Here is a 57815-nt window from a genome sequence, read left to right on the forward strand (position 1 = left end):
TAATAAAAAATTAAGATGAACTTGCCGTGTATACAGTCTATCATTCTTCTTGGATAGAACCGTGTTTGAAACCTAACGTTCGTAAAGTGAGACCTGTTAGAAGCCAACAGTGAACTCGATTATAAAAACAGCTTCTGGAATCGGAATTCTACGCTTATGTACAGCAAACGCCCACCTCTTTCGTCATGGAACTGATGAAATTAATATCAAATGTGATATCGATCACCACTTCAACAACAGCAGGAAGAGTCGTGTTAAGTGCTAGACAAAGAGTCCAAGCACTCTCCCTATGAGACTTACATTTACTAAATCTGACGGATACTGGACTTTCGATAAAACTGAAGTGAATAACAGCACGCAAAATTATGCTCTTGTTCCGACAGCTCCCATCACTCCATAGTTTCATTTCTCATAGCACTGTGCTTTCAACGTTGTTTTCACAGCTGAAGATAAAGAAGCAGCTGTAATATTTTATGGACTCCAAGTGGAACTGTACGGTGATTCTAAGGATACATTCAATGAAGCATGTGACTGCGCCTCCTATTTTTCTGCTCCGTTGTAGTCTGATATTTTTTAATTACTGTAATTTTGGCTTTTCTCATAATATGGGGTCTAATAATTATAATGAGTATCAAAACTGTGGAACAATTCGATAACCCGAAAGGAAAGACAAACGCAAACAACTCCACCGATTAGTCGATATTAGGAAATTTTTAACAGCTGTTTCAGATTTGTTTTTAATTTTGGTTTTCCTATTCTTGTTACAGTGCAAATGAAACTGAAGAGCAATAAATAAAGTTATTGTAATGGGCAAGTATAAGATGAATGTAACATGTAAGTTCACCTTAGAGAAGCCGAATTAACACAATGAACGAATGTTATTTTGTAAATTTATGAAACATCTAATGTTTGGTGTAATAGTTGCTAATTTACTATGATATGATTGAATGCAGAAAATGTGTGCAAGCCCTTTGTGGAAACTGCGCATGGGATATAATGTTAAGACATGTAATAAGATTGTAAAAATGTTCATTGTTATATCCATGTTAATTATTAATAATGTCAAAGCCTACATTTTAGTAGTATTATGATGTAGAACAAGCATCCATTATAAAGTTAGAACATTCGCTATTTGTCGGCATTGATGCAATAAAGAAATACAGTGGCTGTTACAGTTGGTTACAGTTAAACCTTATTTAAAATTTTAGTGTTTGTAGTATTTTGTGACTGTATATTCCTTTCTAGTAACTTATTCAGAGTAAACAGAGATGATGAGTAAAACTTAACAGATTAGAGTAGTGTAGATATCGAACTTGTAAAATAAATCCTTTATACGCAATTTTAATGTATTATATTGAATAAATTAAATGGCATTGTACTGCCATTAGATGAAAATAGAGGATGGCCCGATACCAAAAGGAGGAAGAGTGGACCTCCAGGTCGCAAATACTGCCCTCCTCCCAAGCAAAACATTGTTTCGTAGATTCCTCATATGAGTTAAACTTCAGTTTAAGAGATAATGTAGTAATGCTTTGTGCCGTGCCCCGAATACTGAGAAGAATTCACCCGAAAAGAATCGTGTTTAATGTTATTACAGGCTAACATTATTCAACTATGCGTGATTCGAAGCACGAATATATTAAAAAGTAACCACTTAACTTATTCAGAGTGGTCGCGGTGTCTTCGGCTTACGTCCAGTGTGGCAGAGGCAACTGTTTTGCGGTGCCACGTCGCTTCCACTGACGCAACACCAGCCGCTGAAGGGATTCGGCTCACTAGACCTAGCACAAACAATCAGCTGGCTGTCGCCAAGAAAGCACGTTCCGTCTGTCCTCGTCGCATTCTGAACAGCGACTGAGAGACAAGAAACGTGGTGAGCGCTCCACCTGCACAACAGCAACAAGCGTATTTCCCAGTGTACTCTTCCTAGTTCCTCTTCATTTTGTACTTTATCTATCCAGTTACTTTATTTTCGTCCTTCTCCATCACTACATTTTAATCCTTCCAGATTTCCTCCATTTTCAACGGCCCACATCTTAGTTCCACACAGCGAAATGCTCCAAATAACACTTTCAGAAACTTCTTCCTCAATTCTGTATCAGTTTCGACGGTGCATCCATCATGATCAATTAGATTGGAGATGCAGTATCAGTAGTAGCGGTTAATGAAATTATGATTAAAGTATTTGATTCGTCTTCTGTAAACCATCAACTGCAGCTACCATTTGCGATCCGCTGCTGGATATGAACCCGCAGTAAAGTCAATTACTGGTCTTCTCCCCATAACTTGAATATTTTGGACATATTGAATTCAGCTGTACGAGGTCTGTTCAAAAAAATTCCTTGGCACCCTTGCACAACCATTTGTTTAATGTGTAACAGCCGGAAGTTTCGTTGTTGTTTGTCTGTTACTTATTGCCCAGTGCTGTATTGAGTAGAACGTTCTGTCTCACAGTTTGGAACTTCGAGATGGCAGAGTTAGAGGAGCACATTAAATTTTGCGTGAAACTCAAGAAAACCTCTACAGAGACACACCAAATGATGCAGGAAGCCTGCGATGGTGAGTGCTTAAGCATGGTTCACACGGTTTAAAAATGACCAGACTCTTGTTCAGGACGCCCTTAGACGTCTACCGACGACGCTCATGTCAGAGACGTCAACGAAATTGTGCGTGCCAATCGAAAACTGACTGTCCGAGAGATTACTGAAGAATGTAACATTTCATTGTGATCATGTCATTAAATTCTGACGCAGCATCTTGGAATGCATCATGTTGCCACCTAGTTCGTCCCACGGCTCATGACTCAAGAACAGAAATATCTTCGCCTCGCAATCTGTGAGCAGTTTTTGAATCCCGCAGATGAAAACGAGATGTTCTTTACATCTACATCTACATGGTTACTCTGCAATTCACACTTAAGTGCCTGGCAGAGGGTTCATCGAACCATTTTCATACTACTTCTCTACCATTCCACTCTCGAATGGCGCATGGGAAAAAGGAACACCTAAATCTTTCCGTACGAGCTCTGATTTCTCTTATTTTACTATGATGATCATTTCTCCCTACGTAGGTGGGTGTCAAACAAAATAATTTCGTATTCGGAAGAGAAAGTTGGTGATTGAAATCTCGTAAATATATCTCGCCGCACAGAAAACCGCCTTTGTTTCAGTGACTGCCACCCCAACTCGCGTATCGTATCAGTGACACTCTCACCCCTATTGCACGATAAAACGAAACGAGCTGCCCTTCTTTGCTCTTTTTCGATGTCTTCCGTCAATCCTACCTGGTAAGGATCCCACACCGCGCAGCAATATTCCAGCAGAGGACGGACAAGTGTAATGTAGGCTGTCTCTTTAGTGGGTTTGTCGCATCTTCTAAGTGTTCTACCAACAAAGCGTAGTCTTTGTTTCGCCTTCCCCAAAATATTACCTATGTGGTCTTTCCAATTTAAGTTGCTGGTAATTGTAATTCCTAGGTATTTAGTCGAATTGACAGCCCTTAGATTTGTGCGATTTATCGTATACCCAAAATTTATCGGATTTATTTTAGTACCCATGTGGATGACCTCGCACTTTTCTTTGTTTATTGCTAATTGACACTTTTCGCACCATACAGAAATTCTCTCTATATCATTTTGTAATTGGAATTGATCGTCTGATGATTTTACTAGACGGTAAATTACAGCGTCATCTGCAAACAGTCTAAGGGGGCTGCTCAGATTATAACCGAGATGATTTATGTAAATCAGGAACAGCAGAGGGCCTATGACACTACCTTGCGGAACGCCAGATATCACTTCTGTTTTACTCGATGATTTACCGTATATCACTACGAACTGTGACCTCTCTGATAGGAAATCACGAGTCCAGTCACACAACTGAGTCGATACTCCATATGCACGCAATTTGATTAATAGTCGCTTGTGAGGAACGGTATCAAAAGCCTTCTGGAAATCTAGGAATATGGAATAGACCTGAGCTCCCTTGTCAACAGCACTCATTACTTCATGGGAATAAAGAGCTTTAAGAGAATCGTAACTGCTGATGAGACGTGGGTCTAGCGTTATGATGTTGAGACCAAGGTTCAGTCTTCACAGTCGGTCGGGAAAGGTTCTCCAAGACCAAAAAGTGCTCGTCAGGTCAGGTCAAATGTCAAAGCCATGCTCATAGTTTTCTTTTACTTTGAAGAATTAGTTCATCATGAATTCGTGCCACAGGAAAAAACTGTTAATCGGTGGTACTATCGGGACGTGTTGCGACGCCTGCGAGAAAATGTGAGAAGGAAACGGCCTGCAATGTGACGAAACAATTCATGGTTCTTGCATCAAGATAACACTACCGCACGTTCATCCCTGTTGGTGCGTGACTATTGCACAAAAAACGAAATCACTGTGCTGCCTCATTCTCCGTACTCTCCGTATTTGACCCCTGCGGACTTTTTTTATTTCCAAAGTTGAACACTCTGTTGAAAGGACGAAGACTTGCAACGAGAAACGAGATAAAAGAAAATTCATAGACGGCGTTTCGTGCGATCCAGGAGCCATTTAGAGCAGGAGCCCAAAAATCTAATTGTCTGAGAGGACAGTAGATTTTGAGTATCCTCATATGGTTCCATACTGTTTGAGATTGACAACTCAGGTGACTCACATTGTTCATTGAGCATGAATTAATACTATCGCTCATACTCAGTTCTAGTCTTGCCTGGCTCTATCAGCCACTTAGAATTTTATACTTGGGTGGTCCATTTCTAGTACTGCTACGATCCTCTAATCTGTTTCGTAATTCCCTATCCTTCCAATCTGTATGTTGTTGTCGGCTCTACAACAGATCTTTCAAATTTCATCTTCTTTCGTCTTACAAGAGCACCGCACCTACTCATCATCTCCGATCTCGTGAGGAGTGAGGGCTCCAGAGAACCTAGCATTTAGAAAAAAAATGGCATTTATGGCGCTGGTCATGCGAGGCACGAAGCCATTTATGACAACAAAGTTACCAGGTGGTGGCTGACGCGGCGAAAAGAGTATAGTACGGTGATCCGAGGGTCGTTGGGTCGAGTCCCTATGCAGAAACGCTTCTTTTTTCAATTTTTACTTAGCTTATACCGAAAATAAACTGAAATAATGCCCAGTATATTGCAGTTAATATTTTGATAAATGGCATGAAAAGGAAACACAAAGCAAAAATTGGTGTCCACAAATAAATTTCGAGGAAGGTATTGCAAGCGTATACGAAAACTTCGCATATAAAATTACTTATATTACTGTGCTGTTGATTGTGGTGTCACCGCCAGACACTACACTTGCTAGGTGGTAGCCTTTAAATCGGCCGCGGTCCGTTAGCATACGTCGGACCCGCGTGTCGCCACTATCAGTGATTGCAGACCGAGCGCCGCCACACGGCAGGTCTAGATAGACTTCCTAGCACTCACCCCAGTGGTACAACCGACTTTGCTAGCGATGGTTCACTGACAAAATACGCTCTCAATTGCCGAGACGATAGTTAGCATAGCCTTCAGCTACGTCATTTGCTACGACCTAGCAAGGCGCCATTACCAGTTACTATTGATACTGTAAAGAATGTACCGTCAAGAGCGACGTCCACCATTTATGGATTAAAGTTAAGTATTCCACCATCTACGTCTGTTTTTTGCTAAAGTCTAATTTCCTTGTCCTGCTCCAGACCTCACGCCAGTCTGCGTGAGCTAAAACGCGTGCCTTTCGGCTTCCTCTCATACCGGTGTTGGCTCTCCTGTCAACCCACAACATTTGGCGACGAGGCAACACCGTGTTCGTAACTATACTGCTCTGATTTACTTGTGTAATGGCTTCGCCACCACCTCCGTTGCGTACCGCAAATGTTAAGTACCTATTCAGGTCACGATCTCCCTGTGTTAGGACAGTGCAGCCTTCTTGCAACATACAAGAGACAAACAAAACTTGTGTCATTTTACGTCCTTCGCTCTTCTTCTGCAGTGAACTTGTTTGGTTTCGATTTATTTCAGTTGTTTAACTTGTCTATAGTCAATCAGGTCCTATCAGTGAACCAGACTGTGCCTTCAGACAGTGTTTCTCGTCTCTGTGAAGAATTTGCAGACATTTTTGCACCGGGCCTTGGTTGCGCTAAGAACTATGAAGCACATTTGGAACTGAAAGTAAACGCGCAACCGAAGTTTTTCAGAGCGCGCAATGTTCCCCACGCATTGCGTGATGAGGTCGCAAACACATTACACGATTTGGAATCACAATGTGTAATTGAACGTGTGCAGGCTTCTCTCTGGACATCACCCTTCGTAATTTTGCCAAAACCTTCGGGAAAATTGAGACTTTGTGTGGACTTCAAGGCAACAGTGAATCCACAACTAGTGATTGCAACTTTTCCTTTACCCCGTCCGGAAGATCTTTTTGACAAACTGTGCCCGGGTAAATATTTTTCGAAGTTGGACCTAGCAGATGCGTACTTGCAAATACCGGTGGACGAAGAATCCCAGCGCGTTTTGGTGGTTAACACGCATCTTGGTTTGTATCGATTCAAACGACTGCCATTCGAGTGTGCATCCGCCCCTGCATTGTTTCAGCAATATCTACAAACTGTGCGTCGGTCCCTACTGCAGCAAACTATTTGGACGATATTGTGATCTCCGGAAAGACGGGAGAAGAACATTTAGCCAATCTCAGAATATTATTTCAGGTTTTGCGACGAAATGGTCTTCGCTTGCGGAAGGACAAAGGTGTGTTTTTTGCTCGTGACTTACCCTATCTGGGACATGTACTCAATGCCCAAGGGATACATCCCAGTCCAGAGTACCTCCGTGCCATACAAGACTTGCCTTCGCCGTAGAATTTGAAGCAGCTACAGAGTGTGCTGGGAAAAATCAACTATTATCATAAATATATCCCACACGCCTCTTCCATTTCAGCTCGGCTTCATCGCTTATGCCGTAAAGGTGTTCCGTTCGTCTGGACGACGGAATGCGAACGCGCCTTTTGCCAGTTGAAATCGGCGTTGCTTTCCAATACTTCCCTTACGCCATTCGATCCCCAGAAGCCCCTTTTGTTGATGGTGGATGCATCGGATTTCGGGATCGGTTCGCCCGATCGCCCTATTGCCTTTGCGTCCAAATTGCTCTCGTCTGCGCAACGAAATTATTCACTGATCGAGAAAGCAGCATTGGCTCTCGTATTTGGTATTACAAAGTTTCACGATTTCTTGTATGGTCGTCACTTTACCATCATCACCGACCACAAACCTTTGACATCGCTTTTTCATCCCACCAAGCCTGTACCTCCACGTACAGCGCAGAAATTCATTCGCTGGTCTATTTTCCTCTCGCAGTACCGCTACGATATCTTGTATCGGTCCACTGCTAAGCACTGAAACGCCGATGCGTTGTTCCGTTTGCCTGTTGCTGAGGATAGAGCATTCGATTCCTCCGAACTTGCTTGCATGTTCATTGATTCGGAAACCGATGACGTGGTCGAATCGTTTCCGATTGATTTTCGTCGTGTAGCTACAGCCACAGCTGCCGACCCTGTCCTTGCTACCGTTCTGCGTTTTGTTGCTACGCAATGACCCTTGTCAAAGTCACGGATCGGGGATCCGTTGGTTCGCCGAATTTTTGCTCACCAGGAGAGACTTTTTGTACGACGTGGTGTTTTGCTGTTGCGTTCTGATAGGGATCAGTCCAGGGTCGTGGTCCCACGTTCGTTACAGTCCTCTGTCTTACAGCTTCTCCACCAAGGACATTGGGGTATAGTGAGAACGAAACAACTTGCTCGTCAGCACTGTACTTGGTTCGGAATCGATGCCGCGATTACGAATATGTGCTCTTCTTGCATGGTGTGTGCCGAACAACAATCAGCGCCACCGCGGAAATTCTTTGCATGGCCAAAAGCCACTTCCCCTTGGCAACGCTTACACATCGATTTTGCTGGTCCATTCTGGAATGCTCGATGGTTGGTTGTGGTAGATTCATTCAGTAACTTTCCTTTTGTTGTCCGGATGTCTTCCACGACGTCATCTGCCACCATCCAAGCGTTATCTGCTATCTTTTGCATTGAAGGTCTTCCATAGACTATTGTTTCCGACAATGGCCCACAATTCATGTCCGCAGAATTTCAGTCATTCTGCAAGGCCAATGGTATTCAACATCTGACGTCCGCGCCGTTTTCGCCACAGTCAAACGGTGCCGCTGAACGTTTGGTCAGGACTTTCAAGTGACAGATGTTGAAGTTGAAAGAGTCGCATTCTCGGGAGAACGCGTTATTGCTCTTTTTGTCCTCGTATCGCTCTCAGCCCCGAGATGGTCGCTCACTGGCTGAGTTGCTCCACGGTCGTCCTCATCGCAGCTTGATGTCTTTGCTACATCCGCCGCATCAGGTTCCTGTGCAGCGGCAGACACCTACTTTTGCCCCAGGCGACGTTGTCTACTACCGCAACTATCGAGGTTCACGGCGTTGGCTCGAAGGGCGCATTCTTCGCTGCCCCGGCCGCGCGATGTATCTGGTTTTGGGGGCCTCTGGTGAGGTGCGTCGGCATCTCAATCAGCTGCGCCTCTGTCGTCGCACGGGATCTGCCGCTCCCCGTCTGCTTTCAGCGACGGTGCCGTCCGGTCAGCGCCCTGGGGACCCATCTACTGGCTCGCCTCAGCCCCAGGTGTTGCCGACGCTTGCCTTCCATTTTGCCCCATGGCGACGCGCCGCCGCCGCCGCCGCCGCCGCCGCCGCCGCCTGTTCTCCCGTCGGCGACGCCCGCAGTGGACGCGTCGCTGCAACCACCGGGCGCCTCCCTGGGTCACGCGCCGCCGATCGCTTCCCGTGACCAGTTGTCCTCCGCCATGGAACTCTTGCCCGCTCCGGACCATATGTCGTCTTCGCCCGTCGGGTGCCCCGGCCCGATGGAGGTCGACCCTTCGGCCCCTCCTGTCTCTCTACGGGCGCATACACCGCATGTTGGCGTGCACCCTGGAGCAGGTTTTCAGGCGTTTCCTAGCTCCCCGCGGTCCGAATGGCAGGGTGCGGGTGGCACTGCCTCGCTGTTGTTAGGCTCCCCACCTCGTCGCATACGTCGACATGGGGTCCTCCCCACGGCGAGCGGAAGCCTTATGCCACAACCGTACGCCGATTTGTGGGGGAGGAATGTGGTGTCACCGCCAGACATCACACTTGCTAGGTGGTAGCCTTTAAATCGGCCGCGGTCCGATAGTATACGTCGGACCCGCGTGTCGCCACTATCAGTGATTGCAGACCGAGCGCCGCCACACGGCAGGTCTAGATAGACTTCCTAGCACTCGCCCCAGTGCTACAACCGACTTTGCTAGCGATGGTTCACTGACAAAATACGCTCTCAATTGCCGAGACGATAGTTAGCATAGCCTTCAGCTACGTCATTTGCTACGACCTAGCAAGGCGCCATTACCAGTTACTATTGATACTGTAAAGAATGTACCGTCGAGAGCGACGTTCACCATTTATGGATTAAAGTTAAGTATTCCACCATCTACGTCTGTTTTTTGCTAAAGTCTAATTTCCTTGTCCTGTTCCAGACCTCACGCCAGCCTGCGTGAGCTAAAACGCGTGCCTTTCGGCTTCCTCTCATACTGGTGTTGGCTCTCCTGCCAACCCACAACATTGCTGATCTACACGTGCTATGGTAATATTCATCGTAAAATTACGGAAGCAGTACCTGTCTCGACATTTTGCACATGCTATAAACATCGCATTTTTACAATTACATGATTGTTTTAAAGTTTCTATAGAAAAATAAACTTGGTTCACATTCATGAAAGTTTCTCTTTCATCGCAAAGTTTGAGAGCAAACCACGCGTAACGCTTCATTGCGCCAAACATTGGGGAGGAGAGCTGTTTATGTAAAATGGAATGTATTTTGACGCAGTCTTCTCGGGATGTGATCTCTTTCTCTCCCGATGGGCCAATTTTTCCTGGTTCAAATTGCTCTAAGCACTATGCGACTTAACGTCTGAGGTTCAAAAATGGTTCAAATGGCTCTGATCACTATGGGACTTAACATCTGAGGTCATCAGTCCCATAGAACTTAGAACTACTTAAACCTAACTAACCTAAGAACATCACACACATCCACGCCCGAGGCAGGATTCGAACGTGCGACCGTAGCGGTCGCGCGGTTCCAGACTGAAGCCATCTCAGGTCATCATTCTCCTAGACTTAAAACTACTTAACTCTAAATAGCCTAACGACGAAACACACATCCATGCCCGAGGCAGGATTCAAACCTGCGACCGTAGCAGCAGCGCGGTTCCAGACTGAAGAGCCTAGAACAGCTCGGTCACAGTGACCGGCTGATTTTTCCTGCAGTGGGAATCTACACTGAGGTGACAAAAGTCGTGGGTTACCTCCTAATATCGTGTCGGGCCTACTTTTGCCCGGCATAGCGCAGCAGCTCGACGTGGCATGGACTCAGCAAGTCGTTGGAAGTCCCCTGCAGAAATATTGAACCATGCTGCCTGTACGAGGTGTGGCTAGAAAAAAACCGGACTAGTACTGGTGAAACAATAAAACGAATGCAATAAGGCTGAAAGTCGCGTGGCCTGTCACGTGACTCTCGCTCCGCCTACTGCTCGAGTTTCATCTGCCTCCTGCACTCAGTCTGCCCGTGGCGTCTGTTTTAAGTAGTTGACGTTTTGTCTGTGCGTCGGAAAATGTTGAGTGTGCAGAAAGAACAGCGTGTTAACATCAAATTTTGTTTCAAACTAGGAAAATCTGCAAGTGAAACGTTTGTAATGTTACAACAAGTGTACGGCGATGATTGTTTATCGTGAACACAAGTGTTTGAGTGGTTTAAACGATTTCAAGATGGCCGCGAAGACACCAGTGATGACACGCGCACTGGCAGACCATTGTCAGCAAAAACTGATGCAAACATTGAAAAAATCGGTAAACTTGTTCGACAAGATCGCCGTTTAACAATCAGAGCAGTGTCTGAGTTAACAGGAGTTGACAAGGAAAGTGTTAGGCAGATTCTTCATGAAAGTTTCAACATGAACAAAGTGTGTTCAAAAATGGTTCCAAAGTGTCTCACAATTGAACAGAAGGAACGCCGAAGAATGATTTGTTCTGACATCCTGGAAAACATTGAAAGTGATCCCACCTTCTTACAAAATGTTATTACTTGCGATGAATCGTGGTTTTTTACTTACGATCCCGAAACTAAACGCCAATCGATGCATTGGAAAACTCCTGGTTCTCCACGACAAAAAAAAGCACGAATGTCAAAATCGAAATTCAAGGCAATGATGATTTTTTTTTTTTTGACATCAAAGGGATTGTGCACATTGATTGGGTACCAGAGGGACAAACAGCGAATCAGCATTACTACATTAGCGTCCTGGCTACCCTACGTGAGCGAGTACGGAGAAAACGGAACGATTTGTGGAGAAAAAAGTCATGGATCCTTCACCAAGACAATGCCCCAGCTCACAGTGCGTTGTCAGTGAAGACGTTTATGGCAAAACATAACATTCCCATCTTAGATCATCCACCCTACTCACCTGATTTGGCCCCCTGTGACTTTTTTCTTTTCCCTAAAGTCAAGTCAGCTTTGAAAGGAACTAGATTTGAGACTGTTGAAGCAGTAAAAGAAAAAGCGACGGAAGTAATGTATGGACTTACCGAAAATGATCTGCGGCATTGCTATGAACACTGGAAAATTCGTATGGAGCGGTGTAGAGACCGAGGAGGAGAGTACATTGAAGGAGATAACATGAAATTGTAAATAATTGTAAATAAATGTTTTTTCCAGCATCAGTCCGGTTTTTTCTAGCCGCACCTCGTATAGCCGTCCATAATTGTGAAAGTGTTGGGTGCAGGGTTTTGTGCACGAGCTAACCTCTCGATTATGTCCTATAAATGTTCGGCGGGATTCATGTCGGGCGATCTGTGTGGCCAAATTATTCGCTGTAATTTGGAACGTCACAGGTTTACGCTTCATTTAACTGACTGATTAATTTCTACATGTTTAATAATTCATTTTACGCCGAGAGCGTCTTTTCAATGTTTCGTCTAGCTAATTAACCTCTGGATTCAAGAATGCTTCGGTGTGTATTTTTTCTTCTGTTGGTGTCACACCTCCTCTCTCATCCTTTGATCCCATGATGTATGTGGATGGATAAACGTAATTATGCATGAAATATATAATAATCTGGGTTAGTCAAAGATGGTAGCAGTAGGGTAGTTTAGCACCAACATAACAACGTGGGCAGATTCGGCAGAGAGTTCATGATTCCAAAGATAGTGGAGATGAGCAGGGCAGAGTTTGTGAGGTTGGTTCTCACTGAGGTCCTACACCCACCAACAATTTTTTGAACGGTCGGCGCCGGCCGAAGTGGCCGTGCGGTTAAAGTCGCTGCAGCCTGGAACCGCAAGACCGCTACGGTCGCAGGTTCGAATCCTGCCTCGGGCATGGATGTTTGTGATGTCCTTAGGTTAGTTAGGTTTAACTAGTTCTAAGTTATAGGGGACTAATGACCTCAGCAGTTGAGTCCCATAGTGCTCAGAACCATTTGAACCATTTTGAACGGTCGGCGGTTGGTCCTGGAACGCGTCATGTTAGGACACTCTGGGGCCGTCGATTGAACGAGACGAACGCAGGGGTGCGGCGCTCGTCATTGATGGTGAGAAAAGTTATTCGTAATGTTGGTTTTTTGGGGTAACATTGATTATGAAGCATGTTCGGGTGTGAATTAATACCAGGAAACGTTCAGCGATATTTTATTTGTAGAAATTTTTCAGATTAATGTTTTCCAACTAGCGGACTTAGGCGCGAGGTGAATGAGGGCATGAACCAACGGTTCTTGTTCTTAGATCAATAGCGGATAGGTTCATTAATGTTTCATTTGTTGCATAGTTTCGTTCTGGATATAAGCAATATAAATTTTTCAAGATTCAACGGTTCACTTTACTCGTTTCTTTGTTGTCGAACTAGGCCACGTTGTTGCCAGTATTCATAGCGGCAGTCACTGGATTTGCCATTCGTTAATCATAGTATGAATAATGGGGAGTCATGAAGCCTGGGCTGGTTTGCTCACGGTGCATTGCGGTTGCATAATACGGGGTTTCAGCATGAACTTATCCGCATGGTATCTGCATGTGTAGTAACACAAGTAATGTGTGAGAGAGTGAAAGGTAATATCCTTCCCTACTCCGCGCGTTAAATAGGTGCGACAATAACTAAATGGTGTTAAGAGGCCACCATTCAGTAACATCCATTTTCACCCATTTTAATCATTAGTAGATGTAACTGGCGACTAAGTGTTGTCTGTGTTTCCTGTATGACGAGATGCAAGAGCTAGTGAATAGATTTCATGTATGTTTTGTCACAAGGAGTAATAGTTTCCTTAAATGTTTTATCGCAGAGAGTAATAGTTTTCTTAAATGTTTTGTCACAGAGAGTAATAGTTTCCTTAAATATTATCGAAATAAATCAGAGTGATAATTGAAATCCTCTCTTAGCGTTATTTAGTATCCTTCATCCATACCACTGAGATAATGACTATATTCTATGAATTTTCAATCCAGGCATATCCATTGTATGCATTATGCATTTCATGCGACTAACTGAATTCATAGTATCAGAAAAAGAAAGTCTTACCGTCCCTAATGTGCACGTATTGTTCCTTGGCCATTCACCGATGTTGCGTTATCCGTTGCTTCGTTTTTAAATTAGAATACTATCTTTTCTAGCGGGTTTGGTTACCCATATCTCAATTCACCGGGCCTAATTGAAAGAATTAGATACATAGCGGTAGAAATGGGAACCATGGAGCACTGCGTCCGCATGTATTAAAGCGAGATACTTCTTACATCAAAATCAGTCAGCTTGTAAGAGGTATGTGCTGCCTGCGATATGTAAGCTATAAGAGAATCTGAGACCAAAGAGCAGTGTTGACTGCAGTACGAACTGTGTAGCAGTAGCAGTAAGTTGCTAGCGAGCAGTCGCCTGTCTGCTCTGGTCTGGTGTATCATGTTGGCTGGGCCGGTCGCGGTGCAGCGATGCCGGAGCCTGAGTATTATTGTATAAGGTAAAAAGCAGCCTCGCGCATATCTAGTAATGTTATGTAAAGTCCCATGTAAATCTTTTAAAAATGTCCTAATAATAATCTTCGTGATATCAAGTAATTTCAAAAAAAACATTCATTTCAATTTAAAGAATTTACTAATTTCTTCAATCCATGATCATTCCTATTGTTGCAAAAGAGAAATCAGTTGCTTCCTTTCATAAAATGACAAATCTATCGGCCAGCATTGCACAGAGCTGTCCCGGAAAAATTTTATATAAGAGCAGATATATTCGCCGTTTTTATTGAGGTAAGAATTTTTCCTCTTTTTATTCAGAATGACCTTACAGGGCCATGACGCAGCGCTGCTGTCGTCCAAATTCTACCAGGTTACTGAATTTATTTTTTATTACGAGGTTTAGGAATATTTCTGTTTCGAGCTTACATTAGATGGGAAACAAATTTTGTGTGGAGGTTAAATGTGAATTAATTTCTGTAGGGAGGTTACAAATGTGAAAGGAATGAATTTTGTGGGGACGTTACACTTAAATTAGAATCATTAACCCAATAATATTCATTTTATTTTTATTTTGTGGGGAGGTTACAAGCTTAACAAACAAGGGGTAGACTTTCAAATTGTCCGGAAATTTCTTCAAACCAATCGCGGACAATTGTGGCCCGGAGACATGGCGCATTGCTATTTGCTAACATGAATTCCACGAATGGCCGCAAACAGTCTCCAGTCAATGATCGGTTCAGCTGGTCCAGAGGACCCAGTCGATTCCATGTCAACACAGCCGACACCATTATGGAGGCACCACCAGCTTGCACAGTACCTTGTTGACGACTTGGTTTCACGGCTTCGTCACGTCTGTGCCACATTCGAACCCTCATATCAGCTCTTACCAATTGGAATCGGGCCGCGGTTTCCCAGTCGTGTAGGCTCCAACCTACATGGTCATGCGCCCAGAAGGGGTGCTGTAGGCGGTGTCGTGCTGTTAGCAGAGACACTCGCGCCGATCGTCTGCTACCATACCCCATTAACGGCAGATTTCGTCGCACTGTCCTAACGGATACGTTCGTCGTACGTCCCATATTTACAGGGCTATTACAAATGATTGAAGCGATTTCATAAATTCCCTGTAGCTCCATTCATTGACATATGGTCACGACACACTACAGATACGTAGAAAAACTCATAAAGTTTTGTTCGGCTGAAGCCGCGATTCAGGTTTCTGCCGCCAGAGCGCTCGAGAGCGCAGTGAGACAAAATGGCGACAGGAGCCGAGAAAGCGTATGTCGTGCTTGAAATGCACTCACATCAGTCAGTCATAACAGTGCAACGACACTTCAGGACGAAGTTCAACAAAGATCCACCAACTGCTAACTCCATTCGGCAATGTTATGCGCAGTTTAAAGCTTCTGGATGCCTCTGTAAGGGGAAATCAACGGGTCGGCCTGCAGTGAGTGAAGAAACGGTTGAACGCGTGCGGGCAAGTTTCACGCTTAGTGATGTGAAAGATTCAGTGTTTAAACCTGCTCTACCAAGAAACGTGCCAGAACTGCGAGCTCGCATCAACAGTGCTTTTGAACTCATTGATGGGGACATGCTGCGCCGAGTGTGGGAGGAACTTGATTATCGGCTTGATGTCTGCCGAATCACTAAAGGGGCACATATCGAACATTTGTGAATGCCTAAAAAAACTTTTTGAGTTTTTGTATGTGTGTGCAAAGCATTGTGAAAATATCTCAAATAATAAAGTTATTGTAGAGCTGTGAAATCGCTTCAATCATTTGTAAGAACCCTGTATTTCTGCGGTAATTTCACGCAGTGTTGGTTGTCTGGTAGAAGTGACACCTCTACGCAAGCGCCGCTGCTCTCGATTGTTAAGAGAAGGCCGTCGGCCACTGCGTTGTCTGTGGTGGGACGTAATGCCTGAAATTGGTATTCTCGGTACCCTCTTGCCTCTGTGGATCTTAGAATACTGAATTCCCTAACGATTTCCGAAATGGAATCTCCCATACGTCTAGCCTTTCGTTTGCCTTTCTTTTCAAACCTTTAATTAAAATACTAAATCGCACAATATACTGAGCATTATTTCGGTTTATCTGCAGTGTAACTGCCGTAAAAATTGAAAACAAAAAGTAAAATGTCTTTCAGCATAGAGTCTCGATCCCAAAACCTACGGATTACCTTTTATATTCTTTCCACTGCGCCAACCGCTGCATGGCTACTAAGCTAACGTAAATCGTCCATTTCTCATCCGGCCCGGGTCAGTTTTTTTCCTAAACGAACTCCCGCTTCTGTCACTTCCATTTCTGCGCGGGTCCAGCTTTTACAAAATCAGTGATGGCGAGTAGGCGCACTCAGTGAAGTAAGGTATCTGACTGCTTATATTTCTTCCTTGCACAGTTCTAAATGCTGCAAAACGTTATAAAGTGGCACACTCATTAGTGACAAAAATGCAGAGAAAACCGAGAGATAAAAAGTGGATGGAAATCGTAACCGTTTTCAGGAGGTTTTGTCGAACAGCTCCAGTGAGGTAGCAGATTTCAGCGGCCTACAATCAGCTGTGTCTTACACCCTGTCGCAACAAGACACTTCAGAAATTTGGAATTAATTTCAGGACTATGGTGCACAATTTGGCCCTGTTCAGAAATTTGGAATTAATTCCAGGACAATGGTGCACAATTTGGCGATAATCGATGATGTATTGCCAAATCTTCTCGTGTCAGTCTAGTTCCGACGGTGTGAATTTATTTCGCCAGCAGAAAGTGAACAACTTACCTGCATCTTTACAGCTACCAAGTTGTCGTGCTTTAACGACTGAATAGACCCATGTTATTGAACGACATTAAAAAGAAGAGGATAAAACTCACCTCCATGACAGTGATTTTCCATCCATATTCACAAATTTCCTGTAAGACGTTCGACTTTCCACACAATTCAAAAGGAATTCCATTTTTAATGTGCTTTTGCATAAACCTTGATTGTGCAAACTGTCATTTGACGATATACAACACGCACATTAAGGCATTCTTCCTCCAACCACTATTTCACACTGGACATCTGATAAAAGTTTCGGTCTATTTCACGACAAGGTAGATTGACAGTCACATACAGTATTAAGAATATAGAATGATATGATTTAACAAGGTAAATAATTAGGTTATTCTGGGTGCTAACAGCAGTGATACAATTCTATAGTTTTCATATTCTGCTAAGTGCTCATATTAATGGAAAATACATGAAGTTTTGTTACTGGAAAACATTGGCAGACATATTGTGTTCGTACATTTTTGTCGTAAGTATTCTTCCTCACTGTGAACAAATAGCTTGGAAGCCCGATAGCATGTGTTCTTTTACTTAAAGGCTCCGTCAGTCACATGGACTTACTTTTTGTAGTTGATACGTTACAAATTTCAATTCAAAGTTATTCAATAGCACCATTGCAATAAAATCCATATTTTCGAACTCAGAGCAATTCTGTGGCCTGAATAAATTATTTTCTTCTGAGTAAGCTTTGTTCTGTTTCATTTCTCAATCAAGGAAGGTCCAGGTATTAAGACAAAGTTTCCTTTATTCAAAAAAGTGATATTTTTTGTTTGCAACGACATTTTAAAAAAGAGCTACAGAATGGGGCTAAAACCCCTTTATTCTTGCACGTAAGACAATGATAAAAGTTAATGAATAGACACGGTTTGTGCGAGACCGGATCAGGAACCTACTGTATGTTTACGTCCTGCCTCAGTGAGCGACTGTAGCATGTTAGCACGTGCTTGTTTTTCGAATGACGCTCACACATTTTGTGAATGCGAAAGCACTGAATATTGTTACGTTCTGTGATGAGGATACGATTTATGAGAACTCGAGTAACCCTAAAGCCTTTTCGTGGGTAAAGAAAAACCGAACATTTTTTTAACAAATCAAGCGCTGCCCACCACATTTGATGATATGGGCAGCGTTGACAGCCAACTATCCGTTTGGCTCGCAGTTTTTGATGGTCCAATCAACCAGCACATTTACCTGAACGTTATTAAAAAGTGGTGGCTTGCTGAGGTAAAGGACAGAGGAAAAACTGGCATACTTACATTTCAGCAACTGGTGCTCTTTAATATTTTGTTACAAATAGAAGTAGACTCCTCCCTAAGCCGTTTGTCTAACATGGATCGCAACGCTTACCTGCCTCATCACCATTAACCACACGAGCCCCGGACTTGGCCAATATTGACAAAACGCTCTAAGAGGAAGTGCATCAATTGCGATAATTGAATAACTATCATTTAAAGGGAGAGTTCGCGCAGAATTTCCAACGATCACATCCCCTCTGCTGCAGTAACTGCAGCAAAGTTTGCTCCGCCGTAGAAATTTGTGATTGCGCTCAAACATTATATATCTTCATGCCTGACTATATTTACAGATCACCATCTACTTCAAACATTAAGATTTTCGACCAGTTGCGAAATTGAGATTTCTGTCTGGTCTTGTGCCTACTACTCAGTGGAAGCCCCTAGACTGATGCCCGTGCGATGATACTGGTCAAACTGCAGCACTCATCCGGTCTACATTCAATCTCTTAAAATGGGGGTAGTGGTACGCATGCGATAGTATGCGCTACCTAGTACTCGTATATTCCAAAACGCCGCGCATAAACAAGGCATTTTTCTGGGACTCGTACTTCCGGTTTTACTGGTGGTAGTGCTTTGGATAGTCCTTGGGCTATGGACCATTTGTATACCCACCAGAAGGATCGTCTTACTGTAATTATCCTACAGTAGAGTTTCACAGTTTGAACATTGCACAGTTCCTCCAGCTTAGGCAGATGGAGCAAATCGGGTGGTTCTTTCTGCCTGGTATGTGGTGTATAGCGCTCCTTCAGGGGCTTATGAAGGCACCATTTAGTTCATGGGCGATTTCTGAGAAAACCCGAAAAACATGGTTTTTGGATACCAAAACCGAGCCGCGGATTCCAAGACGGCTATGCACAACAAATGGCTGTAATTTTTATGATATATTCCTAACATCTCGATCTCGAGCAAACTTGAACAGAGGTTCAAAATTAGCCCACTTGTACATGTCAAATACGGTGTGAGGCGAAAACGTAGTTTATAAAGTGGCGTAACGCGGAGGAATACGCTTTACAGTGTCTCCGTTATCGTCGTAAGGGTTCTAGTAACTCCATGTTGTAGTACTGAAGCACACGCAAAATTTTTGTGCACGTCAAATCCGATCTCAGTTGCTAAATTAGTATTGCGTTATTTCAATTTCACATTCACTTACTCATAAATTTCTTCTGATAGGCGTGACATGCACTGCTGCAGCAGGATAAACAAGGAAGCCAGCGGAAAAATATTCCTATCGGAGCACAATAAAGGCTAATACGCTCCTGTTTTAAAGACTCAGACTGAAAAATGGGGTAGCATCTGCCTCAGTCCAGCACCTTTAAAAATTTTCCCAAATATTCTGGCATGCGATCATGCTGAAATAAACGAGTAGTGGTGTTGCGAAAGAGACGGAAAAGTAGTAAATACTGGAACGTAGTAGACAATGTTTGCGGTACAGAAAGAGCGAAGGAGACAATGACAGTGTGAGTGAAAAATAGAGACTGTGGCAATGGAACGTAGTTGACAGTGACAGAACAGTGCTAGGAAAAGAGTGAAGGCGACAGTCAGTGGGAGAGAGATAAATAAAGGAGAAAGTGGAAGTCGGTAAGAGTCAGTGATAACGTGAGTCAGAGTCTACGACAATGGCAACGAGGAAGAGAGAGGTACTGACAATCAGGAAGAGACAGCAGCAATGGGAGGGAACGAATGCGATAGTGGCAGAAAGAGAGAGCAATAGTGAAACAGTGACATTGGGAGGAGGCAGTAGTAGTATGGCGGAACGAGGGAGACTGTGGCTGTGAGAGAAGAGACAGTGACAATTAGAGAGAGACACGAAGAGATAATGACAAAGAGCTGGGCTTCGTGAAAGAGAGAGAAGGGGCAAGTGGGAGTGGATGTGTACGAGCGACTTAACAGGGATGGAATAGCGGATGTGAGCGAGTTACAGTTAGTGGAGCTTGTGGAAATGAGATGTGAGTTGCATGTTAAGAAGACCGTGAATATGATCGCGTGGCAAAAGTTTTGGAAGAATGTCGAAAGGTGCTGAGAAAGGTAGACTGAGGCAGCTGATACCCCACTTTTCAGTCAGAGTCTTTTAAAGCAGGAGCATATCAGACGTTTTTGTGCTATAGAAGGCGCGTAAAGGAGTGATTCGTATAAGTATGTGAAGTCTCTTTCAGCCGCGGTGCACGCTATTTAAAGCAGCCGTTGACCCGAGGTTTAACCCATCCTTTGGCGGCCTTTGCTGCCGAGCGGCTGACTATGCTCTACCCTCTATCGAGGCGACTAATCGATTCGATCTCCATATCACTTCCCCCTGGTGCAATATCATCTTCGCTACTTCACAGAGATATAATGCTAATTATTATATCGCATATCTCTTAGATTTCACAATTTTGTGTTTCATCTCTGCTTACTCAAAAGTGAAAGTAAGGATAAAAGCAATCTAAACGTATCAACTAATTTATACAGTTCACAAAATAAAGATTTAAAATGATTTGAATAAAGACTTTGTAATATAACATATTTTTAAACCGTACTAAAAAATAGAAAATAATTTCTTCTAGTTGCATACAGATACATAGCCCCATAGAGACAGTCCTGAGAATTTGTTGTGAATTTTTAATAGCAATGAAAATGCTTTTGGAGTTTAAATCTAAAAACGTGGGGCGCACCCAATACATAACAGATGCATGAACAATTCACTACTTACTATTATCTATTATAATTAATAATATTATCTATTATCTATTATAGGCGTTCCACGTCTTTCGTTTTAAATTCTACAATTATTTTCATAGCTATTTTCAGGACTATCTGCATGGTGTCAGGAATCTGTTTGGGCTAAGAGTAATTAGTTTATACTTTAAAGGCCGTTTTCAAAATGTATTATATTAAAAAGTTTTGCATTTAACCCTCCTACTACCGACATTTTTCTGTCTCACTGAGTATCACTGGGGACATATAGGCCGGATATTATGGCGTATTTTAATCAACTAACATAAAAACATACGTTACAGTTGTTCAGTGTAATAGTAACTATTCTATTTTCGTAAATATTATGATCGAGAAACAAAAAGGAAATTTGGATTTGGTCATATTGACCCCAGTGGTACACAGTGCAAATAACCGTTTATAAATTTTTATGTGTTTTAAACGTAAAACTGAAGGAAATATCACTGGATACAATTGACTCAGAGAAAGAAAGTCATATATCTTGAAAAAAAAAAAAAAAGCATTGCAAACAAGGGAGATACGACTTTCCAGGTGCTTAAGGGGTCACATTGACCAGGGTGGTACTAGGTTCAAATGGCTCTGAGTACTATGGGACTTAACATCTGAGGTCATCAGTCCCCTAGAACTTAGAACTACTTAAACCTAACTAACTTAAGGACATCACACACATCCATGCCCGAGGCAGGATTCGAACGTGCGACCGTAGCGGCCGCGCGGTTCCAGCCTGAAGCGCCTAGAACCGCTCAGCCACACCGGCCGGCGTGGTACTAGGAAGGATACAACATCTGATGCAAGAAATCCAAACAATAGATACTCAAACAAGCGGGAAATAATTTTTTCACTGTTGCTAGGGTTTCGTATAACAGCTGTTCAACATAACATCCATCATTCCATTTTCATAAATGTTGTATTGAAGAAACAGACAAGCAATTTCAGTTGGGGTTATATTGACCCCAGTGATACGTAATGCAAAAGCCATGAATAAATTTTAATCTCTTGTAAATATAAAAACGGACAAAACATCATTGGATACAGATGACTCAGAAAGTGTTTATTCATGTATTTTGAAAATAATAGTTTTGCAAACAAGGTAGGTATACATTTCCAATTTGCATATTATGGGGTCATATTGATCCCAGTGGTACTAAGAGAATTAAATAATTATTTTCTGCATTTTAGTTCTGTGTGTGTGAAATTTGTCGGTCGCTTTAAATCATTTTGATGAGAATACAACAGACGTACGGTAAATTTCAGGGTTATTTCAGTTTCTCTTCAGCTGAGTCAACCAATACATTGCTTCCTCCCAGTATTACCACACGGAAAGACCTCTAAGGTAAAAATGAAGGAGAATAAAGCTCACATGGGGACTTTACCAACAACCGTTCTTTCCGCGAAACTTTCGTGGGTAAAAGGAAAAGGGGAAAATGGCGGTGGTACACAAAGTAACTCCCGTCACACACATGACGCGAAAGCGGGTTAATATTGCAATGTCACTGAGCTCTGAGCTATGTTGAAAGTTTTAAGTCTCCAGCTCATCGGGAACTTAGTTTATAATCATAACGTGTTAGAAATGACAACACACTATCTTTTATTTTGGCGCAGTGTAGAGGCATTTCTCGCTTATATCACGTACGTATCTATTAGTTACACGTTGTTTTTTATTTCCATATGGAAGAGAAGCGGTGGATAACATACACTTCAGTCTTGAGCCAAGCCCTGTGGCCATACATAGTTCGCAGGATAAAGCTGGAACTGCTGCTCAAACCCATTATTGAATGCTGGGTCCAGACTGCTGACCTGCCACGCAGACCCGTTGCAGTCCCCAGCGAAGAAGTCTCCGTCACTTCCCAGAGGGCTAACTGGGAAATTCGCCTGTGGTCCCTGAAGGCCACTGATTGGTGGTGCCTGCCACTGGGAATGAAATCTTCCCTGTTCCTGTGTGGGAGGTGCGATCGTGGTGGGCAGGTATGAGGGCGGCTGGTAGTCTGGGTGGTAGCCAGATGGCGTTGGCGGTTGCCCAGGAGCGCCGTCGGGTCTGTAGTCGAAATACGCCTCAGTGCCGGCAGGAGGAGGACCATTTGGTGCCCCCTGGTGATAGTTTCCTGCAGGGAATCCATTGACATTGTTTGGTGGGTTCAGATGGCCTAAGTTCTGCTGCACATCATTTTGATAGCTCTGGCGCTGACGAAAGTTCTGAGGATTCTCTGGGAAATTTTGATGCTGTGGAGACTGCAGGTAATGTTGGTGCTGCTGCGTCTTCAGATAGTTCTGGTTCGCTGGAGCCTTCATATAGTCGAAGTTCCCTGGCGATTGGTAGTAGCCGCCATTTTCTGAAGTCTTTGTGTAATCGTAGTTGCGATACTGTCTCTGATGATAGCTGCCAGTTGGTGTTAGCAGTGGTGGACTCGTGGACGAAGGCGGTTGGTAGTGGCTGTTGCGTTTACCAGGAAGGTAGTAGTATGATGCTGGCTTCTTATAGGGGGGCCCATTGTTATTCTGGTAACCTACATCGTTCCTGTCGATCTGAAACATATAGAGCGATTTATTTAATACACGCTGCACAGTTGTTGTCTCTGCTCTTTCTGGAAGTAACAATCTCTTTCCAATTGCTAAACTAAATGATAATTGTGCCCGTCCACACTGTGAAGCCAGACGAAGTTGGCTCGGAATATAATTGTTGCGTCTGTCAACCACTTTCCACGAATCGCATTTTCACAATTTGTGTTCATGTTTTCAGTTTCTAGCAGCAAGTACATTTATAGATAAAATGAACAGAATTGCCTTGGACAGTTCTGTGCTCTAAGGCTACAGTAATGTCATCAATGGATAAAAGCGTGGTAGTACCTTCTCAGGCTAGTAGTGTACAGTGCTTGTCTCATGAAAAAGTAAGGAAAACGGGGAGATGAGAGGGGAGGAGAAGGGAGGCCAATTTTCCTTCATGGAATCTGGTATCAACCGTACACATCTTATCATTGTTCATTTACCTACCGTGGTCTGGCGTCCAACTATCAGTCTGACACAACAGTAGAGTTACAACAGTACCAGCCCCAGTAGAGGGGGACGGGAGAGGACTGGAGAGAGGGGGAGGAGATGGATAGAGATGAGGGACAAGGTAGGATGGGGAAAAGAAGGGGAGAGGATGGAAGAGGAGGGGGGAGGAGGAGTATAGGGGTATAGGGTAAGAAGAGGGAGAGGGGAGTAGAAGTGGAGAGGTGCGAGGAGGAGAGAGAGAGAGGAAAAGGATGATTATACAGGACAGGGAAGTAGGGGATAGTAGTAGGAGGTGGAGGAGAGGATGAGGCGTGAGACGAGGGAGAAGAGAAACGATACTCTCACTTCTACATATTACCGATAGCAGTTGAAATTTCTTTTGCAAGTAAGGCTAATCTAGTGGAAGTTCGAGTTTTCGGCTGCAGTGCCTAGACTGTTAAACGAATTACAGCAGAGTCCCGCTAATCCGAACCCTGGTAATCCGAAAGTTCGGTTAATCCGAACATGAAAAATGTTAGGCTAAGTATGGAAAACTGTGCGGTAAACTGCTGATGTTGTTGTGGTCTTCAGTCCAGAGACTGGTTTGATGCAGCTCTCCATGCTACTCTATCCGGTGCAAGCTTCTTCATCTCCCAGTACCTACAGCAGCCTAGATCCTTCTGAATCTGCTTAGTGTATTCATCTCTTGGTCTCCCTCTACGATTTTTACCCTCCACGCTGCCCTCCAATACTAAATTGGTGATCCCTTGATGTCTCAGAACATGTCCTGCCAACCGATCCCTTCTTTTAGTCAAGTTGTACCACAAGCACTACTTCTCCCCAATTCTATTCAATACCTCCTCATTAGTTATATGATCTACCCATCTAATCTTCAGCATTCTTCTGTAGCACCACATTTCGAAAGCTTCTATTCTCTTCTTGTCTAAACTATTTATCGTCCACGTTTCACTTCCATACATGGTTACACTCCATACAAATACTTTCAGAAACGACTTCCTGACATTTAAATCTATACTCGATGTTAACAAATTTTTCTTCTTCAGAAACGCTTTCCTTGCCATTGCCAGTCTAAGTTTTATATCCTCTCTACTTCGACCATCATCAGTTATTTTGCTCCCCAAATAGCAAAACTCCGTTACTACTTTAAGTGTCTCATTTCCTAATCTAATTCCCTCAGCATCACCCGACTTAATTCGACTACATTCCATTATCCTCGTTTTGCTTTTGTTGATGTTCATCTTATAACCTCCTTTCAAGACACTGTCCATTCCGTTCAACTGCTCTTCCAAGTCCTTTGCTGTCTCTGACAGAATCACAATGTCATCGCCGAACCTCAAAGTTTTTATTTCTTCTCCATGGATTTTAATACCTACTCCGAACTTTTCTTTTGTTTCCTTTATTGCTTGCTCAATATACAGATTGAATAACATCGGGGATAGGCTACAACCCTGTCTCACACCCTTCCCAACCACTGCTTCCCTTTCATACCCCTCGACTCTTATAACTGCCATCTGCTTTCTGTACAAATTGTAAATAGCCTTTCGCTCCCTGTATTTTACCCCTCCCACCTTCAGAATTTGAAAGAGAGTATTCCAGTCAACATTGTCAAAAGCTTTCTCTGAGTCTACAAGTGCTAGAAACGTAGGTCTGCCTTTCCTTAATCTTTCTTCTAACAAGGAAACCTCCCCATCGCACCCCCCTCAGATTTAGTTATAAGTTGGCCCTTAAAACCCGTTTACCTCCAGAACGGGTGGACATAATAAGCGGAAATGTATCGCACTTCTTGCGGTAACCGGTCCCTTGGTGGTGTAAAAAAGTGAGCTTCTATGTCAACGCAATCTAAAGATACGACCGTTTATGTAAAGAAAATTTACGCGAAAGGTCAAAAAATGGCTTCAAGAACTATGCGACCTAACTGCTTAGGTCATCAGCCCCTAGACCTAGAACTACTTAGACCTAGCTAGCCTAAGGGCATCACAGACATCTATGCCCGAGGTAGGATTCCAACCTGCGACTGAAGCAGCCGTGCAGTTCGTGACTGAAGCGCCTGGAACCGCTCGGCCACCGCACTCGGCGAAACCCTATTCACCTCATGTATAATGATAATATATACTGTGTAGTGAGGATAAACTGTATTCGCCAGCAACTCAGATCGTTTGATCACGGAACTTTTACGAAGCTACATTCAAACTTTGTTCGAAGTCGTCTGCAATATCCGTTTATAAACACCCTAGGAACGTCGTATGCGATATCCACTTCTGAAGACGCTGGCAGATACTGCAGTACTATAACAAGTAGGTGGGAATTTATTGTTATTGGTCCATGCATGACACTTTATTTCAATATCAATTTAACGCGCCTAGGTGTTCGTATATGGCTGAAACTAATGAACAAAAAGTAAATAAACAGCAAACAACTTCGATGTTCAAATCAAATGAAAGTCACATGTCGTAATTACAACATAATTTCGTTGTTACATCTACATGTCTACATCAACAGGATTTCTTCGCAATCCGGACTTAACGTGCCTGGCAGAAGTTTCGGGTTATTTCTTTACCGTCCCACACATTAACAGTGTGCGGGAAAAAGGACCACTTAAATCTTTTCTTGCGAGCCTTGAATTACATTATTACTATGGTTTCTTCCTGTGTAAGTTCCCGAGGAAATACCATGATCTTGCTGAAACTTCGCTCAGTGAAAGAGGGGACAAAATAAGCGAACGCGTGTCTCGGCTTATCTGCTTACACTCTACCGCTTCTGAGAAAACGACGGTCAAAGTTTTCAATGCGCTGTTGCTATAGTGTAGATACCTCTTAGCGGGTAAGCATTCAACTGAAGCGGTGGCTCTGCGGCTTCCATAGCGACTTCGGAACTTTGCGCTGCGAGCTCTAAACCCGGTTTTTCCTTTTTTTCTCCCTCATTCTCTGAATTATCTACGAATGTTTATTCCAATTTATGTTGAAACACTGTTGTCGTTATTCGCCAGTTAATTTACGGTGTAAGGAAATAAGTTAAAAAGGGAACACACAGTGCGTAGTGGGGCGATCACTCTGTTGTAGAAATAATTCAGAAGCCAGGATCGCTTAAATACTGTTTACTGGATAGCCGGTTTCAACACACTAAAGGTGCCATCATCGGATCTGAATGTAGATTAACATTTATAAACCATTTGGATATAACGATACATGAGGCAGACCTGATGATTTTAGTTCAGCTTGTCTCATTTGTTTATTACTTTTTAATTCATTAATTACACATAAAGTTAATTGGCGAATAATGACAACATATTTCAACATACATTAGAAAAAAACATTCGTAGATAAATCTGACAGAGAGGCAGGAAAAAAAAATAAAAAACCCAATATGGTCTCGAACCCGGGTATCAAAGTTAAAAAGGAACGAGGGTGGCCACTGAGCCACCGCTTCAATTGCATTCTCGTCTGCAGAAGGTATCTACACTACAGCAACAGCGCGTTGATAACTTTGACCGTCGTTTTCTCGGAAACGGTCGAGTGTCTGCAGATAAGCCGAAACACATGTTCGCTTATTTTGTCCTCTCCTTCACTGAGCAAAGTTTCCGGACAATCAGCCTATGACACTTGGCGAGTCCCCCTCGTTAGTCGAGTCGCTTCTTACGTCCGGCGAGAATTATGTATGCCTCAGAGTAAACTGCGCCACTTGGAAACACGGCGAGCGGGGATAAACACGTTTTCCTTCTTATAAGGCAACCTTCTACAGATAACATTCACAAAGTGTTCTTCAGGTTGCCTCAGATATTTCAGAAATGTTTCTTGCGTTAGGCCTGCCGCATATGCAAAACGCAAACATTTCATTTCATGTAACATTTATCAGGATAAGACATGACAAGAGTGGACCAGTCCCTTCTGAGAAAAATTACTGATTCGAAGTTGCTCCACTATGTAATGACACGGGTACGGGCTTGCGATCTCTCGTTTATGCCATCGATTTCCGTGTTACACATACTTGGCCAATGCGTTGTGGCTGCCATCTTGGAGGAGGCAGTCTGTTTCCTGCCAGCGCTATTTCCGCAGCCGATATTAACCGCGACGAGTCATTCAGTCAACGCTAAATGGCCCATCTGGCTGAGGCAGACAAGGGCGCTATAATAGCACTTCATGCAGAGGGATTTTCAAATGGCTATATAGCAAGAAGTATGGGTCTTCACAAGTCGACGGTAGCCAGGTGGATCAGAAGAAAGGAACAGAGTGGTAATTTGAATGGGAGGCCTCACGGCCGTCGCCGCAAAACAACAGCAGCTCAGGATCAGCAGATACGCCGTTTCAGTGAGAACCATCCATTTGTCAACGCACGACAAATTCAGCAAATTCATGACGCTTGGAATGAGTTACTTGAATCTCCTAGTTATGTGGCTCGAGTTGTTGGCTCAATGCCCAACAGACTTCCAGCTGTTGTGGAAGCCAAAGTAGGCTATACGCGATACTAAGCAGCATCAGCACAGGTGTTTTTTTTTTTCAGCCCTTCACCAACAGCTGCAAAAGCTGTTTCAAGTTTATTTTTGTTTTTTTGTTTTTTTTTTACAGACGTATATATAATGTAATTTCAAGGAAACGCAGTAAGTGGAATGTGGACAAACAGATAAATACACAGCAATATATGTAATATTTAATTCGATGAGAGAAGAAATACCTTAAGTATTCATGCAGTCTCTATAAAATGACACACGTGTAAATGCAAGAAGGATACAAAACAGTTCAGCACAAATTAAAAATATTGAGGAGAAGCTCGCCGATGAAAGCGTAATTGGAGAACAAAGGTTGGGCTAGAAGCAGAGGTAAGGAGGCCCGAAAAAGCAGAGAAAAATCAAATACCCAATAGACTTTGAGTCGTTGTCGCAGCAAAGGGCGGTTGGTATATGCGATTCGGAGCAACAGTAGAAGAACAGTTTTATTTACTGATTTTTGAGGCTTTATTTTGTGACGGCTAAACAGTGCTGCATCATGAGACCCGCTATTTGTCCACATGTGGCTAAACATCAGAGGTGTAAAAAATTTTGAGAGGTGCCGAAGTTCTCTGGAAGAGTAACGTGTTTTAGACAAGAAGACGATTTTTAGTTCATTTCATTTTAACCATTCACACTATGCTTCGACATTCTAATCTTTGATTTCATTTTATTATTATGTATCTTTTCTCCAGTGAAAGTCAACGGTAGTAAGTTTCAAGATATGAAGAATAACTGGAAGTTTTTAATTTGTGAAATAGCGTATTTAACAGTTAATATTTTCAACAAACCTGTAGTTATAGGACATATTAAGAAGCAAGTCAAAAATGGCATTTTGGAAATATCAGGTTGGTCTCTAAAGCCGGCCGGAGTGACCGTGCGGTTCTAGGCGCTACAGTCTGGAGCCGAGCGACCGCTACGGTCGCAGGTTCGAATGCTGCCTCGGGCATAGATGTGTGTGATGTCCTTAGGTTAGTTAGGTTTAATTAGTTCTAAGTTCTAGACGACTGATGACCTCAGAAGTTAAGTCGCATAGTGCTCAGAGCCATTTGAACCATTTGGTCTCTAAAAGGGTAACGACGGTAAAATAGCAAATGCGAAACTATGGGTAACAACTATTGTTGATGGTGAGGAGCCGTAATCGATATGCCACTATTCTGTAATTGTATTTCTGAAGTTTATGGTCAATCCTAGGACTGACACCGATACTCTGTTTTACGTAAAGAATATAACCTTCAAAATTTATTTAGCAGCGCAGAATATTAAATGACAGTTTATAGATCAGGAACCTAATCCAACTGCCTTTAATTTTATTTTCACGGATGACATTGAGACAGTAAATAACAAGAGAAATAACAAAACTCTCAGAATCAATATAGAGAATTCAAGTATCAAGTGGATTCAAAAGTTTGCTATAATAGCGAATAATTGCTTTTACAGACTCCTTCATGCCTACGTTTTCTGTCAGACAATGTTTGAAACAAGGACTAACAAGGTAAACAATTTTTCCACAAATTGTCAAATTGGAAGTCGGAGAGCCAGTTACATAAATTACGATAAAACAAACGTTTTTCAAGTAACTGATCACAGGAGGCATCCAACGAATTTATTGTGTGTTACATGCACAGTATGTAAACTGGCAACGCCACCAACACATAATACCACTAACAGGGGAACATCCCCATCGCAGCGCCCTCAGATTTAGTTATAAGTTGGCACAGTGGATAGGCCTAGAAAACTGAACATAGATCAATCGAGAAAACAGGAAGAAGTTGTGTGGAACTATGAAAAAAATAAGCAAAATATACAAACTGAGTAGACCATGCGCAAGATAGGCAACATCAAGGATAATGTGAGCTCGGGAGCGCCGTGGTCCCGTGGTGAGCGTGAGCAGCTGCGGAACGAGAGGTCTTTGGTTCAAGTCTTACATCGCGTGAAAAGTTTAATTTATTTTATTTAATTTATGATTATCACATCCACAACAAAACCTAAATCGGGCGAGGTAGAAGAATCTTTTTACCCATTCGCCAAGTGTACAAGTTAGGTGGATCGACAACATATTCTTGTCATGAGCCGCACATGCCGTCACCAGTGTCGTATAGAATATATCAGACGTGTTTTCCTGTCGAGGAATCGGTTGACCTATGACCTTGCGATCAAATGTTTTCGGTTCGCATTGGAGAGGCACGTCCTTTCGTCTACTAATGGCACGGTTTTGCGGTGCGGTCGCAAAACACATACACTAAACTTATGACAGTGAACAGAGACGTAAATGAACGAACGGACAGATCATAACTTTGCGAAAATAAAGAAAGTAATCTTTTCACTCGAGGGAAGACTTGAACCAAGGACCTCTCGTTCCGCAGCTGCTCACGCTAACCACGGGACCACGTCGCTGCTGAGCTCACATTGTCCTTGATGTTGCCTATCTTGCGCATAGACCACTCAGTTTGCATATTTTGCTTATTTTTTTCACAGTTCCACACAACTCCTTCCTGTTTTCTCGATTGATCTGTGTTCAGTTTTTCAAGGCCTATCCACTGTGCCAACTTATAACTAAATCCGAGGGAGGTGCGATGGGGAGGTTCCCTTGTAAGATAAGTCGTAGGGTTAGTATTGCCTCACGTGTTCCAACATTTCTACGAAATCCAAACTGATCTTCCCCGAGGTCGGCTTCTATCAGTTTTTCCATTCGTCTGTACATACACACTATTTTAATTTACACAGTACAGTAAACATGTATTAGAAAAATTAGCAAGAAAAACATTAGGTTTAATCAATGCATAACAATGAAAGAAAAGCTGTCAAACTTACTAAAATACAGCGAACATTTTATCTCTACTTTTTCGATGACAAAAACTCAGTCATTGTTTATTGGCGTAATGAAGACAGACTGTTATGTGACCCATAGTTGCGCTCTCGTCTCATAAACATCAAATCAGCGGGTGTAGCAGTGGGCTGTTGCTCCAAATAATGTAGCACGAGGTCAAGGGCTTCTGCTGCGTCACTGTATGGCACCAGCTCACCTTTGTTGCTTTCAGGCTCATTGTCACTTCCGTCACAGCACTCCACTTCTTCCTGGTCTTGAGTCACAGCAGCAACAAAATCAGGTTCTCCACACATGCCCCATACGCTGCCATCCACTCATCTCTGTCTCATTCACTAGCTTCTTCACATCCAGGGATTGTATCCTTTGTAGAAGATTTTCCTCTTCATTTTCAACTAGGTTGTCCTGAAATTCACACATCCAGGGATTGTATCCTTTGTAGAAGATTTTGCTCTTCATTTTCAACTAGGTTGTCCTGAAATTCAAGAGATGTCCACAGTTTTCTCCACGATTTTGTCAGAGTATTTTCTGAAATATTCTGCCTTGCCTCAGCGGCCTAATAAACAAAGTCCTTCATATTGGTCTTTTTTATTTTGTCCACTAAATTAATGCTATCATCTCGGATCAGCATTCTTAAAAATTGTTTTCTGTAAATCAGTTTTAATGTTTGCAGTACGCCGTGGCCCATAGGCTGTAGAAGTGGTGTACATTCGGCGGCAAAAACTTCGCCACAATTTCTCCATCACATAATTCCTCAGTGCTGGGGTGAGATGGCGCGTTATCAATCAAAAGGGTTGCACGGGAGACAAATGATTTTTCATAGAAAACCGTCTAACAGAGGGAGCAAACTGGCCGTGAAACCATTCTTTGGACAGCTTACCACCTATCCACGCTTTTTTCTGGTTGCGATACTATACGGGCAGGGACTTCATGTTGCAGTTTTAATAGCTCTGGGCGTAGCAGATTTGTCGAACAGCATTAAAGGCAGCTTGTGATTACCAGCAGCGTTGCTGCACGCTAATAAAGTCACACGATCTTCTCACATTTTAAAACCAGGAGCATGGTTTCCTGCTTTTGTTGCCGAGCTTTTTGTTGGCAATGCCCTAAAATTAAGGCCAGTCTCGTCAGCGTTCTAAATTTGTTGGGGAAAATACTCTACCTCTGTCAACATTTTTTCAAACTCACCCAAGTATTCCTCCGCTGCGTCACGACCAGAAGAAAGCTTCTCTCCAGTAATTGTTAGCTGACGGATTCCATGACGTTTTTTGAATCTGTCCTTCCAACCCGTAATCGCACTAAAAGACTCATCACCATTCATTAACTTGTTCAGGTAACCATCCTTCTCCTGAACCCGTGCTTCACTCAAAGGAGTTCCCCTTTCTCTTTCCTGCGTAAAGCAGGGACTGTTTGAAAGTCTGCCGAATTTCGAGTGTTTTTCCCGAAAACGTTGCACAGGACAATTCAAGCTTCACTCGGTTCTTTTTCCAATCACAAATGGTTGCTTTACCAACACCCAGTTCCGTTGGCAGTTTAGATACATTCTCACCATTGTCTATCCGCTTCAAAGCATTCAGTTTTTCTTTGAAAGTTAACGTTGTATGTTTCCGTTTACTCATGACGAAAATACGTACATCACTGCACCTTAATGAATACAATACAACTGTTACGCATGCCAGCGATCGATAACTAACGTACCCAAGCGCTTTGCGAGCCAAGTGGCAGAGCACTGACCACAGACACTGCAGAGGTCTCAACAACGCGCACAAGGGCGGGGAGCAGTGTTGCCGTCCTCGCGACGAAGTCGCTAGAATTAGCGCATTTTATGAACGTTTAGCGGGCAAAATTGTGGCTTTAGCGGAAAAAAATTTTAGCGACTTTTTAGGCAGTCAAGACTAAGTTACCTTTTAAATATTCTGCATATGAGTCGGTCTTAAAACTCAGTCACTTTCGGCTATGGACCACCGCTACATCCTCAGTGTTGTGCTGATTTTCTCTTCCTAATAAATATCAACATTCCTTTACTTCCCTAATTCCCCTTGTGGGGAGAGAAAATAAAAGATTACTCTATGGAGAAAAACTCAACGCATGCATATTGTACCGCAAAATACTTTTACACCACCAGTATCCGCTAGAGACTTTAATTAACTCTTCGTTTATACTCGCATAATGTAGTCAATTGCGATTCAAAATGCTTCCTTGCTATCACGAACTTTCTTACGACCTGCTAATTTTAACAATTTTCTTGGAAAGTTATACACGGCTATATTAATTATGTACAAAAAGATCCACGTATTTCCTTAATCTAGTACAAAAATGCACGGCTGTGTTTACTTTTCTTTTTTAATTAAACTGAAGTATGAAACCAAATACTAGTATATTAATAGGCACAGATTGGAAAAGCTTATTTGTATACGAGAAACGGTCAGCCATTTACACAGTAGTAACATCATGTAAAGATGATAAAGAGATTTTTGCCAGTCTCGTTAAGTGTCAAAGTTCTGGTGCCAAACGAGTGAATAGAAAATGTAAATATTTTCTCGCAAGCCTAAAAGTGTAAGTACGTTAAAATGGGCATTCTTTTAAAATTCCTATAATAATTATTCACATTCCTCACAGCATTCTTTGGAAATCGAAAAAGTGATAGTTTTGAGAGCTGCTGCAATTTATAGCGCTATACTATGTCCGAAATAAGACCGCATTTTTATTTTGAATGTGCTTTTGCACTTCATTTACAAAACGCACAATCGTTTCGCAGCGTTTATACAGAACAGCCGCTTGGCGGCAGTGCAGTAGCGAACCCGCAGAAAAACTGTAGGAGCTTCGTGACTCAACAATGAATAAGCACAAGCATACTGTATTGGAACTGGACTATTTGGAATGTCATATTCATTTTAGTTGTATCGATATGTTGCGGTGTCGTTAGTTCTTGCAGTTGTTCACAAATTATCGGTTTTGATTGTGTAACGATAGTATTTGTGTGGAATTAACGCAGTTATAAAAAAATCATGAAGTGCCGCCTAAAAGAAAGGTCTACAGCCAGAGTTATAGAAAAGAGTGGGAACACTGCATGGAGTTCAAATATTGGTTGAAGCCTGTGCCAGGTAACTCAACTAAAGCCTATTGTAGCTATTATCAGTCCGAAATGAATGCAAAAATTAACGATTTGAAAAAGCATTTGGAAACGAAAAAACATACGAGCAAAATATGAACTAATTTCTCAAAATAAGCAACTGACATTTTCCGCAGTACCAGTGATTAGATTAGATTAGATTAATACTAGTTCCATGGATCATGAATACGATATTTCGTAATGATGTGGAACGAGTCAAATTTTCCAAAACAAGACATAATTAAGTTAATTTAACAACATACTTAAGTTAATATAACAACTTTTTCATTTTTGTGTTTTTTATTTTTATTTTTTTATTAATATTTTTTGTTTTTGTTTTTGTTTTTTTTTAAATTTATATCTAAAAATTCCTCTATGGAGTAGAAGGAGTTGTCATTCAGAAATTCTTTTAATTTCTTCTTAAATACTTGTTGGTTATCTGTCAGACTGATACTATTGATAAGTGACCAAAGACTTTAGTGCCAGTATAATTCACCCCTTTCTGTGCCAAAGTTAGATTTAATCTTGAATAATGAAGATCATCCTTTCTCCTAGTATTGTAGTTATGCACACTGCTATTACTTTTGAATTGGGTTTGGTTGTTAATTTCATAAGAGAGTATATATACTGAGAAGCTACTGTGAATATCCCTAGATCCTTAAATAAATGTCTGCAGGATGATCTTGGGTGGACTCCAGCTATTATTCTGATTACACACTTTTGTGCAATAAATACTTTATTCCTCAGTGATGAATTACCCTAAAATATGATGCCATATGAAAGCAACGAGTGAAAATAGGCGTAGTAAGCTAATTTACTAAGATGTTTATCACCAAAATTTGCAATGACCCTTATTGCATAAGTAGCTGAACTCAAACGTTTCAGCAGATCATCAATGTGTTTCTTCCAATTTAATCTCTCATCAATGGACACACATAAAAATTTGGAATATTCTACCTTAGTTATATGCTTCTGATTAAGGTCTATATTTATTAATGGCGTCATACCATTCACTGTGTCTTATCAAAATTCAGTGAGAGTCCGTTTACAAGGAACCACTTAGTAACTTTCTGAAAGACAGTATTGACAATTTCATCAGTTAAGTCTTGTTTGTCAGGTGTGATTACTATACTTGTATCATCAGCAAAGAGAACTAACTTTGCCTCTTCATGAATATAGAATGGCAAGTCATTAATATATATTAAGAACAACAAAGCACCCAAGACTGACCCTTGTGGAACCCCATTCTTGATAGTTCCCCAGTTTCAGGAATGTGCTGATCTTTGCATATTATGAGAACTACTTATTTCAACTTTCTGCACTCTTCCAGTTAGGTACGAATTAAACCATTTGTGCACTGTCCCACTCATGCCACAGTACTTGAGCTTGTCTAGCAGAATTTCATGATTTACACAATCAAAAGCCTTTGAGAGATCACAAAAAAACCCAATGGGTGTTGTTCGGTTATTCAGATCATTCAAAATTTGATTGGTGAAAGCATATATGGCATTTTCTGTTGAAAAACCTTTCTGGAAACCAAACTGACATTTTGTTAGTACTTGTTTGTTACAGATATGTGAAGCTACCCTTGAATACATTACTTTCTCAAAAATTTTGGATAAAGCTGTTAGAAGGGAGATTGGACGGTAATTGTTGACATCAGATCTATCCCCCTTTTTATGCAAAGGTATAACAATAGCATGTTTCAGTCTATCAGGGAAAATGCCCTGTTCCAGAGAGCTATTACACAGGTGGCTGAGAATCTTACTTATCTGTTGAGAACAAGCTTTTAGTATTTTGCTGGAAATGCCGTCAATTCCATGTGAGTTTTTGCTTTTAAGCAAGTTTATTATTTTCCTAATTTCAGAGGGAGAAGTGGGTGAGATTTCAATTGTATCAAATTGCATAGGTATGGCCTCTTCCATTAACAGCCTAGCATCTTCTAATGAACACCTGGATCCTATTATATCCACAACATTTAGAAAATGATTATTAAAAATATTTTCAACTTCTGACTTTTTGTTCGTAAAGTTTTCATTCAATTTGATGGTAATACTGTCTTCCTGTGCTCTTGGTTGACCTGTTTCTCTTTTAATAATATTCCAAATTGTTTTAATTTTATTATCAGAGTTGCTGATTTCAGACATGATACACATACTTCTGGATTTTTTAATAACTTTTCTTAATATAACACAGTAGTTTTTGTAATGTTTGATAGTTTCTGGATCACTACTCTTTCTTGCTGTCAGATACATTTCCCTTTTCCGGTTACAAGATATTTTATACCCTTAGTAAGCCATGGTTTGTTACAAGGTTTCTTACAAGTATATTTAACTATTTCTTGGGGAAGCAGTTTTCAAATGCATTTACAAAAATGTCATGAAATAAATTATATTTTAAATTGGCATCAGGTTCACGGTACACCTCATCCCAATCTAACTGCTGTAGGCTTTCCCTGAAATTTGCAATTGTTAAATCGTTGACTGAACGTACTACTTTGGAGGACTGTTTAGTATTGCTGAATGGAGCTATGTCATATATTGTAACTAGCTGTGCACCATGATCACAAAGACCATTCTCAACAGGCTGAGCATTTATCTGGTTAAACTTATCTTGGTCTATAAAGAAGTTATCTATCAGTGAGCTGCTATCCTTTACCACCCGAGTAGGAAAATCAATAACGGGTGTCAAATTGAAAGAACCGAGTAATACTTCAAGGTCATTTTTCCTATTACCCTCTTTCAGAGAATCTACATTGAAGTCCCCACAAACAATAATTTGCTTCCCCCTGTCTGACAGATAGCACAACAAGGAGTCCAAATTTTTCAGAAACAGATGAAAATTTCCTGATGGGGACCTACATACAGTTACAATTATAACTGTGCCTTTATTTAATTTAAGCTCACAGGCACATGCTTCTATATGTTTCCCTACACAAAACTTTTTTGTTTCTATACTTTTTGCACAATGATGACTTTTGACATATATGGCAACTCCTCCTTTCGCCATATTTTCTCTCATTACATGTGCAGAGAGCTTATATCCACTTACATTTACCTTATCCATATCAGTAACAATGTGGTGCTCAGACAGGCATAGTATATCTATTTCATCCTCAGCTTCTAAATCTTCTAAACAAACCAGAAGCTCATCTATTTTATTCTTTAAACTCCCAATATTTTGATGAAATATACTTACATTAATTTTAATTATACTTTTATGAGAACCTTTCCTTATTCTAACATTTGCAGTACTCTCCTGTCTGAGTTTCTCATTGTGCTTAGGCCTAGTTGCTATACCAGTGGTCACATGGTGTTCAGAGAGGCAGATTATGTCAACTGGGTTGGGTGACTTTAATTCATCAATGCAGTAACCTAGGACTGAGATATAACTTGGTGGAGATAAAATTTCTGGTGATTGGTGAAAATTTATAATTGACAGCTGTGATTGGTGATCCAATATGCTAGAATTGTGCTGTTTAATTTCTTTCCTAAACTGAAGATTTGTTTCAATCCTGACCTCTCGTAGAACTTGACATCTTTCTGTCTTACCTATCCTAAAAAAGGTGCTGCTCCAACACCTGTAACCACTGGTATTTTACCATTCATGGCAGTGCCTCCCCTCGTTAAATTTCCTGCTATTACCCCAGCCAGTTTCCCCTTCCCTTTCCTGTTGAGATGTAGGCCGTGCCTGGTATAGTCCCACCTACTGAGAGAATCAACAGGAACCACACCAATATGAGCCCCCGCACCTGACCCAAGCAGCCGTTCCAACTTCAAATTAACTCTCCCAACAGAAGAGTTCAAATGAGGCCGGTCATGGCGTCTCAGGACAGATACAAATTCAACACTGGTGTGTCTCGATGCCGACGCAATCTTTACCAGGTCACACTCTATACTGTACCCAGGATCTCTGTCGATGCTGTTCTCTGGCCCTCCCACAATAACCACGGTGTCTTCCCTGGTAAATCCTTTACAGAGTGAACCTAAATCCTCTGTCACCTGATCCAGACTAGCACTTGGTTTGAAAAAATTTGTGATCTTGTATTCTGGTCCTAATTCCTCCTGCAGAAGTTGGCCTACACCTCTGGCATGAGAACTGCCTAACAACAAAACTTTCTTCCTTTTCAATGGCTTTCCTACATTCTTTTTCAATTTCCTATTGAAAGTTTGTTGTGTCCTGTCTACACCTACCTCTGCTTGAGGCTCATCAGTTTCTAACTGAAGCAACAGGTCAAACTTATTTTTGACATTCACCACAAAACTGTCAGACTTAGTTCTAGGCCTGTTCCTTCTGCTACCTGTTGCCACTTCCCACCTCTCTTTGCCCTTCTCCCTCCTTAACCTGTCCAGATCTTCCCTAGCCTGATCTAGCTCAGCCTGAAGGGCAGCAATTTTCCCCTCCTGTTCCACTATCTTCCTATCTCTGCTGCAAATCCTACATAACCACTGATGAGCCTGATCCACTTTCCCGACACCCACGCCACCGCAGTCCCCCCAGTGAAAAAAACTACTGCGTCCATCACACCAAATCCCGGAACTAACAATTCTACGGCAAGTCTGGCACTTCTCACTCATGGCAAAAATAATACTTTAGCTAGAATAAATCAATTAAATTACCGAAAATCAAAAAAGACGTTACAAGAATTAAGCCTATTCACAAATGTATATAAGCAAGTTTCTGATTTAAAATTCCGCTGTTTTTCTGAGATCTGTATTAAAACAATGAAGGTATACGCTATTTATTTTATATTTCACTCGATGGAATGAAAAAAATGACAATTAAACGAGATACTTTAACTTTGATTCTCCAAAAACGTTACAAGAATTAGGCCTATAAACAAATGTATATAAGCAAGTTTCTGATATAAAGTTACGCTGTTTTTCTGAAATCTGTACTAAAACAATGAAGTTATACGCTATTTACGGTAGTTTACTTATTTGTTACCGAGAAATTAGTTAAATTACCGTGAAACAAGAAACAAACACGATTACAAAATTTAAGCCTAAGCGCGACTTCGCGAAGTTACGATCTTTTCGTGTTTTCTGAAAAAATACGCAAAGAAAAGTCAAACCTTTAACGGCAAGACTAAATGATACACTAATGCATGTATTTAATTTGTTGTCGGCGTTAAACTAAATTATATTCCTGTCTAAATCACTTAACTTTCTGGAAATGGTTTCTGGCATCACTTACTCGACGGCCATCTTGGAACACATGAAAACATGTAATTCATGTGCAAGAGCTGAGTGTACGTTAGCGTTGTATGTTGTTGAACATAGCTCAATTTCCAACATTGATCACTGGACTGACGTGTGTAAAAAATGCTTTAAGGATTCGAAATCAACAAATGACATGAAATTACATAGAACCAAATGTACGGAGCTAATAAATTATATTCTAGCACCTCATTTCAAACAGGAACTTTTAAGTGTCATAGGTGACCAAAAATATAGTTTATTATTAGATGAATCAACAGATGTAAGCATCAGGATCGTCGTAAGATTTTTCAGTTTAAATAAAAAAAAGTAGTGTCTGCGTTTTTAGCTTTGCAGGCCCTGGAGAGTCCTGATGCCGTTTGAATGGTATCGGCACTTTTTCAGTGTTTAAAAGCTAAGGGCCGCAAACTACAAAATTTAATTGCAATATGAACCGATAATACAGCTGTTATGAGTGGTTCCAGCTACAGCGTGTATACAGTTCTGAAAACGCAACACTATCTTCCACATCTCATTTTGATACCTTCTGTATGTCACTCATTACAGCTGGCAGTAACGCACGCATCAGAAATCACTTTGCCACGAAACATAGAGTTTCTGGTCCGTGAAACCTACACCTGGTTCTCACACTCGTCAAAGCGCCAAATTGAGTATAAAAATATTTTTCAGCTAATTAATTGCGGTGAGGCACCGTTAAAAATACTGAAAGCGTGTGACACACGATGGCTATCTATCGAACCGGCCACAGCAAGAATTTTATCCCAGCGGGATGAATTAAAATGGCATTTTAATACTACTAAAGATCGATGTTACATAGCGGAGATGCTTTATAATATGTACTCAGATAAACAGAATCGACTCTTATGTAATTTTTGAAAACAATTCTTGGTGAAGTACATAAAAATGCGATTGGAATAAACACCTTCAAGGATTTAAGTGATTTCGCTATTGCTGTTCTATCGTTACCATATTCATACGCCGAAGTGGAAAGGATGTTTAGTTCCATGAATATTGTGAAAAATAAGCTTCGGAACAGACTTTCTGAACAAACTGTAAATTCTCTTCTTCTTATCAGAAACCAACTCAAGATTAAAAACATGAGTTGCTCGATTTATGATCTTCCAGAAGATGTTATTAATCAAGCCGGCAAAGGAAGACCAAGAGAAACCGGAGAGGCTTCAACTTTTTCTTCAGTTAACGCAATTGATGATCCTGGAGACTTCCTACATGATTTTGAAATTTAAGTAAAAGCATTCAGCTAATAATTATATTTTCTTTCATGAACGTGCAGCGTAATATATACATCGTGACATGTTGCATCAAAAGTAGAATCGAAGTTACTCATCATTGCGAACAACTTCTGCTATCGGACCAGCCGTGAAATCGCAAAAAATTAGCTATTCCATATATTTTTTGAGTGGCATTGGTCTTTTTATGTGAAACAGCCGATTTTTTCCGCGATTTCAGGGTTTGTCTCATAATAAAAGTTGGAGTTACGAACAGCTACATTATTTGGGGTTTCAATGTAACACGTTTAAAATGTCACAATGTATGTATTTTATTTTATTACTAATGTCATGTACAACTACATAATTTTAATAGCTAAAAGCATACTTTTCATTTTGTCTTTTCAGATAGGAAGCTTGAGACACGAATAATTTCGATTGAGTGGAACATTTAATGGCTTCGTTTACAAATTTAATTTTTTTTCAGATTTTTCTAACTGTGCATATGTTAGACTAATTTTGTTGTCAAAAATAATAAACTTTCAGTACCATTTATCAATAAATTACTGTGATTTGTAGTGTTTCATACCAAGTTTCTAAAATATCGCTGGAATAAAAGCAAAATAGGACCATTAAAAATATGTTGTAGGCGTTGTAGTACATTATTGTCTGGCAATACCCAAGTGCTGACAATAAATTAAATAATTCCCTCCCCCCCCCCCCCCCCCACCCGCCCGCAGACATATCTTTGCCCTTAAGAAAGTTTAGCGACATCTAGCGGATTTTTAGTGACAGTTATTTTACATATCTAGCGGAAATTTTAACACTGGCTAGCGACTTTACATATTATGCAACGGCAACTCTGGCGGGGAGTGAGAGTGAGCCATTGTTCCCACACTTGTTCCCATTTGTTACCATGGTGTACTTACTTATATGATTGGTATACTTCATTGTAGAAACTCGTCACCGTAATTTCGGTTAATCCGAACAACTCGGTAATCCGAAAAAGGTCCGGTCCCGATTAGTTCGGATTAATAAGACTCTACTGTACTTGCATGTGAAGACAGCCATTGATTGGACTGGCCCGTGACTCCCACATCAGAATCCTGTCGAGAACGTTCGGGATGCATCGGAAAGACGATCTGCAGCCCTTTAGTCTCCATTAAGGATGTTTCCAGATCTCCCCATACCTCATTCGTAGGATGGGATCAAGAGCCAAAAAAAATTAATCTAGAACCAGTTCATTGATAGCTGTCACATCGCTAACGAACATGTATAGTAGTAAGGGGTAATCGTATTCGCTGTCGACTGTTTTGCTGAGACAGAGATTTTACAATTTTGTTACCTTTTATCGAAATTTCACAAATTTTCTAAGTGCATAGTGTTGTACTCCTAATTGCTGTGGTCAAGCTTCACCTTATACTATAACGTTTGAGATACCCTGTTCGGTAAACAGGTGCCCGTTAATAGATTATATTAATCTTTTGGATAGCGTTGTGATGTATTTCTTATGTCACTCACCTGGTTGTAGTAATAAGTGGGTGGCGTCTGGTAAAGGTTGTAGTTGCCAGTGATCTGCGTGGGCGCCGGTGGTCGGTACCCGGGCTGGTAGCTGGGGGCGCCGAGCACTTGCGCCAGAACGGTGAACGCGCCAGTGGCGTTTCCAGACGCATTGCTGGAGGGCAGCACTGTCGCGTACGTCACTATAGCAACTCCACCCTCCGTGAGAACGGCCGTGCTCCGGTTTTCAGAGCCGCAAGCCCTGCGAAAGCGCGGAACCACGTTTAAATGGTCTTCTTTGTCTGATTAGAACATTCCTTAGGAAACCATTTATTTTCAATTACGAGAAATGCGCGCATATATATAATGTAACCGGTATGTGTAGGTATTTCTGTTGGTGACTGAGGACGTTGTATTGAACAAGATTACGCTAGTGTTTACTTCATTTGCAGACTAATTATTGTAGCTATTACAAGTAATATATTTTTAGCTTGGGTAGTACCTCCAATTACATTGGCAAAAGCAAGTCATTAATGCTTATTTCTTATTTCCCCCTGGGTAACACGTCAGTTGTTGAAATGTGGACTCATGCACAGAAAATGACTGGCTATACTGACAGGGGTAGTCCACTTACGTGATGCAGTTACAACCATACAGAAAACGTCAGGTAGAATGTTCGACGCAGAGAAAAAATAACCAGCACACTGATGTGTGTACATATTAAGGTACTGCATGTAAAAATATCCTTACTTATACTCATTACACACCATATATATACTCGTATATATACGGAGTTGGACTCCTTTGGTTGTCACCCACTGCAGCCTTCGACATATAAAGAGGGTGAAGTGGAACTATACCGAAAAACTTTTAGTGGAGGTAGTATTAACTAAATCAAGGAAAAAAGTCTAGTCAATATCTGCTGTAAAATGCATACCGGTACCTCAAGAGCCGAGCACACGTTCACCTTCGCTCCTGTGAGGCACTTCTCTTCTACTGAAAGCACTTCGCTTTCCAAATTTTAAAAAATGGGAGCGTGGACCAAAACAAGGAAGAAAGTCCAGTGAACTTGGCTTCTAAAGCGCATACCTTAAGAGCTATAACACTGTTTCGTCTTCCCTACTGCGAAACACATCTCTTGTACTAGTCCGCCAGCTTAGCTGAGTGGCAACTTGTTTCCCTACCATGCAGTAGGCCCAGGTTGGAGATTTGCTGCCTTGTGGACTGGGTGTTGTGCTGTCCTCGTCATCACTTCATCATCACCAACGCGCAGTTCGTCCAATGTCGGGTCACCTGAAATACAGACTTGCACCCTGAGGCCGAACTTCCCCGGATGGGTACTCCCGGCCCTCAATGCCCAATGCCACACGATCATTTCATTTCATCTCCTGTACTGAACATGTACTCAAAGTTATTAAGGTCTGCAGTCTAGAGCCCACTTTTATTGGATATTTTATCTTGTTTTCGTCCATACTACCTCCTCCCAAGTTATGAAAACAAGGAGCTTGCAACAGAAGAGATGTGTTCCACAATATCGAAGATAAACAAGTTCTCACAGGTCTTAAGGTAAAACAAAAAAGTGCAAAATATCTTACTGCAAGTTGTGCAAGCTCTCTTGTAGATAAGGTCTATCGAACAAACTCACTGCTGAGAAAGAGGGCACTTGCATATTACAATGCAATGTATGAATTCCTAAGGGGCCAAACTGCTGAGGTCATCGGTCCCTAGACTTACACACTACTTAAAATAACTTATGCTAAGAACACACACACACACACACACACACACACACACACACACACACACACACACATGCCCGATGGAGGATCGGACCTCCGACGGGATTCCATATTACAGAATAAACTTCCGTTAAATCAATATGAAAGTCCTAGAACATTTTAGAAAACTTGAAGGCGAATAAAAAAATATATATGAACTTGGTAAGACACGAACCAGCTCCACATTGCTTCTTAAATCCACATCTGTATTCACCACACTATGCTGAACTGTCATATGACTACGCCCTGTATGTTACCATCTGTTGAAGGCATAATCCCTAATGTACTATTAATAGACATCTAATTTTAACAAATCGTGTCAAGAACAACGCGGTTTTGATGTATTTTTCAATATGCCATTTCCTTGGAATCGCATACCTTCTTAACAAGCAAGACGTAACATGAAGATTCTTTAAGGACGAGTACGACGTTTCCTGTCATTTTATTACAACATATCGCACAAATAACGGTGCGTTTTCGAGAGCTCCTCAATGCGGTGGAGCGCTGAGGTGGCATCTATTAATAGGAAGTAAGCTGTAAAATGAAATCCACCAAATATAGACGTCAACTGAAATTGAATATGGCATCTCTCGAGTCTGCACTGAAAAGAGAAATGATTTTTGTCACTACAGTTCTCCTCTCAGATTAACTATATGGGTTATATTTCATAAGCTGATTCACCAAATTAATAACTAGAATCTTTTCTTAAGTGGTGGTTTCTCTAAGCCTACATGGCCATCAGCCAACCAATTAGTTCTCACGTTACCTTGTTTAGTCATCATACAAAAGTTTTCCCTTGCAATGTTCTGTTATACTGTAGTTTGTTTCTATACAGGTAATGCTTTGTGAACTAACAGCCCGAGACGATGACTGGAGTTTACTGCCACGTTCTATTGTGTGAATTCAAATGCTGTTACTGTGACTGTTTATCGGCCTTATGTTTCATAAGCGATTAGGGATTTGTTATTTTGAAATATGCGTTAGGCTCTTATTCTAGAGAATAATTTATCTCCGTAATTTTGAGATTTTGCTTACCAGCATCTATGATGTACATATGCAGATTGAAGCGACGATATTCGAGAGTTGGAAAGATCTCTGAGACCATATAGTTCTAGACATGCGCCATTGATGGGTTCAGAAGGGCCTTATCTACACCATGAAGATGTCAATGGCCCCATGCGACTAGAGCCCGAGAGGCCACATGCAGGATCGGACAGCCATGTCACGTAACTTAATTCAGGAAAGGGGCGTGTCCAACAAGACATACATCCACACAGACAGTGCACAATGCGACGACGCCTGGAGTGTCACGGACTGTCAACAAGGCCACCATTATCGTGGTTTTCCTTTACACGGCAGCAGAGAGAGGCGCGGCCGCAGACAACTGAGGACATAGGATTGGCACAAGTCGTTTGGAGAGAAGTGTCCTGCTTGTATGTATAGCATTATAATTGACATATCCATGAGTGGAGGTCCTGAGGAGAACGGAAGTTGGTAGATAGCGTTCATCGTCGTCATACGGATCTAGCACCTGGTGTGATCGATGGTACTATTCGTAATTCGGTATATAACATGAGTGCCTATGCTCCAGAGCAATGATAATTTGGACGAAAGGTGTTACGTTTCCGACGTGTTAATGCCATACCAGCAGGTACTTTGTGACATTATCTTTCAACAACATAACACAAGACCGCACACTGCCTGTGGTGTCTGCACCTGCTTGTTCGACTTTGGCCCTGGTCAGCCCTTTCTCCAGATCTTCTGTCGATTAGAAACACCATGGATTTCAGAGAGAGCGACTGGATTCCCACTACTCACCAGCCATAAAGACAGAATTGAAGCAGCATCGAGTGACGCGCCCATACGTCACCCAGGCTCAGTTCGATACGATGACTAGCCGAGTCAAAGCTACTGTCGCTGCCACAGGTTCCAGCTCTGCTTATTAAATTTCGCACGCTGTGTCCCCCAAATTATTTAGAAATTTTGGATTGCATTCTTCCTTCCATTCTGTGCACGCACCATAAGCAACGTTTCGTTACTTGGTATCCTTCCTGGTCCTGCAGTTTTAATGTCCAGCAGCGTACGCTAGTCTGACGACGCTTAGCTACATTGTACTGTGGGAGACGAGTCTTTGGTACTGACAGCTCAGCATCGTCGCCTGGTTTCCTAGCAAAGCCAGCCAAAGACGGTCTGAGCAGGCAGCACGAGCCACTTTCCCGTCCTCAGAAACTAAAGCGCGCTTGTCTGAAACTTAACGATCGATTATCTTGCATGTTAACTGGTGTTGTAGTTTCGCTTTGTTGAACTAGAAGTCTAGTTCGTAATTTATTTTATTTTTGGTGTTTTGCGTCTCCATGTACATCTGTTTCATTCCAAAACATGTCCACTGCGACGAGCGGTGCAAGCCCAACATGTAAAGTGAAAAAAAAAGAACAAAAGTATTCTACCCAGCCAAGCCTGCAGCTTCATGTGTGCGGTAACGTATTGCTTTCAGAAAAAAAAGGAAAAAGGAGAGGCCATACTTCGTGGTGCTCAGTTTGTAAAGAGGACTGCATAAATACGAAAAAGCAAAGGTGAAGAACAGTACAATACAGATTGTGATGAGGCTGGCACAGCAAGACCACGGACAGCAGGACATAAGCAGTCGAGGAAAAATGTAAGGGGCAGCTACGAAAAGTTTATAGATAAACGCTATTAGTCATCATATGCAGCAGGGTGTAACTAGTTTCCCTTTACAGACTTTGAGGATTTCTAATGGGGACCAAGACGGTTAATTTTAGCATAGGAACTCTTGTCCGGAAATGTCCCGTTTTCCTACTTCACACAAAATACCACAACACACGTTACTCTCTGACTCCTGCTTCTTGTCGTCTGGGTTCACTTACAAGTAGTGCTCGATGTGACGACTACCAAGTTCAGCACAGATACGGTACCTCGGTACCAATGTCCTGTACACACGATCAACAATCCCTTATCCTCCAGCATCCGCCGCAGCCGTAATTCGCGCCAGTAGGTCGTCTTCGGACGCCACAGGGGTCTCATAAATCGCGAATTTTGTGTGGCCCCTCAGGTAGTAGTCTAGCAGGTTCAAGTCGGGAGATAGTGCAGGCCATGAAATCGGGCTACCACGATCTGTCCACTGTTGCCCAAATCGTTGGTTCAGACCTCGGTTTTCACGTGAAATATCAGGTGGTGCGCCATCGTGCTGGAAGCATATAGTTTGACGCACATGCAATGGTACATCTTCCAAGAGACCATCCAGTACGCTGTCAAGAAATCGGAAGCACGCGGCACCCGTGAGATGTGATGTAAGAAGGTAAGGCCCAATCACACGTCCATCCAGGAACCCTGCCCAAATGTTCAGACCGTATCGCTCTTGGAAACCACGGGGGCCCGGAGCATGTAGGTTTTCGTCAGCCCACACATAACTGTTGTGGAAATTCAGAACACTCCCCTGGTGAACTTGGTTTCATCCGTGAATAGGATCCACGGTGAGAAATCGCGCTCGTCCACACAATGGTGCAAGAACCACCTGTAGAAGTGTGTTCGTGACACAAAATCCTGCGGTTGCATTGCCTGTACTTCTGGTGGTGGTACAGGTATGTACGAGGGTTGGAACTTTAATAGTGGCAACTATTTATTTACAGCTCGTACAAAATAGATACGTGTTTCAAAGTTTAGCTGACTTTCAAAGTAGTCACCAACGTTGTGTATAACCCATTGCCAGCGATGTGGAAGTCGTAGGATACTCTTATCAGTGCCAGTTGTGTTGACAGTTCGAGCGGCGCGGTCTATTGGCTCTGAGCACTATGGGACTCAACTGCTGAGGTCATTAGTCCCCTAGAACTTAGAACTAGTTAAACCTAACTAACCTAAGGACATCACAAACATCCATGCCCGAGGCAGGATTCGAACCTGCGACCGTAGCGGTCTTGCGGTTCCAGACTGCAGCGCCTTTAACCGCACGGCCACTTCGGCCGGCGGCGCGGTCTATTACCCGACGAATTTGTAGCAGTTCTGAAGCGAATGCCGTGAAGTGTTTCCTTCAGCTTAGAAATCGAGTTGAACTCACGAGGGCTTAAGTCAGGGGAGTGCAGTAGGTGGTACAGCACTTAGCAGCCCCATCAGTCAAACAGATCAGTAACAGCTTGCACCGTACGTGCTTGAGCATTGTCCTGCAAAATGATGGTCAGGTCTTGCAGAAAGTGTCATCACTTCTGTTTGTAAGCTGGTCGTAGGTTGTGTTTCAGTATACAATGCGCTCTAGAGCCTCGACAGATCAGCGATTTATCTAATTTTTTTTTAATGAAAGATAATTAAATTTAGGGGGACTTACGGGGCCTATTCTTTTTTATTCGACTTTTAAATACTTTTTTACACATTTGAACTTAGAAAAAAATCCCAAGAAATTGACAAGTTTTTCAAATTGTGGCAATTTTTTTTCGAGGTATTTTTCAAAACCCCACCGTGATGGCCCCCAAAATTCATTCTAATTTAAGAATTGTCTATTTTTATGCGTTTCAGAAATACGTAGGTAAGAGTCTGTTCAACGCTTTGTGCAAACCAGGACTTTGACAGGTGCTGCAGACGTTATTTTTAATTTTTTATGAGATAAAAACATTTTTTCACACGAATGTATGTACAATACAGTGGTAAAACACCCATTTAAAAAAAAACAATCCGTATATGAAAAAATTCTAAACTTCGCCTATTTTTCGTTCCTCTCGACTAGAACCTCCCCTTAGGGGGAGAGTCCACCCTAAAAGTTCAGTTTGTAATTTTTTTTTTCAAGTAGATCTTAATGGGTATTTCCCATCTTTGCAGTGTTTGTTCTTCGGCCCGAAAACAATTTCATTGTATTCGAGTTAAAAGTATGCCTAAGAAACATTTGAAATGTGGACTGCGCCAGGGGCTTTGGTACACTGACAGCTGCCAAAGTGATCAAGATAGTCTGTCAGAGACTTGCACCTGATGCGCTACTGGGAAGATGCACTGATGGCAAGACACAAAATGTAAATGAAAGTTTGCACAGCACTCCTTTCTCACCCTCCCAGAACATCTGCTTCCAGAAATCAACGGCGGATGAAGTATTCTACAAGAGAAGAGAAAAAAAAATCAAGAAAAATGCTACCCTGCTATTGAAATCACCAGAAGAAGCCTTACAGGAGTAAGTAGGGAAAACGTGCGGTGCTGCTGAATTTTAACGTTGTGTATCTTGTACTAGCGTTCATATTTTAACAAAATTTTAAAACCCATTTTTCCCTTAAGTTTGTTTTTCTAAGTTTAATGGCAACTTTTTTATCCTAAATATTAACCTATTTCGGTAAACTTTTTACAATAAGTGGCCTTCAGGTATTTTCATACTCTTGTGCATTAATATTATAGGAAATGCAGTTTCTCTTTTGTTTTGAAATTTATTTACCTATAATTAAAGAAAATTTAAGTTTGAAATGTGTAAAAATACTGTAAGTAAATTAGAACATTTTTCTTAAAATGATTGCATAGAACTATTGAACAACGTCTTGTGAATTTATTAAATGCCATACATCCATTACATATATTCCCGTGCAGGGCAGTTATGTTACTTGACAGTCGCTTGCCTGGTGTGGGCGGATAAATACAATATTGCAGTGGCTGTGTTGTTTCGAATTATGATGCAAAGTCCGAAGAAACACGCACTGCGGCGACTGCAGCTGTTATAAAATACATTAATTGTATTCGCAGTTGCGATATCAATAACCATCAGCTGTAAAATGGAATGACGACAATGAACATGCCGGCCGGTGTGGCCGAGCGGTTCTAGGCGCTACAGTCTGAAACCGCGCCACCACTACGGTCGCATGTTCGAATCCTGCCTCGGACATGGATGTGTGAGATGTCCTTCGGCTAGTTAGGTTTAAGTAGTTCTAAGTCTAGGGGACTGATGACCTGAGAAGTTAAGTCCTATAGTGCTGAGAGCCATTTGAACCATTTGAACAATGAACATTTGTGCCGGGCTGGAATTCGGACACGGATTTTCCGCTTATTGCGAGCGGTCGCTTTACTATTTGGCTGCCCAATCACGACGCACGGCCCGATCCAAACCTCTATATGTCGTGAATCAGCGGTCTACATCATGTACTCGTATGCACTCCGTCTACAGGCCACAAGTGGCCCATCGGGACCATCCGACCACCGTGTCATCCTCAGATGAGGATGCGGATAGGAGGGGCGTGTGGTCAACACACCGCTCTCCCGGTCGTTATGATGGTTTTCTTTGAACGGAGCCGCTACTATTCGGTCGAGTAGCTCCTCAATTGGCATCACGAGGCTGAGTGCACCCCGAAAAATGGCAACAGCACATGGCGGCTGGATGGTCACCCATCCAAGAGCCAGCCACGCCCGACAGCGCTTAACTTCGGTGATCTCACGGGAACCGGTGTATCCGCTGCGGCATGGCCGTTGCCTATGTACTCGTATATCCATTATGTATATACCCGTACGGGGGGGGGGGGGGGGGAGATTTTACTTGAAAGTCGCTTGTCCTGTGTCGGCGGATAAATACGATATTACAGTGCCTGTGTTATTCCGAATTACGAAGCAGAGTTCCTTCGGACATTTACGCGTATACCTTAAAATTCTGGAATGTGAAAATTGAGTCCTGGGAACAAAAATGTTCAAATGTGTGTGAAATATTATGGGACTTAACTGCTAAGGTCATCAGTCCCTAAGCTTACGCACTACTTAACCTAAATTATCCTAAGGACAAACACACACACCCATGCCCGAGGGAGGACTCGAACCTCCACCGGGACCAGCCGCACAGTCCATCACAGTCCATGTCTGCAGCGCCCTAGACCTTTCGGCTAATCCCGCGCGACAGTCTTGGGAACCAAACGTTGGTTTTCAAAAGTACCATTAAGTGTAAATCACATTAAAAATTCAAAACTCAAATCCAGTGAAGTTCTGGAGTTATAAAGCTTGGATACTACTACATCTTTACGTCATGGACACGATTTTAAAATTCAATTGAAATCGGGAAAGTAGAAGAGTTAAATTTTTGAGTGCAGTCGCTCCGTAAGCTACATCTGGCAACGTTGCTACCTGACTGCGTGAATTGTCAATTCAAGTCAACTACACTTGCTGCGTGCCAAAGTTAGGCGGGGACGCTGCAGGAGGCGCCTTACCTGTCGACCAGGGTGAGCTGGCCGTCCTTGTAGGAGTAGACGCGCACGGAGGCGAGCTCGCACGAGAAGACGCCGGGCGCCACGTCGACGTAGGCGAGCTGCACCAGCAGGCGGGCGCCGGGCTGCGCGAACAGCGTGGCGGCGAAGCGCGTCTGCGAGCCGCCGGGGAATCGCAGCTCGGTGACCGTGTGCTCGGGGCCCTGCAGCGGCACCGCGCTCGTGCAGTTGCCCTTCTCTGCGGGGGCCCCAGTGGCTGCAGGGGACGAGTCCTCTGCGGCTGCCGTCGAGGCCGGGGGTGAAGACGAGGAGGCGGCGGGGGAGGGGCGGAGAGTCTGGCCGCTACACAACACGGCCCCGCAGCACAGTAGCACCAGGCCGGACGCGAACAGGTGCTGCATGCTGCCGGCAGGGGAACGCGCTTCTTTCAGTGCCTAATCTACCAGAAGGGTGAACCTGCGAGCAAACGTTTCCAAGTTGCAATGCTACCTACAACAAATGTCTAAAGCAACGTCCGCAACAAAAGCCACATCTACGTGGTAGCCAATGGGTGCGGAACCACCCTTCTAAAACAAAAACAGATAGTTTCCCGTCATACCTGGTGCCACAACCACAAATACACTATGTGATCAAAACTATTCGGACACCTGGCTGACCGAGCGAGGTGGCGCAGTGGTTAGCACACTGGACTCGCATCCGGGAGGACGACGGTTCAATCCCGCGTCCGGCCATCCTGATTTAGGTTTTCTGTGATTTCCCTAAATCGCTCCAGGCAAATGCCGGGAAGGTTCCTTTGAAAGGGCATCGCCGACTTCCTTCCCCGTCCTTCCCCAATCCGATGTGACCGATGACCTGGCTGTTTGGTCTCTTCCCCCAAACAACCCAACCCAACCCAACACCTGGCTGAAAATGACTTACAGGTTCGTGGCGCCCTTCATCGGTAATGCTGGAATTCAGTATCGTGTTGGCCCATGACAGCTTCCACTCTCGCAGGCAAACGTTCAGACAGGTGCTGGAAGCTTTCTTGAGGAATGGCAGCCCATTCTTCACGGAGTGCTGCACTGAGGAGAGGTATCGATGTCGGTCGGTGGGGCTTGGCACGAAGTCGCCGTTCGGAAACATTCCAAAGGTATTCTATAGGATTCAGGTCAGGACTCTGTGCAGGCCAGTCCATTACAGGGATATTATTGTCGTGTAACCACTCCACCGCAGGCCGTGCATTATGAGCAGGTACTCGATCGTGTTGAAAGATGCAATCGCCATTCCCGAATTGCTCTTCAGCAGTGGGAAGCAAGAAGGTGCTTAATACATCAATGTAGGCCTGTGCTGTGATAGTGCCACGTGAAACAACAAGGGGTGCAAGCCCCCTCCATGGAAAACCACCGCCTCCGAATTTTACTGTTGGCACTACACACCCTGGAGATGACGTTCACCAGGCATTCGCCATACCCACACCCTGCCATCGGATCGCCACATTGTGTGCCCTGATTCGTCACTCCATACAACGTTTTTTCACTGTTCAATCATCCCATGTTTACGCTCCTTACACCAACCAAGGCGTCGTTTGGCATTTGCCGGCGTGATGTGTGGCTTATGAGCAGCCGCTCGATCATCAAATTCAAGTTTTAGCACCTCCCGCCTAACTGTCATAGTACTTGCAGCGAATCCTGATGCAGTTTGGAATTCCTGTGTGATGGTCTGGATAGATGTCTGCCTCTTTAATTGTGGTCTCTGTCAATCAACAGACGTAGTCGGCCTGTCCGTGTCCCTTCACGAGTCCACTTCACTATCACATGAGAGAAAGTGGACCTAGGGATGTTTAGGAGTGTGGAAAGCTCGCGTACAGACACCTGGCCACGTTCAAAGTTTCCAACCTTCGAATGCTATGGTAAGGCACAGCGGTGTTACTCGTGGCGTCATGGGACAGTGACTGATGGGACTCTGACGACATAAACGGAATGTCATCGACATCCTGCAGCCTCATGTCTTACCGCTTATGCGACAGAATTCTGATGCCATTTTTCTACATCGAAATGCTCGTCCACGCGTAGCACGTGTCTCTATGGACTTTAGAAAATGTGCTTTAACCATAAGCTATTTTATTTAACCTACGTTCGTCCACCATTTTCGGTCATAGACCGTCATCATTGGGTGTTTATCAACATCGAAACAGAAACATTTTGAAAAAATACAATGTACACGAAAATTCATAACTCGACAAAAATATGGTTGCAAAATTAGGTATGTATACTTACAATGTAAAACAGATCAGTTAAAAGCATTTTCCAATTTCCTTTTAAACTGATACAACATCAAGGTTGTCAAAGAGAAACCACACAAACAACTATAGTAACCCGCCCTTTAAATACTGACGAACGTATCTCTCAATGCTTCAAGCCAAGTAGATAACGTGCCATAGAAGAACGAAAAGAACATAACATTGGAAAAATTCTACATTTGCGGAGTAAAATCAAAGATAGTATATTCGTAATGCATAAATGGAAATAAGCGTTTGGCGGCATTGGCCGGGAGTCCCCTTACGCGGCAGGTCCGGCCCCCTTGGCGCAGGTCTTATTACATTCGACGCCACATTGGGCGACCTGCGCGCCGGATGGGGATAAAATGATGATGGAGACGACACAACACCCAGGCCCTGAGAGGAGAAAATCCCCGACCCAGCCGGGAATCGAACCTGGGACCTTAGGACAGCAATCCGTCACGCTGACCACTCAGCTCGTTTCAACTGTTCGTGGCGGACGCCCATTCAAGTTCAGAAGTTCATTATTGATCCATTCACTCAGGCTTTTTTTTTAATTTTTTTATTACAGAGGGCAGCTAACCCTCTGACCGAACACGCTGAGCTTACCGTGCCGGCTATTATAGGGGCGGACATTTGTAATACATCGCTAACATAGGAAGGAACTTTTACATCATTAGCAAAGCGAAGGACAGAACATGTCTGCCAGACATCTTTGATAGACGGGAAGCATGGAGAACGGTGACCGTGTAAGTCACAGTGCACGCAATAACAAAATAAAAGTGAAGTACACGTAACAATGAAATAAGATACGTTAAAAATAATAAATTCAGTAACTATATTTATGTTGTAACAATACTTAAGTAATAAAAATATTAGCCCCATAATGAAAGCGAAACATACTATGTCAGGTGGTACCTAACCCAAGACAACAAACTTTATGCAACAGTACATAAATGGGTGAGACGGAGTACAGAGACATATAGTTTTTATATAACAAACTAACAGTTTACAAAACTGAAATACCTAGAAATATTAGAACAGACGATCATATTATAAAGGCAAACAAACTGTACAGCTCCGAAGTACAGTAATCACAAATAATCTTCAATATGTAATTTTTAGTGTTGATCTAAAAATAACCTATAACTCAAACTGAACGCCGGCCTTTGTGACCGAGCGGTTCTAGGCGCTTCAGTCTGGAACCACGCTGCTGCTATGGTCGCAGGTTCGGATCCTGCCTCGGGCATGGATGTGTGTGATGTCCTTAGGTTAGTTAGGTTTAATTAGTTCCAAGTCTAGGGGACTGATGATCTCAGATGTTAAGTCCCATAGTGCTTAGAGCCATTTGAATTCAAACTGAACACGTTACGTTATAGACCCATACCTATACCGCCGGACAGTAAAACACAGAATACAACGTGAAAACATGTGTACAATTAACATCAACATACAAGAAGTAGTTGCCATGTTAACACAGGCTAGTAAATCAAAGAAACCTTTTTCTTGATGTGGTAAGACTTCTCTGTCAAACACAACCAAGACATCTGGTTACACGTCATCCTTATTACGTTTGAAGTACATGAAATAATAGTGCTTGTAGCATGCTGTCCATATTCACCCATAGGGTGACAATGTACAAACAGCGTTACCACAATACGAGTATATCATGTCACTGGAATGTCATGGACAATAAATCTTAAGTTACGTCTATACCGTACAAATACGATAAAATTTAACTATTTCAAAATACAGGTAACGTGTGAATGGATATGGTCAACATGCCACAAGCACTATTATTTCATAAGCTTCACACTTAATAAGGTTTATGTGTAACCTGATGTTTAGGTGGTATTTGTCGGCGTAGTCTTACCGCATCAAGTAACAGGTTTCTTTGATTTACTAGCCTGTATTAATACGGCAACTGCATCATATATGTTGTTGTTAACTGCTCACATATTTCCACTTTGTGTTCTGTATTTTACAGTCAGACAGTTGACTTATGGCTGTATAGCGTAACATGTACAGTTTGAGTTATAGGTGATTTTTATATCAACACTAAAAATTACGTATTGAACATTATTTGTGATTACAGTACCTTGAAGCTGTACAGTTTGTTTGCCTTTATAATATGATCGCCTGTTCTAATATTTCTAGGTATTTCGGTTTTGTAAACTGTTAGTTTGTTATATAAAAGCTATGTATTTCTGTATCTGTACCCTGTCTTACCCTCTTATGTATCATTGCCTAAAGATTGTTGTCGTAGTTTAGATACCGCCGGACATCCGATGTTCCACCTAAATTATGGAGCTATTGCTTGTATTACTTAAGTATTCTTGCACCATGAATATGGTTTATGAATCAGTTATTTTTAATGTATCTTTTTTCGCTGTTATGCGAACTTCTCTTTTATTTTGTTATTGTGTACATTGTAATTTACACAGTCACCGTTCTCCGTGTTTTCCGTCTATCAAAGGTGTCTATAACTATATTCCGTCCTTGGTTTTGATAGTGATGTAAAAATTCCTTGTTATTTTGGCTACGTATTAGAAATGTATCACCTTTGATGTTACTCTGCAAATCAGGAACATTTCCAGTGTTATGTTTGTTTCCTTCTTCGGTTGATACGTTGTGTATACGTATTAGAAATGTATCACCTTTGATGTTACTCTGCAAATGAGGAACATTTCCAGTGTTATGTTTGTTTCCTTTTTCGGTTGATACGTTGTGTATTGACTTGAAGCGCTGTGGGATATGTCGTCAGTATTTAAAGAACGGATTACTATAGTTGTTTGGGTGATTTCTCTGTGACAAGCTTGATGCCGTATCAACTTTAAAGGAAAATGGGATATATTTTTACCTGGTCTGTCTTACAGTGTAAGTATACATACCTAATTTTGCACCCCTATTTTGTTGAGTTACGTAATTTTACGTGTACGTTGTGTTTTCTTTCAATTTTTTTTTCAATTTCGGTGTTGATAAACACCCAACGGTGATGGTCTATGACCGAAACCGTTGGATGATAAGTTAAATAAAACAGTTAATGGTTAAAATGCATTTTTATAGTATGTGACGGCTGTTGTTTCTCACCTGATGGAAACATTAAATCTCTATGAGCTGTCTGCGTGAAGTTGATGTACTCCCTTGGCCAGCAATATCCCCAGATAGAACATGTGTGAGACCAGCTTGGATATCAACTCTGTCCCTGCAGCAGTATCCAAGATATCAAGGAACAGTTAAAAAAGTTGTGGGCCAGCTTACCTCAGAAGAGGACGCAATGGCTTTATGACACCTTTCCCAAGCAAATCTATGATTGCATCCAGGCTAGAGTGGATGGAATGTTCGTCTTGATAAGTCGACTCATACTGCCCAGTTCTTTGTAAATTTGACTCGATATAATAATCACTGAAGTAACATCTCACACTGTCTTAACCCATGAAGTTTCATTTCGTCCTTCACTTCTGGGTGCTTCACATTCTTTGTCAGTGTTTATTGTGGACACCCAAATAGAGTGACAGGTTTACGAGAAAATGAGTAAGCTCTTGAAAATGGCACTTCGCTGAAATCAGCTAATAGTGTGAAATAAACAAAGGTGACCACAACACACCCAAGGTGGAAAGTGCAATTGCCTTTTAAAAACAGGTGGATAAACAGAAATTTAATGTCAAGTTGTATGAGATGGGAGAGGAGAGAAGCCTGACGTTTGAGACGAGTTCTGATGTTTCTTCCTTACGTGTGACACGAAAGCTGATGGCGTTAAAACACATCGAATACATTGAGATCGTCTTGACATTAGGAGAAAGGAGCAACACCGTTGTAGCAGAGAATTTCAGCCGGCGGCGCCGAGACAGTCGGTCCGTTACCCACAGTGTGGCGGCGAAACTTCTCACGAAATTCCGTGTAACTGCCTCTGTTGCAGACAGACCGAAAGCTGGTCAATCGAAAATGGCTACTCGCCACATCTCTCGGGATCAGTAACGAGAATTTGGCCACCTATAAATGGAATTCTTACAAAACGCAAATGTCGCAACATCCCACCGCAGACACTTTCACATCACTATATCCAGTTTGCATAATGAATGACATGCAAGCTGGACGAAAACTGTCTTTACCTCTATTAAAAGCTATTGATGGATTAAGCTAATTTGTGTGTAAAAGGAGATATAAATAAATAGAATGACAGGTAGCTGTCGGATGTCAACCCTCACTGGATGGATCCATTGAAGTTAACTTGCGCATCGAATGCGATTTGTTGTGGAATATGGACTTGTCTTATTGCTTGGTAAACAGATAGAAGCCCATTATCTGCAGTTGCTGGACGAGATGGCCGGCCCCTGTGGCCGAGCGGTTCTAGGCGCTTCAGTCCGGAACCACCCTGCCGCTACGGTGGCAAGTTC

The 57815-nt window shown here is 42.3% G+C and overlaps 1 protein-coding gene and 1 pseudogene across 1 annotated transcript; both read right to left on the reverse strand.

Annotated features, from left to right (window-relative positions):
- Positions 1–22255: 22255 nt before the first annotated feature.
- LOC126101263 (uncharacterized) lies at positions 22256–51562 on the reverse strand. The gene is made up of 3 exons (XM_049911950.1): positions 51165–51562; positions 42242–42482; positions 22256–23391 (listed from the first exon to the last, which is right to left on the reverse strand). Exons 1-3 carry the CDS (start codon positions 51560–51562, stop codon positions 22567–22569), a joined length of 1464 nt encoding a protein of 487 aa, XP_049767907.1. The 3' UTR covers positions 22256–22566.
- Positions 50328–50444, reverse strand: LOC126102227 (5S ribosomal RNA; annotated as a pseudogene).
- Positions 51563–57815: the final 6253 nt, after the last annotated feature.

The sequence above is a fragment of the Schistocerca cancellata genome, chromosome 9 (assembly GCF_023864275.1).
Source record: "Schistocerca cancellata isolate TAMUIC-IGC-003103 chromosome 9, iqSchCanc2.1, whole genome shotgun sequence".
Taxonomy (NCBI): Eukaryota; Metazoa; Arthropoda; class Insecta; order Orthoptera; family Acrididae; genus Schistocerca; species Schistocerca cancellata.

What these genes read in the sequence shown, in the direction of transcription:
- LOC126101263 (XM_049911950.1), bottom strand. Translation starts at nt 51,562, where the DNA reads ATGCAGCACCTGTTCGCGTCCGGCCTGGTGCTACTGTGCTGCGGGGCC. An exon ending in CAGCTCACCCTGGTCGACAG is followed by an intron (nt 42,483 to 51,164) that starts GTAAGGCGCCTC and finishes GCGCTTTCGCAG; the next exon opens with GGCTTGCGGCTCTGAAAACC. An exon ending in CCACTTATTACTACAACCAG is followed by an intron (nt 23,392 to 42,241) that starts GTGAGTGACATA and finishes TATATGTTTCAG; the next exon opens with ATCGACAGGAACGATGTAGG.